Raw genomic sequence first — 72,089 nt, forward strand, 5'->3', positions numbered from 1 at the left:
TATGTTGGTTTTGCATTTGAAAGATGTTTGCTAAGGGGTTTTAGAGCACACTTCCTGCCTTAGCATAGAGCACCAGGATAAGAATGCTGGTGATAATGAAAGCAGTGTGTTTTGTTTATATGTAATATGACCTTTCCATTAGGATGAATGCTTCCAAGATTATATCAAACAACAGAAAACTAGGAATTAACTCCTTCAAGTAAGACCAGTAGTATACACTGTGATGGTTATTTTGCAAGAGACCTTTTCAGTTCCCTTAAATCAACGCCTTCCAATAAGCAGGTGTGACAACTTCTCACATTTAAGGTCCATTAAATAGAAGATGGACTTTTGGTATTTTGCTTATGGTTCAATAAGTGCTTCAGAATGTTTTAGTGAGGCAAAGAGTTTGGGGCAGTTAGGCAAATAAACATAACTGATAGCAAAATCGTCACTGAAGGCAAATTTCAAGCAAGGAACATCCTGCTTAACACACTGTTGGAACTGAAAATTGAAGGAACATGGAACAAAGAGAGTGATAGGAACTGAATGGAAACAGGAATGGCCTGAAAGAAAGTAGAGAGTTGAAATAAGTAAAATAAAAGATGAAGACTAAAGCAAGGGCAATTACCTTAGTTACTAAAGAGTGTGAAGGTATCACAATTTGGGGGGAAGTTACAAAGAAAATTGCAAAGTAGCAAAGAAAATTACTAGCAGGCTGCAAACTTGTGGACAACTCTCTGGGCTTTTTGACTGGTTTTGGCAAGCCATGTCAAGAGTTTCATGTTGTCACTCAAATACTAGGGATATACCACACCAGTGTCAGAGGCATCAAATTTAAAACTACTCTGTGAACTCCCTGACTACAAATCACAACAGAATGGCTGCTGAGAAGGTAACATGTAAGGGAAAGAAATCTTCCGTGGTAATAAGAAATATACCATTTCTGCTGACCCCTGCAAGCTCTGTGACTTTGCAAACAGACACAGCACCAACCATCAACATCTCATACAGCAGACAATGTGGAGTAAAATCTATTCCATAAAGCAAAGAAATCTGATTGTTTTACAGCTGTGAGAGCACAGCTTGAACGTTAGAATTTACCTGTCCCTGCCTGGAAAAATCTTTCTCTCATATAAGTTATTTTCAATATCAGTGGTTTCATGTAGAATATTATAAAGACAATTAGATTTTATTAAGGAACACCATTCCTTGTCAGATAAGTATAATTTGTGTGTAATTTATCATTACTTGCGGAAAAACTTCCTCATTTCTGTTTATTATAAAATAGATATGTTTGTTCACATATTGGCAGTGGATGATGCGCTTTTCTCATGCAATCTTTAAACATGAGTTTGCTTAGGAGCACTAGCCAATCCATTTTTCTTTTTTTACTGCTGCAAACATATGCCAAGTTTCATACAGAGCTGGTAATGCAGCACAATAGCCATTCACTGTCTTTGGAGGAACTAGTAGAGGAGTGTTTATATGAGCCTGAGGAAGTTATTAAATCCAATAACTTTCATTTACCAAAAGAGTTATTAAATCAGTATCAGCTTCAGGTAAATGGGTGGCCAGCAGGGTGAGGGAGGTGATTGTCCTTCTCTGCCTTCATAAGGCCATGGGGCCCCCAGTACAGGAAGGATACAGAGCTGTTGGAGTGGGTCCAGAAGAGGCCCATGAAGATCAGAGAGCTGGAGCACCTCTCCTATGAAAATAGCTTGAGGATGCTGGGTTTGTTCAGCTCAGAGAAGAGAGGGTTCCAGTGAGATATCACAGAATCACAGAATTATCAAAGTTGGAAAAGACCTAAAAGATCATCCAGTCCAACCATCACCAATACTACCCAGGAACTGCCTTCCTGTAACTGTAATCATCACTGCCTTCCAGTAACTGAAGGGATGCCTGAATGAAAGTCAGGGATTTTACCCTGAGTGGTCTCAGGGCTGGGGTGGACCAGAGGCAGTGCAAAAGGAGAAGCTGTAGATGCCTCATCCCTGGAGGTGTTCAAGGTCAGGTTGGATGGGGTTCTGGGCAGCCTGATCAAGTGGGGGACAGCCCTGCTCATAACAGCAGATTGGAACTGTGTGGGCTCTAAGGTCCCTTCCAACCCAAACTGTTCTGTGATTCTACAATGAAGCAGCTTTTGACCCTCAGATGCAACAGGAAGTTACTACAAATTACTGTTGCCCAGGGTTGGAAACTAGCTGGTTCATGTCTTAATGATGGCTAGAATTTGTGCTGTGGAAGATATTCTGAAGTAATAGTGAAGGAGAATCCTGTTCTTACACAAGGGATATCACAATTAGCTCCATGTTACCAGGAAGACAGTGGCATATAGGATTTTACTTACTAGAGATTCATTGTAAGTTTGTAGCTGAAGGTTTTATTATACAGTAGAAATACAGATCCTCGTGGGTCAGGCTCTGAAGTACTTAGAGAAGTCAGAGAGTGGGATGAGATTTTACTGTAGCCTCAGAACAGAAGCTGAACTGTCTCTGTAAGTTATGCTGAGAGCTGACAGAAGTCATATACGGACATAGTGATACGAATAAAGCTGTGTATAGCATCACGTCTGAAGTAAGGAGAGAGGAGAACGCCGAGGCGCTCCTCCGCACGCAGCCGGCAGTTAATCATTAAGCCCCTGCAGGCCCGTTCCTCCGTGCCCCCAGCCCCGACCCCCCCGGGAGTTACCGTCAGGAGGGAGGGGCGCCCTGAGCCCGCCGCCTCTCGGGGCACACCTGTTTCTCTCTTCGCCTCGCCTCTCTTCTCCTCTCGTTAGACCATCCCCGCCACCGCAGCCCCGCACAAGCGACCCGCACTGCCCTACGCCCTCCCCGTCCAGTTCGGCAGCCCATGGGCGCGGCGGCGAGGCGAGGCAGGTGCCGCTGAGCAGCATGGCCAAGGGGCCCGAGCAAGAGGACGCCTTCCTGCACCTCCCGGCCACGCAGGCGATGTCCGCCGCCGCCGCGCCGGAGGAGTGCTACGCGGAGCTGCTGGCGGGCGGCTTGCTGCCCTACGCCGAGGATGGGCTGGGAGCCGGGAGGGGGCTGCCGGAGTTGCCCGCTGCCATCAAGTCGGGTGAGGACCGCCGGGAGAGCCGCGGGGGCGGCCCGGCTGTGGGGCAGCGCCGGTTTAACGGGATGCTCGGGGGGATGGTGTGCTGCCGACCTAACGCCGTCTCCGGGCTGCTTCTCTCTTCGCTCCCTCTCGCGCAGAAGTGCCTTTTAACGGCGAGACTCTCTCCTCGGAAGAAGAGGATGCGGATACTCGCGACGGCAAACTGAGAGCTGCGGACAAGAGCCCGTCCCCGAAGAAGAGCATCACGCAGATGATGAAGGACAAGAAGAAGCAGACGCAGCTCACCCTGCAGTGGTAGGGCCGGCTGGACGGGGTCCCGGGGGGTCTCCCAGAGGGCCGCTCCTCCGCCTCGGGGCTGTGCCGGCAACAGGAGTGGTACCGCACCGCTCGTTGGCCCTGGTTGCGTTTGTTGGGTTCCTCGGGCTTCTTTCAACTTTTGATAACCCTTGTCTCCCTCAAATTCCTGATGCTATGAATTAGCGGAGGTTTGCCTGTTAGCAGAAACCTCTGTCAGGGTCTTCTGGCACATGGCTGTGTGAGGTGATGGAAGATCAGATTTATTCGGGACAGAAAGCACTGTGGATCAGCTTATTGTATCTGGATGTGTGATCCAGGCATCTAATATGGAAAGAAACTGTGCTTATTTAGCTGGTCATCCTGGCTTAGTAGGGATACTGTACTAACATGTATATAGCCGTTTCTCTGTTATTTTGTTTCAGTAAAATAACATTCTAATGTCTTCTTTTCAGAAACACTAAACCCAAATGTCTTTAAAAAATGTAGAAACGAGAAATTACCTAAGAATTACATTAGCTGTTATAATTCTAAATGGGAACAACAGTTACATTTTCACTGTTTTTCACTGTACTTTTTGCATTACATTCTACCACTCACAGATGCCCTAACTCTGTTTTAATTTGGTAAAAAATAAACCAAAGTGGAGCTCAAATTCTGTAGGCTTTATCTGCTACAGGTCTTTCTTAATGTACTCTGGAAGTTAGTGAGCAGTACTGTTGAATTAAATGGGAGCTTAGTTACCAAACACAGGCTGTAAATCTAGAGTTTTCCTTATAACTGAAAAACGAGAATAATTTGGATATCCCAGTTTCTTACTTTAGATTACATCTGACTTAGAGCAGACAGTAAACTGTAAGGATTTGAGTCTGGGGAGGACTTGTAAATTATTCCATGTGCAGTATTTACTGCTAAGGTATTTTCTTACACATTTGTGTGGTTTAGAAAACACGTTTATTGCAGATAATTCCAAGAGTAGCAGATGATTGATGTTGACAAAGAAAAGAAACAATCAGGAGTGGACCACCTTGCTGTTACCAACAGTTCAGCTAAAGAGAAGACAAATGGCATTTGCTTGTTTTTAAATTAGGCTTTGTTGACCATTGTCAGGGACGTGTATCTTACAAACAGATGCACAAAAATGTGTACTCTTCAGAAAATGTCAGATCTTTGATTTTTTGCCACGGATTGGTCAAGAAACAGCTTCAGATCCCACATGGAAGTTAAAAATCCAAAGTAGGAAGAAAAAGAGAGACTTATCTTCTGTTGTTAAACGTACATTGGGGCAGATGATGCAAGATGAAGTCCCTGCTCTGTTCAAAGGTCAGACTTAAACCTGGGTCTTTCACTGCATAATGGGTGCTCATCTTTTCAGAACAAGGTTGGTTCTTAGGTGGTAGTCATTGAAATAAAAATCATTTAAACCAAATTACACTGAAGAAGATTCATTAGGAAAAGAGACCTGGCTCCAGGTGTTCCATATTCTGCAGCTACCTTAAGCAAAGTCAGTTTCAATAAGTGTAGTCAATTTCTGGTGTCTGTTTTATTCAGTAGAAACTCATCTATGTGCCATTGTAGAAATCTTCAGTAAAATGGAAAAAAAATTAAAAAGAGGGCAGTGTCAGAAAGGGAAGGGAAATAAAATAGGGAAACATGCTGTGTTGCTTCTTACCCTGGCAGTTTCTTTCTCCATACAGGCTGGAAGAAAACTACATTGTCTGTGAGGGAGTTTGCTTACCAAGATGCATCCTTTACGCGCATTATTTAGACTTCTGCAGAAAAGAGAAGCTGGAACCCGCCTGTGCTGCAACTTTTGGGAAGGTAAAGAGTAAATATATTCATCATTTGTTAGGCCAGTTCTTTGATAGACTTAGAGACTAGTACACCTGTGTTAAAATGTCTAATAAATTCATGGGTTTCTTTCTGGTGCTAATGCACATAGTCAAACTAATTACTTGATTACATATGAGAAGATTTTATGACAGCGGCTTTAGGAGAATCATAAGGACATCCAGCTTCTTTTTCTTTGTTTTATTTTCTCTCCAAGTGTTTTCTTTTTTTCTTTTTAACAATGACATTAATGTGGTTCTTTCCATTAAAATAATAATAATAATAATAAAAGACATAGAAGGCACTTTTAATTATACTAAAGTGCAAAGTGAGAAGTGATACGAGAAGGGGAATAGAAGTTAATAATGCAAAGAGCTCCTGAATGGGAATAAAAAGAAGTTGATTTAGCCCCTTTTCTGCCTTTCCCTACAATTAATCCTGAAATCATTTTAATGAAAGGGAGATGGGAGCTTTCCTAATTAAACTCTGAGTAGCTGGTGAAAGAGAAAACCAAAAATGCTGATCTCTTCATTGTTCTTAGATACCAAAATGCATTAATTTAATTAAATAATAATAATGGATTTCAAATCCAGTTCATAAAATGTTCACTTACTAATTTTTTCATCCCAAATAAGATACACTTTCTCAGTGTATATCTAATTTTCATTACATGGTTCCAGCATAGATGAGGAAGACATCAGCTTTCCATCTAAACATTGTTTTGACAGAGGTCTGTTAGCTGTGTCTACTACTTCTATTACTGAGTTTTGTTCTTAATAAGCATTGTTCTTTATGGGAAGAGTAGGATGTTTTTATGGAAGTAATCTGAATCTCAGAAGTCCAGTGTCAGAATGTTTTTCTTGATTTGATTTAAATCACATTATGTGCCTAGCAGAAACTTTCATACTGTTTCAGTGAGCATAAATATGTTTAAGACTGTGCAGCCTTTTGATAGTGGAGGGCTTAGAAATACCTGCAAGGCAAGGAAATATTTTTCCTTAGCTTTCTGGTCAGTTTTGAAATTAAAGCTTGATTTTTCTTTCTTTTTTATAAAATAATCAGTTTATTTCTAGCTGTATGACTTCAAAAATTGAATGGCTAGCAGCCAAATTTTTCCCTTGGTCCTGTTTTGCAATCTGGAGCTAGAGATACAGTTGGACCTTAGGGATCTGAATGGGGCAGGATCATGGGAAAAGACTTTGCATTGTAGAAGTGAAAATGGAAAGGAAGTGCAGAAAAGGAACTTGGGAAGAGTGGAGGTACACAATGAGATGGACAACACTGGAAGGACCTCTGCAGTATACAACATGCTTAATTGCTTATTTTGTGTCTTATTTGTGGCACATACTTATTTACAGACTACATTAGGCTGTGCATTTGTCCTCCAGTTTCTTCCATGAGAAAAATGCCTAAGAAAGTATGCCGCTGTTAGACATTAACACACTTCTTTTCTCTTTAGACCATTCGCCAGAAGTTCCCCCTACTTACCACAAGGCGGCTTGGAACAAGAGGCCATTCCAAGTAAGGCGCAGTTATCTGTGTATCCGCTTACTGCATACATTCTAGGAATCAAATCTGTTTCCATGCCTTCCTAATGAGTACTAATTGCTAGGAGGGGTTATTCGGATGGAAAGCTCTAAGCGATAATTTGTGATGTACATGATGAAACTGAAGTAGCATTTAAGTGAAAACATTACGGCAGGCATAATTTCTAAAAGTAAACTGATTAATCTTCTAAAGCACAGTTATTCTTGTAGAGTCATACACTTCTTGAGGACATACAACAAAATGTTATATATGTGTATATAAAACATTTTATAACATATATCATCATTACAACTGCTCACCTCTCTATAAACGGTGTGCAATTTAACTGTGATTTCATTTGCCTGTTGTAAACCTGACTACTTTCAAACTGTTCTACCCATAACAATACTGATTAATTTAAAGGCTCTGGAAAAAAAAGCATTGTCTTAAATTTAGAAGAAAGTATATATCTGGATAATTTTTAAAAGCTCTGATAAGTACACAGCCTGTTGCATGGTCATTTCATATATGATATATCCATTTGATTTGTACATTTCAACTGCAGAATGTTAGAATGTGGAAACAAATTGCAGACAGTTATGTGTTGTTACCTGTGGTGAAAAGTTTTGTTTGCTCTGGTTCTGGCACTGTGTTTTTAGTTGTGATAAAATGAGTGTAAAGCAGTGGTGAACGGTGTAACAACATCCCTTACCTCCACTCTCTCACCTGTGTCCTCATGCCAAGACTGCTGAGGATGAACTGATGAATTGTCTCCGGTCTGATTCTTTTTTTAACTTTTAGTAGGGAATGCTCCCTTTTTGAGGAAGTGAAAATGTACTGGTATAAGGAATGTAGAGAAGCAATGATCTGCAGATGCTGTATGGAGAGTTTTTCAGGAGTTTTACATTTAGAAAAGCCATGTATAGGTAATAATAGAGATTTCATGCATTTTCTGTTGTGCCAAATTTCAGCTATGGTTACAGGCACAAGCTGCTACAGATTCAGTCAGATGGACATTTACTGTTGCTGTTGTTTAAATTTTTGAGGGGTATGGCATTCATAATCTGTGCAGAAATATTTGGCAACCTTCTGATTCATGAATTCCTCTGTTAAGTCTTGATCATGTTCACAAGCCAGCATATTTAAATAAATACTTTCAAGTTTTAATGAATGAGAGAAGGCAAGGGCAAAATATTGCAAAGATGCTCATTATATTTTTGATCTGATATATCTAATAAATTCATAAACAAGATCCAAACTTCTAAAACATGTCATATATTTGACTAATTAAAACATAGTATGTTATCATCCGCTAAGTAAAGAGGTATGTTTCAAATCTTATTTTTGACACGGGAATCTAACTATAGACTTAATTGCATCTCTGTAATTCTCTTTACTCTGATACATTTATCTGTGCTAGTACAGATATACTTCATACATAACATTTCTTCAGCAGATCCAATAGCCCTACTGACCTTGATGGTATTATGTGCCTTATTTTCATATGGATTAACTGTTCTTGGGCAATTTCCTCAAAGGAGGATGAGGCATCAGCAGGTTTTGTTTGAACATCTGGTGTATTTTTCTCCTTTTTTTTTTTTTTTTTTTTCCAATGGAGGTTTCCTCTTTAGCAATTAAATTCTATATTTTAAGCATGGTAGTGGAAGTGACTTGTTTTGTTTTGTTTGTTGTTTTCACTCTTAATTTTGTTGTTGTTGTTATTGGATATAGTATTAGAAGAGGAGTAATAGCACTAGCTATTTCTGACTGTTGTTTGGTGCTGTGATATTGCCTGGGAAGTGGTTGTTGTCCAAGAGCATGGAAATGCTCTCCAGTGGAATCATTATTCTTATATTACAAAGAAAAGCAAACTCTCCAAGAATAAAGAGCCCTGCACCTACCCTGCATGCACACATGGTAAAAGTTTGATTGATACTGGCTGTGATCAGAAGAAAGCAAAGAAAATTGGTTCTCTCCTCTATCAACTTGAAGGTGACAAAAATTTTCTCCTACACCATACTTGAACTGGATTTTAGAAAATACTGATGTTCTATGATGTGCGGCATGGATGCTACTCTAAGGTGTGAGATATACAGACAGATGTTGGTTTATCCTCAGATTCTGAGCAGTGTTTGTTATCTGAGGTTCCAGGGTGGCCTTAAAAGTGGTTCTAATAAATTCAATAACTTGGGTCCTCAGTCAGAGTGTCCCTCCCTCTGTTTATATTCAACAGTGTATTTGTACAAAAAATGTAAATACTAAAATACTCATTTAAGCATTTAACCAAAAAAGTACAACATATTGGACAGAGTTTTGTCAGCAGTGTTCACTTTATTTCTGATGCCCATGCTGATCAGCCCAGGTTGCTGAATAGCAGAGGAATTTTCTATATCCCAGCTGACTGAAGGAAGGCACAGCACTATAAATAAATAAACGTTGCAAACTCTTCTCTGAGATTACCATTTCTTAAGCAACGGCTGTTTGTAGAACAGGTTCTGAAGCCTCCTTTTTTGCACAGGCAGTTTTGAATATACTGTGGCCACTAGTAGAATTTAGATATGATCTTCATTTTACATGAGTTATGAGGAGCAGCTATTCAGGAAAACGCACACAGTAGGCTGCTAAGCTCAAGTTACAATTTAATTTCTATGTAGACTTTGACCAACATTGAATCTTAGCTTTTATCCATCATGTCTGAAAACTATTATCTTATTTATTAGGAGTGATTTAGTGGGTTAATAAAACTGATATGGCAGCTGGCCCCACGATAACAAGTTATTGCAAGTCCCTGAGCAGCTTAAGCCTATCATTTCCTTATCAGCTATCATTTGTGTCAGTGTATGCTAAAATCAGGGCTACTACTTGCATAGGAACATATGTTACAATAAGCCACTGAAATTAAGAGAAAAGCAGTTCAGTTTGTTTTTCAAGAGATGAGTTACAAAAATCAAAAGTAGGTTTCTTATGCCAGCTGATTTCATGTTATGAATTATATGATAGAAACAGAATAGTAGAACAGAAGTGTAAGGAGACAGAAAGAGGGTACTTGAAGTTGTAGGGTAAAGATGTTTGATATTACTATCAACAGCAAGTCAAAAAAATAAAAAGAAAAAGATATTCAACTAATCACTTTGGGCTGCAAGAGAATAAAAATCTTTATATCTATGAAGCATGACAGAAAGAACTCGAAAAGCATAGATTGTATTTTTATTGCTTCTGTGCCATGACTAGAAGGCTGTATTATTTTATTAGTAAACATTAAAGGAAAATAGAAGGATAGTTGCTCTGCTTTAAGGGCACACTGAATAGGTACCAAAAGCTTCTATTCTTCATGAAATAAAATGTCACAAGTGGAAATTCAAGTATCCTGGGGCATTCCAGAACAGGAACAAATATTTTACCTGCCGTTACAAACCTGGGAATGCAAATCACACAACAGTGCCTGCTTCTAGCCCCAAATCTTAAATACTAAGTTAGATATTAAATAATCTAGATCTTGATTCCTAACTTATGAAGAAATCTTGCTTTTCTCTGGCTTCTGATTTAACAAGAAGGAGTTCCAAATTTCTGGAGCAAGTGTGAAGTTTTATTTTTGGAATTTAAAGAATGGCACGTAATCAAAACTGAGAGGTTTGGGATGTCAGAATGGATGCAGAGAAATGCTTGCTTGTATGGCCAGCGCCAAGTACATTGTTGTGTCTGTAACATTTTTAAAGAAGTAATCAGAGCTCTGTTTAGGTTTGCACCCCGTGCAATTCACAAACTTTGTAATGTCAAGTACAGGATCCATACATATGCATTTTCAAAACTACTTAAGTCACATAAAAAATGACTTTGCATTCATGAAAGAGAAAAAAATGTTCATGCCTTTTGCATTTTTGTCAGAAGTCTTTCAAATATTAGGCATTTTCTGATATGGGTGTTTGGCTCAAGTCCATCTGTTTAATGCCCCTAAAGCAAAAGTAATGACTGAAAAGCTTCAGGACTTTAATTCACAATACAGATGACGCACTAATGGATCTGAAATTGAGGACAACTGTCCAGCATTTTGGCATTTAATGAAAGGTCACATTTAGTGTAAGGCATCCTAAACCACCTTGAGGTGTTCCTCTGATTTGGTCACTCAGCTTTGACTTTACTCAGTAAAAAGGGAACTGTAATAAGCAGATGTACTTACGTCTGATCTTCTGAGAATTAACAGATATTTTTAAATGCTCTGTTCATCACATAACTATCCCAAGAGAAATATTTTTTCAGGGAAAGAAAATCAGTAGTAAATAAATAGTTGAGAGACATTTGGCCTTCTTAAGGGTCTTGGCACTGTGATCTATCGGTATTACATAGATTCATCAATTTCCGACAAACAATAAAAGCCATGATATTTAACAGCAGCCACTTTTTTTGGCCACAGTTTAGCTATGAAATTCTGGATGCACCCAATGGAAACAGAAATGAGTATGTCAGCTAAGACCTTCAGAGCATCCTACGCTAAGCAAACTTATCACCAACTAATATTTTCTTAGTATATTTTGTATTTGATATCTTTAGTCATATTTATAAAGAATAAAGCATTTCAGTTTTTTGTTCTTATCTACAGCTACCCCATGCAAAAACAAACTGAAAAATAGTAATTTTTATTATTATTATTTTTAATGAACATCATCAGGAATAGCAGAGATGAACTGAAAACCTTCATGTAGTCTATGAACTACTAGCTGGATGGTATTACCGTGTCCAAGTCTGGGGACCCCAGTACAGGAAGAATGAGGAGGTGTTGGAGTAGATCCAGAGGAGGGCCACAAAGATGATCAGGTAGTTGGAGTACCTCTCTTATGAAAATAGTTTGAGGTAGTTGGTCTTGTTTAGCTTAGAAATGTGAAAGCACTGTGCAGACCTCATTGCAGCCTTCTAGTACTTGAAGGGAGCTTACAGACAGGAGGGGGACAGAAATTTTAATTGGTATTATAGTGATAGGGCAAGGGGAAATGGCTCCAAACTAAAAGAGGGGAGATTTAGGTTAGACGTTTGGAAGAAAGTCTTTACTCAAAGGGTGGTGAGGCACTGGCACAGGCTGTCCAGAGAAGCTGTGAATGCCCTGTCCCTGGAGTGTTCTAGGCCAGAATGGATGGGGTCAGGGGCATCCTGATCCGGTGAGTGGCAGTTCTGCCCAGTGGCACGGGCTCAAAACTAGGTGATCTTTAAGGTCCCTTCCAACTTAAGCCATTCTGTGATTGTATCCTATGAATGAAGTTTTTGAGAAGTTTTTGAGATGTTTTAGTGAAATCAGTGCAATGTGGATTTTTCTATGACCAAATATTGCTCTCCCACTCTGCTTGGGAAGGTCACTTCTTCTGTAACAAAATCAGTGGAAAACAGTATCTTATGCATAATCAGATTTCTTAGCACCAGCTCTTAAATTTAAGGTGTTTTGCTCAGAGCGGCAGGGAAAATACAGTAAGTTTCCTTCTTCCAGTTCTGTTTTGGGGGCAATAATTTCCAGGAGTGCAGTTTGAGAGGGGAATAGAGATGTTATCTCCTTAAGCAGCTAAAGCAGAGCTAGTCAGCCTACAACCTGAGAGATGAATGAAAGAATAATGCATTAGCATTGCTTCTCGCAGAAGGATGCTAATTTATAAGGAAGAAAAGCAGTAGGGAGTTACTTTTACCTGAAAAGCATTCTGTGAAATCCTCTAGATATAACAGTAGTATACCTGAATAATTACCCCTGGTGGATCAAACCAGCACCTTTGCAACAAGCTGAAATTAAAATGAAAAACAATGAACATTGAGAAACAGAGATGTAACAGGTTTCTGGTAGATACATTCCTCCAAGTAACATGATTGTAAAAGAGAAAATGTTTCAAACTTAGAGAAGATGTTAGCCTTGAATTTTGGATCAAATCATGACAACTCTATTTTCTATGAGATCAGATTATTTTTTTCCATGACAGTGAAAGAAATTAGTAGAAACTGTAAAGGAAGGTTTTCATATAGCATTGAAGATCAGTTTGACAGTTTACTTTATCTGACATGTCACACAGAAATAAAAATACTCTTTTTTTTTTCCCCCCCCCACAGGTATCACTATTATGGAATTGGCATTAAAGAAAGCAGTGCATACTACCACTCTGTGTATTCTGGCAAAGGCTTAACCAGGTACAGTAGCATACATCTGAGATATAATGCCTCTGACCCTGCTTTAGAAAGTTGGTCACTGGAGGTGCAACTTAAAACTTCCCTAAGGTATTTGTAGGACACTAATTGCTGTTGATACCAGAACTAATATTGCTGTAACTATCAATATCTGGCATTCAAAGATTTAGGTACCAGTTTGCTCCCTAGAGACATCAATTTTTGTTTTAATAGCTTGATCTGGATCTTTCACTGGAATCTACCAGTATGGCTTCATCATAGTCAGCACAGAGCTGCATCAACGTATTCCATAAGAGGATTTTTTAGTATAAGACTGCAAAACACATTTTCCGGAATACTTGTCTCATTTTGTTTGCTTGTGCATCATCCTGTGATTTCTTTCCCCAGGACAGCTTCCCATTATGAAACGTCTGGAGAACGGTGTGAAGCTGGCACCTGTGGGTAGGAGGGAGGAGGGGTTAGTGTAGATTAATATTTACAGGTCCTTTAACTGGCTAATATCAGTTTAAACCTAACCCAGGAAGCTCTAATTATATTTGTTTAAGGGACAGCTAGCAGGATCAATATGTTACGATAGCTGCCTGTTGGTTTGCCAAAGATTAATAGTTCGTAAAACAAATGTCTGTGTTCACATACGGCTTGAATGACGGCTTTCATTGTCTATAGCAGTATGCCCGTGTAAGTGGGAACTATGAGAAAGGAAAAGAGTAAATGAGCTTATAATCACACACAGAAAATTCAGCTGCTGTCAGATTCAGGTTATATCCAAAGAGCCTTCTTCCAAACAACAAAACAAGTGTAGAAAATGAGGATAATGCCACCAGCAATGCTGGAAAGGAGAGTTCTCTCTACTGAAGGCCTTAAGGTCTAAGAATGGAATATGCTATTTCCTTACCCATTACTTATCCAGAGCTGTAGAAGTGTTTCTAGATTTTTTTATTTTTTTCACAGTTTAGCATTATCTTGAACAAATTGCTCATTGAATTGACAAAAATCAGTTCTTTTCATGTAAAGGAATATAGTTATTCTTAAACTACAAGTCAGTGTCAGCAAATGCCCTTTTTGTTGAAAACTCCATCATTGCATGATCTAACAATCATAAATGCAAACAAACTGAAGGTTCTGCAAAATTCCTCAGGGCTGAATTTTTAACTGTCTTTGCTCACATAAACATATATGTAGATTTTTGCAAATACTTAACACTTCTGAAAAACATTTTTTCATATGACTGAGATAGCTGTGTGTTTTTGAAAATCCAGTGCTCTACATACCAGAATCTTTAGGCCAATTATGCCAAATGCACCAAGAGAATCACATATTGAAATTCCTAAAATTAAGGTGGTTTGTTTCCAAAGTGTTGATGGGTAACTCTAGGTATCCCTATCTTGAATAAGAAATACGGGAAGGGGGACTAGACTCTCTGCTTATCAGCTGCTTAGGGTTCACTAGCTAGGAACTTTTTATTTGTGTCTAAACTTGTACTCTCATGTTGGAGCCATTGAATTTTCAGGGTTCAGCAGTCACTAGCTGATTTAGAACAGAAGCTAAAATGCTGACTTTGCGTAGTCAGGGCTATCATTGTGTTTGGATATGGCTGTGTGACAGTGACGCAGTATTCTGGGGTTAATAGCAGACCTACAGGGAAGAAAACTCAGGCAGTGTGGAGAGACAAAATAGGGAATGAATATCCCAGTTGCTGGCTGCTAAATATAATGATCCATCTTTAACCTTTGCCCAATCACTGTTCTAGAAGTGAGCAATAAAAAATTTTTCCTGGATCAATCTTAGAGCAGAAATAGGCAGTGAAAATATATGATTTGATGATGATATCAGATCACACTATTCCAACACAAACAAAAGCATGTGTAGGTCCTTACCACAACACATGTTAAGTAGATGGCAGCTTGTGAAATGATTAGAAGGGGCCTTGGTTTAGCTACCTAAATATAGGCCTGCACTTCCATTTCAGATTTAATTGACATTTGAGTGTTAATATCCTGGTAATTGAGCTGACTAGGGTAGTTCTTAAATGTACGATTGTTGATGACTGAACCCTTTAATTTCACTATAAAATTGACCTCCTAGTTCATTTAAATATCAAACTTTGTACCACAGAAGGAGAGCAACAGACAGTAAAGTTATTGATATGCACAACATTTTGGGGAGAGTTTTAGCTGGTGATTAAGGCGCTGGAGGAGTAATACTAGAAGGTGCTGCTTAGCATTTTTGCTGTACATTCAGTGTACATTATACTATGCACTGGAAATTCACAGTCCATAACAAAAACATTTAGCTATGAAGCTAATCTGCAACTCATTGTAGTCAACTGAGAATTATGCCTTCATTCACGCTCTTCTATCAGCAAACCCAGGAATTCTGTGGGTAACATAATGAATCATCACATGATGGGAATTGTGCCGGGCCTGGGCAGGTGGAATTCATAGTCTTTCAGTCTCTGGTTTTCAGTCCTGCCAGCAAAGCATCTCAACAATATGGAGTGACCACATTGCTGCTAATAATTATAAGGCATTGTGTTGCCCACAGTATCTTATCAGCTGGCAGAAGAGGAAGTAGCGGTGATCAGACAAGCAGTGCTATCTTGCTCATTTATCATTATACTGATCCTTTAGAGTCTCTATCCTTACACATTCTCTAGTGAAGTAGCTATAATTTAAAAGGTGTGTTTTCTAATGTCTGCCACTTAGTCTATTGAATTCATCAGGAATCTTTGGAATGGACTATCAAAAGCACGGTCACTGTACTGCAAAGTGTTTTTGATAATTACAAAATATTTCATCTTAGAAATGCATTTTGCTTGTGTCAAAGTAGTGCTGTGGTAAAAGAGAGTGAGAGATTACTATGTTTTCTTCATTTTCCTGGGAAGTGTAAATTATAGATGCTTTTTTTTTTTTTTTTTTTTTTTTTTTTTTTCTACTCTGACTTTACTCAGCTGCATCAAAAAAATTGAGTTTCCACAACCTCATGGACTTGCATCTATTTTGCTCTGCTGATATTCGTGAAGTTGCAAAGATCCAAAGAAATAAACTGAAATTGAGTTTTATACTTTACTTTTTTGGTCAGTGGTCTGAATCTTCCTGTTTCAAAGCTACCTTCAGTAAGTTTCCCTGATATACTCATACACTTGCAAGTCAATGGAACAAGTTTAGAAAAAAGCATGGGTTTTACTATTATCATATTTGGAGAAATGTAAGTCATTATTCTAATCGAACTATTTTATACGTAGATACAGGTGTGTAAGTATGTGTATATGACAGAATGATTGAATATGTCTGTATGTATATGAAAAATGTTTTGCTTATGAAAAAGTAACAAAATAAATTTATTTTCAAAGGTTCTCTGGAAGCAAGTTAAAGAATGAGGTAAGTGCTTCAGCTGGTTTCCTTTCACTTCTATCATAATCCAAATACTATTTGGAATATGTGGTTTTCTTCATTCACTTCTTTCAAAATTTCGGCAGTATATTGCATTAAAGATTAGACTGCAGAACTCTTTTTTGTGTCACTGAGTATTTGCTCCTCTAAATACTTACAGGAAAGTAAGACAGGAAGGCAGATTCCAAGGTTCATGTTCCAACCTAGTTCCCTGCTAGTGCAGCGGCTTGTAATAGACCCTCCTAGACAGAGGCTCAAGGTCTAAGTTTTTTGTATCCATTACTTTTGTAAGAAGGCTTTCTCAGAATCTCATTGATCTGATTGGAAATGAATGGGTTTTGATAAGTGGAATTTTATGCCTCTTCACCATTAATGTCTTTATTTTTGACTCTTTATGACACTTTATTATGATGGTTAAGGAATGTTCCCAGAATTGTTCTTTGACATTGAGTTCAACAGTCATGGCATAGCCTGCATCCGTACTTCTGAACACCTAATTCCCAAAAACAGCATAGTCACTTCTCATTGCCCTCAGCATGAAGTAACAGATGAAGCATGTTTGGGAATTGTTTAGAAGAGAGATGTATCTGGTGTGAACTGAAAAAAATGCCAGGAACCATTCTGAATGATATAGATTCGATATTGTCTGGGGACAGTTCTTGACACCACTTAATTTACCAGATTAAATATAGTTTGTGTGATGAACTGATAGAAAACTGGTCTTTCTCCTTTTTCATTTTCAGATAAGCAATTCCTAGCTGATAGCAGAAATTCTTATTGGTTCCTGAGACTGCAGCTTTACTCTATTGATTTTCAGCCCCTTTATTGCCTTTATCTCAAAGCCATCCAGATATTTCTACATGACCTCTTGGTCTTCCTCTTTACTGATGATTTCATTAGCTCATGTCAGCCAGTTTAACCTATGAAATACTCTGTGACATCAGTCTCAAGTCTGGTCTTTGAGAATTTTCACTTCAGTTCCTTTTCAGCCCTGAAGTTTCCCTGTAAACAGAGCTTGTTCAGCTGGAGCCACTTTCTTAAACATTTTACATTCTTCATCTAATCCCTACTCTCACCAGAATACCCTATCATTTCCCATGGTAGCACCATATCAATTATTTTAGTAAGGTTCCTATAGATTTGCTGAATGTTTTCCTGTTCAGATAATCAGCTGTCTTATCAAACAAAGATAGTCCTATGCCATGGGATATCAACATATTCAAGGATTCATCAGCAGTATCACAGTATTCATTTTATCAGAGTTTGGGAATGAAAAATTTCTGATTCCCTTGGCATAAATGAATACATGCTTTAGTTCCATCTCAGATGTGGGACTCATGTTTCTATAAGCCTATCTCGTTTCTGCCCCAGACTTCAATACCTTGGTCCTCTTAGAAAAATAATCACAAAGAAGTCAGTGGAAATAAGTGAGAAAAGAGCAAGAGATCTCTATTTCATAGCTCCATGTTGTCTGAAATTACTGAGATAGCTCTTAAGAGAAAAAGATAGTTTTGTAGTCAAAACTGAATTTTAATTATCTCACGTTATTGAAAATTTGGCAACATATTTCCATTAAAGTGAATAGTGATATGTCCTTATTCATAAGCTTGAAAGTACATGCAATTATTTATTCCAGAAACATTTACAATTGTTGCATAAGGTGTCTCAGTAAGAACATAAAGACACTGAAAAGATGTTAAAGCTCTGATTGTCTAAATATACTGAGTAAATGGCATTTGAATGAACACTTACTAAGTGCCAGAGACACTGTTTACTTCTGGCATGTTTTATCACATTTTCTAGTATTCTCTCTGCAGGGGGAGATATCAGCAAATTCTTTTATCTAAACCAGTTAGTGCACCATTAGAGTCTGTATGGTTAATTAAGCAGGTATTATTACTGTCATTATCTTAATGTTAAATGGCCATTAGAAACAGATGGCATTAAATTGAAAGGGCAAGTGGCAGTGGGTTAAAATATAAAGCCTAGAACTGAGACACAGCCATATAAGCCCATTAGCAAGGTACAAAACATTGCAAATTATTTTGTCACCCACCAACATCATTGCCTTCTTTTACATGAACTAATCCCTTCTAAATAGAATTTCTAGTGTATTTCATGAGTAACTGCATCTTAAAGTAATTGAAATTACCCCTGTTATTAAAAACAAACAAACAAACAAACAGAAAAAACCAGCTAAACATACAAAAAAACACAAGCAGTTTCTGATACTTACAGGCAAAGTATTGACATGAAAAAATGTTAATGCTTTGAAATTTCTATTATTTCTTTGACTTAGAGCTTGTATGTAGATGGGTAGTAGGCAGCACAAGCAAAGTTTGTTTCCATAATGTGACTTCTACTTCCTGGTTGTTTTGATAGAGGTATCACCCTATAGAAATATAGGGGATAATATACATGGTGAATAAATCGGCTACAGCTATATTTTTGTCAGTATTTCTTCTCATAATTCCACTTGAAACTGACCTCCAGTTGGTGAGTCAACATTTTTAGAGAATATGCCCTTTTGTTCTCCTTCACGCTATATTTTTCTATAAGCCTGCTACACCCACTACAGTGAAATTTGACTGTATGCAAAGGGGTAGGAAAAGGCTACTTAAAGTGTTATTTGAACAACTAAGACGTGGGCAAAAGTTCTATTCATTAGTACAAAAGGGATCTGCTCAGAAGTAATGGATTTACCACAGGAATATGCAGAAAACCTACTCAAGGACCCCTGCCAAGTTTTAACATGAGGACTGGGTGGACTAAAATGTAACAGTGAGTTTCAGCCAAATAATCTCTTCTTGATATGAATGAGGTCCTCTGAGAAAAAGCATGATTCAGTAAGGACAGCTTCATAATACAGATTCTATTGCTTCTCTTGTGGATGAGGGTTACATCTTATATCATTTTAGAGCTTAATAAGCATGATATGGTGCATGTTATAAATATAGGCATAGTAACATTGTATTACTGCAGGATGTGGCTGTTTCACTATGCGGAGGAACAGACTAAACCAGACTGTGAGAGTATGAGGATAGGAATTTAAATGAGTTTAGATTTACCTTGTACTGCTTCATGGTCAGTTTGAGAACTGATGCAGACAGGGCGGCTGTTGTCCACCCAAATCCCAACTCTCCAAAGGCGAGATTATTCCAGATCTTTTCTCAGTCTGCAAATATTATGTGTCTGTAATATTTCAGAATTCAAAAGCCAAAGAGACTTGGAGAATTCAAAGAAGTGCAAGAAAATCTCAAATCAACAGGATTTAGTGTAATTCAAGACAAATGTATCTTGTCTCTAGGTCAGTGCTGACAATGCATCAACAAAGAAGCAGGAAAACATAAAACCACATTAAGGAAATCATCCTTACTAAGATACAAAACTGAGATCATAATGCTAATGAATACCCTTTCTTTTTGATTTATCTTTCTTGTTGTTAAAGAGTTAGCCCTAGAAAATAGAAATATTCATTTCCTCTATGAGTTCTATGAGTTCCTTTGAAACTGCATTTTCTCTTTCCATCTTCATTCTTTGACTCCTGACTTTGAATTTCAGGATTGAACTGATTTTTTTTTTTTTTTTTATTTTTTTTTTTTTTCCTATTGTGTAAGTCTATGTTTATTCTACCTAGTGTAATTCTATTTTGTTCTTATAGACAGCAGCAAAATGCTCCAAAGATGTTCACTGAACCAGATGTAGACTCTGAAGTGAACGGCCAAACTCTCACTCACTTCAACAGATTAGGAGGAAGCCAGCTAAAATCAGTGCCATGACACAGAAGGGCACACAGCTCAATCTGTCTTTTTTTTTTTTCCTTTCCTACATGAGCTTATGTGTGCACATGTTTCAGTACAGTAGGAGACAGGACTAGAAGATATTTTCTGGAGCTTCATGTCAATTCTGTCACAATTAACTGGGAGCTGTGTAATAAATACTTAGTTCAGAAGTGTCCCTATGTACCATCACACCCATAATGCCATTACATATTATCAAAAGTTATGATAAAATAAAATGTCAGGTATTGTAGTAAAGCAGCAGAATCCACTGTCATAGTGCTATCATAGCAGGAAGAGAACAGGGGAGATCCATAGCACAGCCAGTACCCAAACTCCTTTCACAAGAAAGATGCACATAAAATAAATCTTAGTGTTGCCCTGAGTATATCACAATCTATCCAGTAGAACAGAGTAACCAATGATATTCTACAGAGTTTTTAAGCACAGACTAAGTAGAATATATTACAGAATTATAGATGCTTATAGAATTCTGTGAAATAATGTGGTTCAAAGGTCACATTTTTCTGATAATTGTAATTGGTGGAGTTTTTATTTAGGCACATATTTAATTACCTTTCTGGTCTGAAATACGGGTCTGGATAAGCATTGTTATTTTGAAGACTAATGCGAACGTATAAAGAGATTCTTCAGATAATATACAAGTTTAGCATGAATTGTTGACTTCATCTGAAGTTGAATTAGATATTTCAATGCTACTGTTTTTCCCTCTCATTTCAGGGTGGTTTCACTCGGAAATATTCTCTGAGTTCCAAAACTGGAACTCTCCTCCCAGAGTTTCCAAGTGCTCAACATCTTTTACTTCAAGGATGCATTTCTAAAGACAAGGTAAAATATGAGCTACTTCTCCTCTGATTTACAGATCAAAAATTGCCACAATGTTTCTCCATATCTTAGCCTTTGAGGTATTGACATGAAAGAGCCAGAAATGTCCATAATCAAACAGAAGTGACTGATTTATAGAGGGGGCAAACCTTTACTAACACCGATTAACTGGCTCTCTGCTGGAAAGATGGTTGAATTATTTACCTATTAACTGACCTAGTATTTTACAAACTCGTGGTATGTAAGACAGGGAGAGCAAAACAAACAAACAGAGTTGTCTTCAATCCAAATGCCTTTGGATTTAAGGTAAATTTTGTTCTGATTAGATCAGAACAAATAATTCACAGCAAATAATTAGATGAACTTTACAATCATTCATTAATTATTTGAAAAGTGGTTGTGAAAATCAGAGAATACAGGGTTTTTTTGGAAGTTAGTACAATTGTATTCCAGAAATAAGTATACAATCTTGCTTAACCAAAGAATCAGTTCAAAGCACTGCTGTTAGTATGCTTTATATCTTTGGCTGCTTTCCTTTGTGATATCTGTATTATATTTCTGTTCACATTATAGACTGCTTTGTTCCTGAACTGTGATAGATACCTTTTTGGGACAAATTGTGAACTTTCAATTTTAAGCTCTAGTATAGGTTGTAATGATGGTTGTCTTGAGATATCTTGCTTTAAAACTTTTTGTTTAATGAGCCCTTCCTCTTAAATTTGCTCCATGTAAGCAGTGAAAACTAGGATTCCTGTTTTGAAGACCTAAACAGAAAGAGCTATCTGTAGTACATATGTTAGATGGAAAGCTTACAGATTATAAAGAAAGTCAGTGAACTGGTGTACTTAGCAGTGTACATCATTTACTGCTGTGAACTCCATTCATTAATTGAAATCTCTCAAACAGCATTCTTATAACTCTTTCATCTGGGGAGCATTTGAGATTCCTTGTGGCCTAAGTACAGCAGCACAAACAAAACTGGATTTTACCACTCCAGCAATGAAGTGTAAGATGAAACTCATTTCCTCTTCATTCTTGGATTGGCACCATTGTAGCTGCTGTGGTATTGGGACCAGATGACAGAAGAGTCCAAGAGGGCTCTAGGGGTGAATCCCTTCTGCAGACAGGCTCCTGGAGTTTTGAAGAGGCTGTGGGAACAGAGATATATTTATGTGTCTCCCTCTCTTTCCCTGTTACTCCTTCTTTATTCCTTTCTTGGTAGTAGGTTTGTTTTTGGTTGTTGTTTTTGTTTTGTTTGGTTTGTTTTGTTTTTTTTTTTTTTGTTGTTTTTAATTTCCTATTTTTTTTCCTCCCTATTTTTCCCCTTTTAGCTTATCTTCCAATGATTATTGAGCTCTCTCTAGCAGTCCACACTGTTATCCCTCCACTTACTATCCCATCACTCAGTCCCCTAAACTAAGATGCATCCAAAATGGACACAGCAATTTTTACATCTCTAACAGAGGACAAAAGAGAAGTAACCTTCCCAAGTCTTTTAAGTAGAGGAAATATGTAATTGATCCTTAGATTATCTGTTGAAGAGAGCACATGCATGAAGTTTGACTCCTTCATTAAACTTTTAAGAGAGTGTATGTAATGGAAATTGCTATAGACTGTACAACTGTAGCAGTCAGTACTAAAATAGATTGATCATTTTTTCATTCTATGTTTCTGAAGAAATATTATTTAAACATCACATTTCCCTCAAAACCTTCAAAAATTATCATACTGTTCTCAAATCTCCTATTTTGCCCAACATTTTAAAATATATGTAGTTATAGAAGCAGCTCTGAAAGTCAGCAAGGTAAATATCCAAAGAAATCTGTATGCTCAGCCTATTGGAATAAAAGCTATTCTAAGTTCATTCAAAACCTTGGTTTGCTGGACCAAACTGGATTTGGTGGAGTGAAAAAGCTGTAGTAAAACTTTCCATGTTTTTGTGCAATAGGAGTGATTTTGCTAACATCCATATTTCTTTCCTGAAAATACTTTACAAGATTCTTGCTTTATAATTTATTACAAATTTTTAAATTTACTGCCATTTTGCACAGACTCTTGTAATAGCTCAGTGGAGTTCTTAAAATAAGGGAACATCCACTTAGATAAATTAGCCTGATGAGATGAAAGGGAGTTTTGCTTTTTAAAGTTCAGTTCCTGTAAGGCAGTGATTAAACTTTGACCAAATGACTGGCAGCTGTTTTCTCATTTGTCCAACAAGATGATGTTTCAGAACACTCATAGACGCCTATAGTAGCCTAATGATTAACTTGCACTACTCTTTAGGATTAATCTTAGCTTTCAGAAAGATGAATTTACCATCTGACTGGCTAATATAGCTATTGCCTTACTTTGATATTCACGTTTTCACATTTTGTAAGGATTCAAATACGACATTTCTAGCAGCAACATTGAAACTTGAAGGTGTTGATAAAAAATAGAGATTTGTGATGTCATTGTTTCTGAAGACCCTACTTGTAAATATGAAATGCAATATAATTTGTATTTTATGGTTAAATTCCGTCTACACAAAGCAGAAACATAGATATCAATTGCAGTACAGGAGAGAGATAAGAAACTCTGTTTAATTATTCTTTCTTCCAAAATAGGTAGATACTCTTATAATGATGTACAAAACACACTGTCAGTGTGTCCTTGACAATGCAATTAATGGGAACTTTGAAGAGGTAAGATTGTTTGAACACACATTCTTGGTGTATATACATAGGGAGCTAAGAAAACATTATTTATGTCCATAATTCTGGTTCTTACTCCTTTAGATTCAGCATTTCTTATTACATTTTTGGCAAGGAATGCCTGACCATCTTCTTCCCCTGCTTGAAAATCCCATCATTGTTGACATCTTTTGCGTTTGTGACTCGATTCTGTATAAGGTAGGTTAGACATTTAGTTGCATGGATAATCTCAGCCACCTTAGATCTTTTATCCATGTAAAAACAGTGTCAAAGTTATAGCAGCAGGATGTCATGCCTGTTTTCTGTATCTGTCTGTGTGAATCAGCAAGAAGCAGAACTCCATGACTACAAGCAGCTCACTAATGGTGAAATCTTTGCCTGCATTTTTGTGTTTAGCTTCTAGCTTGAATGCTTGTGCGCTTCACTAATAAGGCTGAATAAGATGAAAACTGAAGTCATGTTTTTACATAAAATACTATTGCAGTTTCTACCAGCAAAGACAGTCTTCAACATATTAACAAGGTGATTCCACATGTGGATCTACTATGTGAAGGCTATGTGAGGCCATAGTTTCATGGTACAGGGCAGGAATGATGCTGGATTAAGATATACCCACTTTTATTGCCTTTTAGGATTCATTTCCATTTCCATACTTTTAGATGTATCAGCAAAACCCTTTAGTTGGCTGCATTCTGAGCTGATGCAGGTTTTTTAAAGAATAGTAAGAAACATCTGTTTTGTAGAATTTTTATGCCATATGAGCTCTTAGATCTTTTTTTCCAGCATGATCACACACATAGCTGTGCTAGTGAAAATAAGGAACTTTGCAAGGGCATAATTAAGAAAGACTGGACTGGAGTAAAATAAATTGACAAAGTAATGCCACCAAAGTTTTTGTGTCTTTGTTTTCAAGTATTTTAAGTTCCTGTGAAATAGTATATTGTTCAATTAGGAAAGAATTTTCATCCTCTCTTTAACTCATTTTGCAAATATGTATCAGTGAGAGAAAAAAATTAATGGCATAACAGTGAACACTGAGCAGTCAAGGGAAGAGACTTGAGGCTGTTTAGCATTGAGTGCCTTATTATCATGTATCTGTCATTCTTTAATGCACAACGAGGGAAAACTTCCAAGGAAGAAAATACGTATTTCTCAGATGCATAATAAGCTATAAAGTAAGAAAGTAATTACCACTGGGGATGGTAATTACTACCCTGGAAATGACCCATTATACCTAATTTGTTTGCAGAAGATATATTGTACTCTGTTTGTGAGACTTTTTCTGCTTTAAACCTGCTGGCCCAGCAGATGCAATAGTAACTTTGTTAATAATAAATATTTAATGTAATGGACAAAGAAATAATAGAGGAACCCTGGATTAGAAATTTGATAAAGAAGAATTATGCAAAGTTCATGAATTTATCACTGCCTCTCCTCTCTGTCTCTCACCGTATCTTTATTATTATTATGTTAAACATTCTTGTCAGTACATCCAAGGAGTTGTTTCACTGTGTTGTTACCAAACCATCTGAATTTTTAGTGGAAAAATATTTTGACAATATAGGTGATCTAACAACTTTGCCTTCTGCAATAAGCTGCCCCAGAAGGCATGTCAACTGGCAGTTTGTTTTGTTGGGTTTTTCTTTGCCAAACAGTTCCATTATACCACAGTTAGCTATAAGTGATTTGTCATAAACTCTGGAGAACTTCAGTGCAATATGACAGTAGGAAGAGACAGCTAATAGTGCTTGAGGACTTGGGAGACTCTTGAGTATCTGCTTTATGTTGGGACTAACAGTAATGTCTGAAAAGTCAAAATGATTAGGCACTAATCATTCTACTGGCTGCTTTACTGTAAAGCAGGAGTGATAACTATTATTTTACTAACATGCTGCAAGAAAGCATACATTAGGAATGGGAAATATCTAGGTGTATAAACATCTCACATGCACCTATCTAATAGTGATGGGAGAAAGATGAATACAGTGAGAAATCTGGACAGTAGTTTCAATGTCTTTACTTTGTATAAATTCACTGTCCTTATCATTTTACAATCTAAGTAGACAAGAATGAACAGAATGAAGTGTCCAGTGGAAGTTTGATACCATTTTATGTTACCTTTTTGAAGGTTCTTACAGATGTACTTATCCCTGCAACAATGCAAGAAATGCCAGAAAGGTAGGTATAATAATGATGCATTCTAATTGGTTTTTTTCAAGAAAATGGAATATTTCTTGGAATATGTTACAAGTAAGTAGCAGAAATTTTGTAATCTAGAGATTTTTTCTCACAGTCTTTAAGCTCATTTCTGGAAACTGGAGCTCATTGACCATCCCCCTGCCAAGGCAAAATACTATCAGCTGTGAGGACAGCTATAGAAGTAGAACAACCTTAAAATATTAGACAGTATTTTAATGTTCTGTTTTCTGGCTTGTTGAATATCTAGAAATATGTTTTTTCTAGTCTAAAGCCTTGGAAGAGCAAAAAAGAAAGAAATATACTATTGCTGCATGAGAAAAAATAATTATATTTTTTTTTCAGAATATTTTTCAGGTTTGTATTGTATACGTGCTTCATCTGTGCATTTTTTTTTTCATCACAACAACTGCAAGAGGATTATCATGAGTTACCTCTGAATCTTCTCACTTTTTCTTTCCCTTGAAGACAGTCATATTTGGGGTTTTATGACTGTCTAAGATCTTGAGTTTCAGATATCTGTAATGGTTCTTGGATTTCTTAAGGTTTATTCTTAAAGCTAATGGTTTTCAACCTATTTCAATTGGCAGAGAGCTTGCTTTTTTTTTCTCAGAGGAGGTACAGATCAATACATAGTCAGTTTTGGCCTTTTGATGATCAGTCATTTCCTGTTTCAGAGACACCTGAAGAGTATTCCACAGATCTGTCCAGGATTCTGTGAATTATTTTTGAACAAATGCAGTACATTTTGTATTGATATTTCTCTAACATACATTTTTTTACTGTAGTTTACTAGCAGATATAAGAAATTTTGCAAAAAACTGGGAACAGTGGGTTGTTTCCTCTTTGGAAAATCTACCAGAAATCCTGATGGATAAGAAACTGCCAATTGCTCGAAGATTTGTTTCCTCCCTGAAAAGACAGACATCATTCTTACACCTAGCACAGGTAAACAGAATAAGACTTGTACATAAAGTTCATCTTTCTGGCTAGCAGAAGTTAGTTCTTTGCATTTTAAATGTTCAGCCATGGAAGACTTATGCCTTGTAGTTTTCAGAGAATAAGAAGGAAGAGACTATAAATAGATCTTACCTAGACATTCTGAAATTCAAAAATTTGTAGTAGAGCAGGGAGAAAAGACCACGGTTACAGTAAACTACTATCAAGGGAACATTTGGCAATCATATGATAAAGTGGAATATATAGGAACTTTCTTTAGTTCCTTCTTGCCTTGCAGAGGTTCACTGTCTTGTCCACAGTGTCCTTTAGTGAGTTTATCCCTTCTGAATTTTAACTGAAGGAATATGTGATAGATAGCTGAAGGCTCCAAGGCTGAGTTGTTAGGATGCAGATATCTGCAATTAGGACATCACATGGAGGTTTGGCAGATTGCTGACAAGGATACATTACCTTTTTGGAGCTTACGTGATAATGGGGCAAGCTTTTGAGAGAGTAACCTTCAGTCATAACTACAGATGCACTGTATATTCTTCTTGACTTAGGTTTCTGCTGTATAAATCTTAAGACAAAAGTAGCATGTGGGTGGTGGCGTGAACATTATCTGGACAGGAAGGCCCATTACAAAAATATTAGAAGTCTAACGGAAAGAAAACATTATTTCATCTGACCTGCAATAAACACAGCTAAGAAAAGACAGCTACTGATTCTTCTCTGAGGAGAAGCTTCTCAGCATTTTGTCTTGGTTTCTCCTACAGATTGCCCGGCCAGCACTTTTTGATCAGCATGTGGTGAATTCCATGGTGTCAGACATTGAAAAAGTTGATTTGAATAGTATTGGCTCTCAGGCACTCCTTGCAGTCTCGGGAAGCACAGACTCTGATGGAGAGGTCTACAGTGAATGTAAGTCTGTGGTGATGTATTTGAAATGCTAAAATAAATTCACTCTTTATTCCATGCCATACTACAAGGAGATTGGCAGAGAAGAGGAACAAAGACTGCTTTCTCTGATCTGAATGTCCCCAAAATCACATGTAATTATAGCTTAATTTACTGAATATTCAGGCTAGATTACATTCTTTGTTTTTGTTTTTTGTTGTTTTTTTTGTTTGTTTGTTTGTTTGTTTTGCCAAGAACTGATCTATTAAAAAAAACCAACCAACCAACCAACCAAACAAACAAACAAACAAAAAAAAAAACGAAAACAAAACCATAACTTTCTGTGAAGGATAACAGCTATTTTAATAAAGAAAACTGAGTGAAGTGCAAGTGCAGAGGATGATTTTTTTCTTTTTCCAGTTAATTTTATATACACTTGCTACTGAAAAAAAGACATGAAGCTATATTTTTTTAAAAAACAATTCTTGTCATGGGTTGCATGTTGACCAGGGTTTGGAGAACTGAAAGAATAGTAGCAAGGTCTTGTCTTCTGTGGACTGTTATTTTGATCAGAAAACTTTGCTCTCTTACATAATGAATCACAATCCTATTCAGGCAGTTTCTTATGAATTGGAAATAGAGAAGTTAACTTGTGAGATGTAAAGAAAACCAAGAAGTCTGTCACATTACAGACAAAGCTGTTCTACTAAACTTAGTAATAGATAGGTTTTCAAGGATAAGCTTTAAAATGAATGTAAAACTCTTTTGCTTTTATTTTCTTGTAAAACTTTTTTGCTTTTATTTTCTTGTAAAACTATATTTTATCATTGTAATGCTAAAATAAGTGAAATGTATATGCATTATAGATGTTTGCTTGCTTACTTCACTGAAGAGTTGTTCATTTCTTCACCACTCTAATTCTTTGCTTTTCCTTTCCATTCCACAATATTGTCATATGACTGGTGAGTGGCTTTTTCTCATGGAATGATATATTCTCTTTTTATACATGGTAGATGACTCTATTACTGTATTCCAAGAACTGAAGGACCTTCTAAAGAAGAATGCCACTGTGGAGTCATTTATTGAATGGCTGGATACTGTGGTTGAGCAAAGGGTTATCAAGGTACCTTTCAGATATTGTGTCTGACTCCAGACTACTTAATTAGTTTTAATTAACCATATTGAGTGCTGTTGAATATTTCTAAATTTGTGAAAAAAACTAAGTAAGGTGAGCCAAGGTTGTTCCTTAGAGAAGCAGATTTTTCTTTCATATTACTGAGATGTTACTGCATGTAATATAGGTTAGTACAATAGATGGACCCAGAAGTAGCTAACTTGTGGAAGGTTTTCTAAAGAGACCAGAACTGAAGATACCATGTCATTTTTTCACAAGGTGCTTAACTTGGTAATTGAGGCTTTTAATGGGGTTGGTTTTTCTTCACCAGTTTTACAAGTTACTTCATAGTCACAAATATTTTATACATGTATATTTACAAATGATCACACTTTCTTAGGGACATAATTTAGCAGAGGGTTGTTAAAGTTCATATGGTCAGGTTGCAGTTGGACTTGATGATCTTTAAGGTCTTTTCCATCCTGAGCAATTCTATGAGATTCTACTACAGTTCAGAACAAAGTAACTGAGTTTTCATCTGTAGCTCAAGGAATATATATTAACCAAATTTGTGAGTTAATGTAAACCACCAGAAACAAATGTAGCATGTGATACTGCTTGCTAATAGCTCTGAAGACTTGTCTTTTTATCAGGTCCGATGCTGTCTGGAAATGCTATGATACTTTATCCACCATTTTAGGGACCACCTTGACATGAATGGGTGTGAAAGGAGGCGGTAGTGCAGTTAGCTTTGACTTGCAGAAGAGTGCCTCTGCCACTTCACAGGAGCTGACTTGTTATTTTCCCTTTCTTTACTTGTTTTCCCAAATTTCAGTAGGTACATTAATATTTTCTCTGAGTTTACAAACATTCACTATCATCTCTGAGCAGCACAGTGAGATGCTTTGGGTGAGTAGGACAGTAGAACCTAACCAAATTCTCGGAAGCACTTGCCTGAGCACAAAACACATGCTGAAGCGGAGCAATCACAATTTATTTTAGAACAAATTGATTACAGTCTAAAATTGACTCTCCAATTTCAAAACAGAATTCTCAATTAAAAAGACAGGTAAAATCAATGAAGCACTCTCCTGTTCATTTTCTTCTATGTAATACTGTATTATTAAAATTAAAAGGTATGTTTCCTAGCATTGTTCTCCTGTAGTTCGGAGTAAGAAATACCAGCAAATCATGATATCATTCTAAATCAACTGAGTAGGAGCTGAGCATTTACAGAACATGTAATCCTTGTAATGTTGTCTTCTGTCCACACTAAAGTATGCTTACTCTCAAACTCAAGCGACATTTCCCATTTACTTGCTATTTCAGAAAGCAACAGTGCATACTTTTACCACATGAACAAATCAGAGCATGAAGTGAGCAGCACTAAAAGCCCCACTATTACAATAATAGGCACATCATTTTATAAGAGAAAGCCTGGCAGGTATTACACTGAAGTATAGAAACTAATTTCCATTCCCTTTTTGTATGGAATAACATGGCACCAGAGGATATTTTTTTCTTCTTGTCCTTTACATTTGTACACGTACTTAACTATTTCCTATCTTCATTACTAGAATATGAGTTTTTTTTATATTCCTTCAGGCCATAGCAGCGTTCAAGTGGTAAGCAGTTTACTTAATTGAATGTGGTCAGATCTCTACTCTGGTTGCACTGAAAAGAGTGAATGCTGCTGTTTGTCACTTTAGGACAGACTTATGAAGACAGTTTAAATAAGGCTGCTTGATCTCCTCTGCCACATGAGCTTGAGTCAAGAAATCCTCAAACTTTTAAGCATATTCATTTCTCCTTTCACCTTTTCTGTGTGTAGAAAGCATAACTACTACTTCTGTCTTTCAGGCAAGCAAACAAAATGGGAGGTCATTAAAGAAGAGAGCTCAAGACTTTCTTCTCAAATGGAGCTTTTTTGGTGCTCGAGTGATGCATAACCTCACTTTGAACAACGCCTCAAGTTTTGGTACCTGGACTTTGTAAAAACACTCATATTTTTGTACATATGTGCCAACATTTACCCACCTTATGCTATTTTCTCAGCAGAGGATCCTGTCCTAGCCTAAAGATTTTTTGATCAAAGCCATAAATACTGTGTAATGTGCTTTCAAACTAACATTTCACAGTAAATGACAGAAATAATTTATTGGTGATCTGTGTCTCATGTTCATTTTCCACGATAGTTTTTATTTAGATTGCTGTTTGATATTGCCAGGCCATTTGCAAGCTGGAAACTGTATTCGCTTTAATCTGACACTTACACTGAAGCAGTAACTACATATCTTGATAGAAGACAGACAATTCTAATTATTTATTTTATAAATGGACAAAAACAAAACAAAACAAAACAAAAACCCTACTGTTATTGTGCATAAGTTGTTTGTTTGTTTGTTTGTTTGTTTAGAAGAGCAAAAAGAATTTGACAGGTCAGTTTTGTTTTCACTTCTGAAATGAGCAAGCATTCAACAGCATTTTGTGGTTTTTAAAAATTAAGGTTCACTTGTCTGTCTTTAGAAATGTTTATGTTTCTGAGAACTCTCAGAAACCGTATTTTATAATATAGAAATTTTGCTAGAGCAAATGAAATTAACTTTAAACACAGTACATCATTTCTCAGGTTATCTCTGTAGTTGTAGGTACTTCATTATCTAAAATTCAGCAGCTATTTTAAATGTCTACAAGGACAGGCACATTTTTAATGTGATACATCCTTGAAATAAGGTCGAAGACTTCATCAGTTATTGTCTGGTTACTTAGCACAAAGCAAACAGAAATAGAGCAGAGGCATTCTATCAGACTTCAGCCTTATCTAGCTCCACTGTGTGCTCTCTTCAAGTATAAAGCATGTCTCACTTTCATCAGTATTTTTCTTTGATGTAATTAGTGGTCAAATAGCCTACAGGACAGTAAACAATTGAGCTAGGTGGGCCAGTGCAAAGAGAGATTAGAGCTAGAAGTTAGGCACTATCCAGTGTTGGTCTTGCCAGGTCATTTAAAGTCCACAATTATTTGTTTGTTTCACCAGCTTCTTGTAGAGTGTTGAGAGATGGTCACAAAGATAACTTGACTACTCTCCCTCTTTCTCCTCCTTAAAGGTTCTTTTCATTTGATCCGCATGCTGCTAGATGAGTACATCCTGCTTGCCATGGAGACACAATTCAACAATGACAAAGAACAAGAACTCCAGAATCTATTGGACAAATACATGAAAAATTTAGGTAGCTAGAGCTTGGTTCTTTTGAATGTATTCCTGCATTTTTAGAAAACTGCTTATTAGTTTAAACAAAAGTAGATGTATGCTCTTTTTTCCTGAAGTTGTAGGTTTAGGTCACGTTGTCAGAACCACTTGAAACGACTGTGACCATCAACTCAGCATTTCATTCACACCATCAACCATAGTTGATGTTCAGTTAATAAAATTTATGGGAAGGGAATGTTACTGTGCAGGATCACTGAAATGATCTTGTGTGCAACTAACACTCATGTCATTGCAACTGAAGGGCCATAGACTGGTGTGAAAAGTATGTCTATAGTAGAGAGCAGAAATTCCCAATCCAATTTTTCAGCCAAATCCAAAATGCGTAGTTACACCTTGAACTAGGAACGTATTCTATGTTATCAAAATATGAAAGTCCCTTCAAGTTTGGAACACAAGGTTGGAGTTGTACTTAACAACTGACTGAAATACTACTGTGAAAGAGAAACAAAAAGAGCTTGAAATAACATCCTTAATATTTTGCTGCTACTGGGATTCTTCAGAATTAGGCAGTTGGAAGACATGTGCTCAAGGTCTTCTGGTATAAAATGAAGCAATATTAAGAAATGGCATTTGAACCCTAAGACATGGATTAAATTCTCGTCCAAGTTAATCCCCAAAAATGTAGTGAAATTCCATTGGATTCTGTTGAATTTATGTTGATTAACAGTAGCATCTGTAATCAGCATAGAAGTCTTTGGTTATTTTTACTCTATTTAATCTGCACTGTGCTGCAAGAAACTTGCATAGAATTTGTCTGACATTAGATGGCTGCACCTTTTCTCTTCATCCTCAGGAAAAGCCTTTGTAGCAGTTGCCTTTTCCTGAGACGTTTTGGTGAAGTCCTATAGTGTAAAGCCACGATGTCCAGAAAAATAACAAAATTTCCACTGAATTTATCAATAGTATGTGGAAAACTTAAAAAGCTACTGATGATAAAAAATGCTTTTGTTCTAGACATCAGTATGAAAATAGATATGCTTCAAGCATTCTAAAACTCTCATTGTTAAATCTTTAAGATGTGTTATCATGAGCCTCAGTGTGATTTACTTGACTTCATTGCTGACATGTACTTCAAGGGAGTAAATCTGATTCATATCCATACTATGATGATTTCAGTAAGGAGCTGATAATAACATTGATGTGTATTACATAGATCTGTAGCCAAGGAATGTGATTTAGACAATATCCATTCTGATCTGGGAAGATTAAGGCTAAAGCAATATTTATTTTCAATTGCATACAAGAAATGGAGGCTCCACTGTTTTTTAAAATAAGCAAACCGAGTTTATGAACAAATCAGACAGCTCGTGTGCTATTTATGTATTGGTGTTGAATTTATGTGCAATGAGCACACATAACAGCCACCAAGAGTTTTCCACTTATTATTCCAGATGCAAGCAAAGCCACCTTTACTGCATCACCGAGCTCTTGCTTCCTAGCAAATCGTAACAAAACTGCTTCTCTGCCCAGTGATGCTTCAGTCAAAAATGAGTGTCTAGCAGAGCAAACTTATGTGTCCTTGTCAGCTAGTCAGCCTAGCAGTGTGACTTCAGATCTGAATCCTTTTGCCACAGGAGACGGTGAGAATATGCAGCTGACAGGTATGTAGCAGTTCTCTTAGTCCTTCCTTCCCTTGTTTGCTTGTTAGTCTTTCAGTTTACAACAGCACATTACTGTAAAATGAACAATGACGATATGCATGGTCATTTATGGGAAACCTCTGGTGGTAACATTCCACAAGCTCACCATCTGTGCTGATTCATGGAAGGGAGCAATTTTAGAGATCTGCCAATAATACATCCTCTTGATACAATGATAAAAATATCTCATATATCGTGGCTTGATGAGATTCGTGTGAGGCATAAACAAACATAACATCCTGAGCATACAGGCTTTTAAATGCTGGAATTTCACACTGAATGTGCCAGTCTCCAATCTGGCAAATGGCATTCAAAGCTTTCTAACCCAAAGTCATGTATTAAAGAACCTACATTGTGTAGGTGGGAGCCAAACCATACACTTAGTAAAGATTTCAGATGGTAACATGCACTTCTCCAGAGGGTTAATGTCTTAACGAATCTACTGTATTCATTATAACTGCAGTATGAGCAGTTGTGATGGCTAATGCTTATTTATTGCAGGTCAGATGGAGCTGCCTCAAAACACTGGCCACCTGATGACTCCACCCATTTCACCAGCCCTGGTCAGCCGAGGAAGTGTTATCAACCAGGGGCCAATGGCTGTGAGACCTCCAAGTGTAGGCCCTGTGTTATCCACACATTCACAGTGCTCTTCCTACTCAGAACCCCTTTATCAAACTTTGTCACAAACTAATCAGAACTACTATGGAAACAATTCCAGTTACCAGGCTATGTTCAGAACTCAGGCCCATTCCACTTCAGGAATTTACCAGCACAGAGCAGAGCACGGCCGATTCAATGCTTTGAGTGAACAGCAGTTATCCAGAGACTACTTCAACAATAGTTGTGCTGTAACTCCATACAGTGCCAGATCACCTTCCAGCTATTGTCCCTCATCCATGACTCAGGATGCACACAGTATGCAGTTTCTGAATACAGGAAGCTTCAATTTCTTGAGCAACTCAGCATCTACTTGTCCAGGAGCAACATATCCCCCTAATGCTTCCAATGGTATAATACATACTAAGAATGTTTTATCTTTCCCTTTTGTTTCTCTTTCCTTGCTGGAGTGAAATGCTTTCTGTCTGCCTTTTTTTCTATGGAAGATATTTCAGCTCTTATTTATGCCTTCATGTTTTTTACTTCTCTGATGATGTGCGTACATAGTAAAACAGCTTAACAAGCTACTTCAGGATTTATTTTCCTGTGGGGAATCCTCAGTTGACATCAAATGCCTCTGCTACACCTCTACCAGTCTTCCTGTAGCACCATTGCCATGTCTTGCACAAAACAAGAAAAACTAGGATGACTTTGCCATTTATCAATCTCTTGAAAATCCCCCAAAACATTTACTATGAAACTATTTCCCAGAATTCAAGAGTAAAGCTTTTGCCACAGTCTTCTTCAGAGATGTAGTCAGGAAAGAACACCACTCTCTTCTGGAGGAAAAAATACAATGGAAAGAATATTGCTCATATGTGAGTTTGTATATGACAAGTATGTATTACCATGAATTTATTTTTCTGTGTGTATTTTCCTTGTTTGTCACTTTCAGAAGGGATACTTAACTCTCCTCCACAAATCCACATGACTGATAAGAGTCCACATGGTGTCTCTTCTGGCCACTGATTGCAGGGTGCTGTTTAATTCTGAATTTAGAATGTGATACAATGGAGATGCAGTTCTGTACTGAAAGCACAACTGAACTAGGATTTGTTTTGCTCTGATGTTACCTATCCCCCTTTTGGGTCCATCACTGCATGAGATATTAGGGTGACTAGGCCATGTGTGTATGTAAATAGAATTATTCTCAAGAAACTCAACCAATAACAATTACTTTGTGCTCCTACTCTACCATTTCTCTTCAATAATAATTTCACTCTACTTTCTTTTTTCCAATCTCCTGTCAATAGGATATTATGGAAACAATATCAATTATCCAGAATCTCACAGACTTGGATCAATGGTGGATCAACATGTTTCTGTAATCAGCAGTGTAAGTAGCATTCGATCATTGCCATCATACAATGATACACATGATCCACTGAATATCTTGGATGACAGCGGAAGAAAACAAACAGGCTCATACTACACAGAGTCCTCACCTTCAATTGTCTGTCGAACTGCTATGTGTAAGTATATCCAAGGAGGAGTTAAGAACTTCTTAGCACCTTAACAGGAGCTGGGAGTTAAACTGTAGTTCATATGTATAACGTCTAAGATGCAATATAAAATAAAATAGCTAAGTTCGTGGGATGTGTCCTAAGATGTTTCCTTAGATTTTCAGGACAGTGGGCTGAATAACTCTTTGTTACTTTTAAGAGAACTGTGATTCATTGTCCTCAGGATTGAAAAGGATGGCCTAAATTGCAGAAAATTATGTATTAGGAAGCTCTTTTTAACTATTAAGTGAGCTAATAATGAACTGGACTCCTCTAAGGGCTCTTCAGGATCCTTACTGTCAAGCAGATCAAATGAAACCTGGCTCACTAATGTCTGGATGTATACTTTCTGTATTATAGCCTCTTCCTCCCTGTTCTCCAATAACTGTGTGAGTTAGACAGATTTCCTACTGACAGTGAATTACAGGTGAAATTACCTAATTACCAAATGTGTGTTTTGGTATGTACATTATACAAATGGTAGCTGAGTTGGGTCTTGCATTCCCAGAAGACTGAAATGTCACGCAGAAGAGGTAAACTAGGGCACAGCCTGTTAATTTCTCCACAGGGTTACCTCTTCCTATTACTCTTACTTGTTAAGCATACACAAAAGGCCGGTCATTATTGCCTCTTTAAGGCTTTGCAAAGATTTAATAGTCAGGTTTTTTTAAGGCTGCTAAAGAGAAGGGGGAAGGAATCCAGAACCACTAGAGGGGGATTGTGCCCACCATCTTTCTTTTGTATGTTCTGTTATGTGCTAGGTGATGATGGTGGTACCATCAATGAATATGGACCTGAATGGTGCAAGATATGAAAAGATATTACAGCAAATATAAAAAGCTTTGCAGTTTTCATGGAAGACGGTTCATATTCAGGGCCATAAATGGATTTTTATCAGAGTTCACTGATGCATTAGTTTTGGTTTGTTCCATCATGCTATTCTCTGACAGTGTGAAGAGCCACAGAAGAAAAACTGTAGAAGTATATGTAAATTCAAAAGAATAAAACAGTTGAAATGTCAGTCTTCACATGGTGCACCTGGTAGATCAGGGTTTCTTTCAGATGAGGTTGTAATGTTCTTGATGTTGCTTGTTTGTGGTTTTTTGTTTGGGTTTGTTTGTTTGTTAATTACAGTAGATAGAAAACTTGCAATTATGTTAACCATTATTTTTTTTTTTCCCCACAGCTGCAAACATGCAAACCACATCTTCTTCGCAGTGTATGTATGGAACACCTAGTCAGTTCACTCCTCAGGAAAATCTGGAGTCCCATGAACCACCAAACAGGGACATGGTATCATCTTTACCACCAATTAACACAGTCTTCATGGGAGCAGCTGCTGGAGGAACCTGAACTGGGAGAGGCGTGTCAATATCTTAAGCTTACTTCAGACATTAAGGCTGTGATGACAATCCGTTTAGGTTGGCGGAATACAGAAGTATTACATATAACTGGAAAACGAACCATTTTAGGGATTTTAGCACTCCTTCATGCAGCAGAGCAGATGTATTCACTTTTTTCCCTACTTGTGAATCACTCAGGATTGTTTTCATTACAGCTTTTCAGCCAGAAGTTCAGGGTGAATATAAAGAACTAGTGATTCTTGACAGCAAGACTAACTTGTAAAGAAATGATTACAACTCTTCCTAATTTATTAAAAATGGTATTTTAGTCTTTCACATATCTTTTATATTAAAATGTTTATTTAATGCCTGTGTTGCTCACTATTTATTAGGACAACAGAGTAACTGTTTACTTTCTCTTATTTGACAATTGTCAAATTGTATCCTACCTCCTATGGAAATGTTTACAAGGTCAGTTTTTACTGTTTAAAATGAAACTAAGCCAAATTCTTTTTTTTTTTTTTTTTTTTTTTTTTTTTGAAAACTAATTTCAAGTGTCTAGTGCCTACCTGTGTAAGTGAAAGTTCTCAGGAAATAAATAAAACATACTGTGGGATTTTTTTCTTTTGAAGTAAACTGCTTTCTCTTAAAGCCAACAAAACATGCAAATATCATTAGCTAACCAATGTCAGTAGCCTGACACTGTAAGTGGATAACTGAAACAAATGAAACTATGGCACAAAATGTCATGAGATTTTTCAATATTACTTGTGGTTTGAGCCCCAGGTTTCTACCGGTGGAAATTCACAAAAAGGTGTCCATTGTATTTCATGAACTCAGGAAAGCTGTGGATGTTCAACTCAAGGATAGTAAAGATGATTAAATGCGTTGCAGCTCTCCAGATCAGCTGTTTTAATAGAAAAACTATTTTATGACTGCCATGATATTCTGTATACAAACACATACTTACATACTTTTCTGAAGAAGCAAGGTGAAGAATATTAATGTTATTAAAGAGGATGAAGAAATTAATACACTTATAAAACAAGCTTCTTACTACATGTTCATTAAATAGCATGTGTTATAAACATCTGGACACATTGTCAGATTCAGATTTGAATTTAAGTCCAGACCTTCTAATTGTTTGAGACTGTTTTGTGTCCATTTTCCTTTAGCATTTCTTTGTAATTAAATTCTGACTGTAGGAAAACAATTAAACAAGCAAACAAAAAAGCCAACCCCAACTGAAAGAAAGAAGCATTGACTGGAATAACTCATGAATAATTCCTGACATAAAATATTTCATGCAGGTTTGAGAATTCAAAGTTCAGTAATTAAGGAGAAGACTCCCATTCAATTGCTTCCCAATTCAGGGTGAAGTCTTATGTTGAAACCAAAATGCTGTACTGATACGGGAATGTTTTAATTTCAACAAAAATTCCCAATGATATGCTGTGGGGCAGGGCTTTACAGCAAGTGAAGGAACTACTGAAAAATTCTTATTTCTTCATAATTATTTAGAACTTCATGTATTTTCTCCTAATATTAATGTTCTAAAAGTCAGGATCCTCATCTAGTCGACACAAGTTTCAGCTGTAGTCAGAGTAAAGAGATCCCTCCCATTCCAAGTGTGATCAGATGGGGAAGGGGACTGAGAAGGGAAGAGAGATGCCACTTTCCTGAAATGCTTGGCTCCCTCCACAGACAAATGGCAAAGCTTATACTTTAAACTGGAATCTTCTAGATGGTTGAATTTATGTGAGTAAATATGTGTAATTGAGAGGAAGTAGGCAGCCACTAGCCAACAGAGTCTTAGTCCATCAAGTCCTACATAAAAAGCACAACTGACGGTACATAGTGTCTCCTACGTAATTTATATGCATCATTTCCAGTCATTTTTTTATGTGGGCCATTTCACATTCATATTTTTATTTATTTATTTTTGGGAACATAAACTAATTTATCTGTACTCCATCTGAGATAAGAAAGAATAGTCTACCATTAAACGTGCAGATTCTCATGATGACTGAAAAACTTAGAGTAGCATGAAGTATCACACTATTGTAAATCACAGGTCATTATCAAAAGCAAAGAGTTGGGAAAAAAACCAAGCCACCCTAATACTCAAAGAGAAACCTCTCATAGCATTGCATAACAAGGAAAGAAAAAAATGTGATAGTTGTATCCAACAAGACAAAATGAGAAACTATCATCTTATGACTTTATGACCTGTCAAATATGTAGTTTGATAAACTCAAGAAGTTTTACCCATAGGAAGAAAAATCACTCTCTCTGTTCCTGGGGATAACTCATGAAGATACTTACTTTTGCTTGCTTAGCAGCATCATGGTAAATAATGTTGAGAAAGGAGTGGAGCCAGGAGTTGGGCTCAATAATCCATATGGGTCCCTTCCAGCCAAGAACATTCTATGATTCTGTGAGTGACAAGTTGGGGTTCGTGGTGTGTAATTACAATTTTATGTGTGCAACAATATGTTGTTTATAATATATACGGGTCAGAAAACCTGAGACAAAAAATAGTAGATACTGAGTATAATCCACATCAAATGTATATGACTCAAAAGTGTTTTTTGTGTGCGTATTTGTTTTGTTTTTCTGTGAGAAGGGAAAAAGAAAAACAAAATTTTTCTGGTCTATTTATCAGTATCAGTGAATATGAACTGGTGCTAAAAGATGGATGAACAAGTCAAATCTGATGTCACTTCTACTGCAAAACTGTTTCTAGTACAAATACGACCCAGCAAGAAGCAATATTAGAGAAGAACCTACAGACTTTTGTGATATGACTGTGACTCTGCCTAACAGTGCAGTGGGGAAACTTACATATTTTGTGCTGGAAGTTCTTGTTCACAGAAGACAGGATAATGGGAACTTTGCTGTAGACTCAAAAGTTGCCTTTACCTTCAAGTGTGTAGAGAATGCACAGTGAAATTATTTATACTTTCAGAGGACTAAACTGGAAGGAACCTGCACTGAGGTGCTGGTTTGGCACAATCGGTTCTCAGTTTATGTTCCACAATGGACCTGTGCATCACACCGTGTCATGGTTATCTCTATATGTGTCCATGACAGGGCAGAGAAGGCTCACGGGCCAAACAGCCCCCCCAAAAAGGGGGGTGGAGGAAGAAAGGGTAAAAGGAACAAAGAGGAGAAGAAAAAAAAAAGGAGAGGAGAGGAGAGGAGAGGAGAGGAGAGGAGAGGAGAGGAGAGGAGAGGAGAGGAGAGGAGAGGAGAGGAGAGGAGAGGAGAGGAGAGGAGAGGAGAGGAGAGGAGAGGAGAGGAGAGGAGAGGAGAGGAGAGGAGAGGAGAGGAGAGGAGAGGAGAGGAGAGGAGAGGAGAGGAGAGGAGAGGAGAGGAGAGGAGAGGAGAGGAAAGGAGAGGAGAGGAGAGAAAGCAGTGGCAGTGATCTAAGGAGGAAAATTAATTTACTGTTTATAATAGCAGAAATACAAGTTAAGTGGGATTAAAGCTAATAAATCAAATAAATGAGAGAGTTTCTGAAAACTGATGTTCTTACTCTGATCCACCAGGGAACAAAAAAGATAGTCTCGTGACTTCCAGAACTGGCTGCATTTAGTGTGAGCTGTTGAGCTTTGTGAAACTCACTGCCAGACTATCTGATCTGATTCCCTCAAGGTCTAGTCTTAGGAGAAGATAGAAAATAATTGAAGTTCTCATTTGGAGATAGAAGAAGACAAGGCTGGAGTCAAGTTTAGAAGGAACTTTCAGAGTGAGAATAATTTGAAGTTCTAGATCCAATTGTCAATTAGTTGTCTGAGGCTGGTACAGGGGAATTTAAAGTCATGGCTAGGGTTCAAGCCAGCATAAACTGATGAATCTGAACTAATTATGGATGTAAGACATTTAAGTATCTATACTCATTCCTAAAATTAGCAAGAATCACTAACATAATCATTAGCTTCAGGTAAGAATCAAAATAAAAGACTGGAGCTAGATCAGTAATGGTGTGAACCAGGATCAATATTCAGTCTAGGAGACAGTGTGGAAAAGAGAGTGCAGCTCCTACAATGAGAGTCTCAGAGTAGTTCCTCATGTTACTACTGGGCATGTGTTTAGTCTAATGCTTAGACAGGCTTAAGTTTTGGGTTGTGTTTTAGGTTGCTTTAGCCTTGTTAACCCAAATTACTTGCAAGTCTGAAAGAACTCATCAGTGCAGGATTAGGACCATTGCCAACATGGCCCATTAGCTGCGTATGATTTACTGGGTTACATGACGTTTTGTTTTAGTATCCAATCTCACTAGATTTTGGACAGATGGGACAAACAATACTGACTGAATTTAGGTTGTGGTAAAGGTATTAATAGGTTCATGTCACAAGCAGAGAAAAATGTGTGAATGTCTAAGTATATTATCAGGAAGAGTAAATGAAGAGAAAAAAAAATAGCAGAACAAGAAGGGAAGGTAATAATGGAAAGTGTGATAAGCAGTTCTGGTGAGTTAAAGCAGAGGCCTGGAGAACAAGAAGATAATTTAGGTGGTTTTTCGGAAGATTAGCATAACCATGAGGTATTACATGATCAAAGGAAGTACTAGGCTTGTTTGTAATTGTGACATGTGAATGACGGATGCTAGAGGCTGGCTTTTCCCACGTGTTTCTTGTTTAACAAAACAAAAACAAAAACAAAAACAAAAAACAAACAAACAAACAAAAAAACCCAAAACACTGAAATTTGGGTTTCAGGCAGAATTATTCTGACAAAAATAATGCCTCATCTTTCATCATAAGACCCTAAAATATTTGTTAAAAAGAGAAAGGTTGTTAATTTGTGGTTGGACTTGATGATCTTTTCCAACCTGGGTAATTCTATGATTCTGTGATTCTAATGTGTGTTGCTGAGAGCACTCTCCATTCAAACACTCTTGAACTAAAAGGACCATAGGTATCTATAGTCCCTAGGAAAAGATGCTGCAACATTGCTAATGATAAAACATCAGACAGTCAACATTACTGGGATGATGGAATCAGATCTTGACACAAACTATGCTGCTTCCATGGTCACCAGAGATTTGCAGAGATTTCAAGGCTCAGCAAAATCAGTTCTAACTAGGACCTGAGCCTGTCAACAGAGACATGAACAGGGAAAGCAGGAAAAAAGTGAGGCTGAGATCTGAAATGGAAGAACGCAGGACTACATGCTCATTTCATAATTAGTGACACTAGATGCTCTTTCTCCATATTCTGGATTCTTTATTATTTGTGCAGTTTTCTTCCCATTTAACAATGCTGCATGTAGCAATGATTACACAATTGGAAACACGTAGATTATATTAGCGATTGAAATAGGAAAATATACTTCCCTTCCTTTTGGCTTAGTTGATTATTATCCTTGATCAAACAAAGGGCCACATGTTCATACTGCCCTTGTGCCCTGGTTGCTACAGTAGAAGGAGACATACAGTTAAATTCTACATTGATAGTTTGATATTATGCAGCTTTTTTATTGTCATATTTAATTCTTGAATCATTCTGTTCAGAAGATGACTATAACTTAGTAATCAAGATATATGGAAATCACACAAAATTTAATTTACGTTTTACACTACAGTAAAAATATCAAGTCTATATAATTCCAGGATTAAGAAGATGAACAGCCCTTCCTTTGTCTCTAATAGGGTCTTTACCAAGCTTCATATTCAGCATGATCAAAGTCTAGACCCAATGCACAGCATCCTCCAGCAGCATCCTTACTTTGACCCTACATGCTTTTTGACAAGTAGCTGTGCTTAATAAATTGAATCAATCCTGTACACCTAATGGGTTCCTCACAGCCCACAGCCTTCAGCTCTTGGTAACTAGAGTAATTTTAGAGATTACATAGCCCATCTCCGTATACACTTATGATAGCAGCTATTCAGCTTCTGACTCTTGGAAGAGAGCTGATGTGCCCCAAGTGTAACAGTTCTCTTTCAACTCCATTTTTGAAACTTTTTTTTTTTTTTACTATATTTTTTGTTACCACAATAATCATTGTTGTATAAAAAATCACGTGGATAATTTACAAATAAATTTAGAGTAGATAAAGTTACCAATATTAATAACTTTCTTCTTAATTAGAAACACAAACTTATTCTAAACAACGGATTAGTGGGAAACTAATTTTAAAACAAACAAAATATTAAGGATGAGTCTGAAATGGAACCAGTTCATTGTACCAGAGATACAACACTTCTGATTAAATAACTAAATGTGAACAGAGTTTACAGATTAAGTTTGCTATTGAGCTATTACAACTGATCATGATGTTTGCTCACTTGTAAGAAATTGAGTTCTCTGGTCTTGTTTTGTTCATGTTAAAGTTTACATGAAGTGGAACAGTGCCATCAGGAGAAACTAAAGATATCAACATTGTCAGGTTGGTTTGTCTTTCTGCTTTGCTGAATGGCCTTTGTCTCTCCATCATGCAGTCTGTCTGGTATGATGAGTACATCTTGGCTTCACCTTGGAGCCACACATTACTCTCTGCAGGAAAGCTATAAATCAAACATTCATCCTCTACAAGGTTCACATATGCTCTGCATTGTTGATGTGATCAAGAATTTTCTTCACTGCCTTATAGTTTACTGAGGGTGTCCTCACAGGTCTCTTGCTCTATTCAAGGATTTAGGAATGAGTTGCAAACTATTTCTTCCAGCAGTCAAGGTATGACTTACTACCAATAAGTGCTATGCCTCTGAACCCTGGACAACTTGGACACAAGCAAGGTTTGTTAATTCTGGAACTATGGCCCTCTCTCTTCTACCTCTCAGGTTTTGGCAGATAGCCATCCCTGAATAACAGTTTTTCTCAATAAATCTTTTTGCTTAGCATTTTTTGCTCACACAGATTCTTAGTTGCGACTGGTAGGATTTCCATGTGAAACACAAGCTTGTCCATGTGTCATACAGACATACTAGACCCCTCAGCTGAGGCTCAGCATTCTGGTTGGAAACAGAATATATGGTAGTTATGCAGTAGGGTACTTGATAGTTTTTCTTCCCTCAGTGGCTGTAGGCCTTCGGAAGTAGCAGTGCCGCTGGAGAGGTCAGCGTGAGACATATGGTGATCTGCTTGGGCCGTGCAGGAGTTGGACTCAAAGATCCTTATGAGCCCTTCTAACTGGAGATATTCTAAGATTCTATGCTGCAAACCTCAGGCTGGCTGGAGCCCTGCAACAACAAATCAACAAGCATAGCAACAGCCTCTAAGAAATACACAGCCATTTAGCAGAGCAGATTGAACTGAGCATCACACAGCTTCAGAGATGAAATGAATCGTGTCCAGACAGTGTGTAATGGAGAAGATGTGTTTCAGAAACATCTAGCTACATATCACAGGTTCTGGACCCTAACCTGGAAGGGGATGAGACCGATCACCAAAAAAGCATCAAAGCATTTTAAAGACTTTGGAGTCTAACTTCATTAATACATATGAACTTTCAATGCATATGAGGACGTTATCTTTAATCCTGTGAGTAATAGAAGGCATTCCCTAAAAATGTTGAGCTACTTTATAGCACATTCATTTCTACAGTAATACTTACCCAACCATCTTTAAAGAATCAGACCTTCATCCTTGCAACGCTGAGTATAGCAGCAAGTTTAAATGTGTAAATAAAACCCACGCAGCCAAAAGTCCAAAGCCTAAAAATGCTAGCTGTGGTTCTTTCAGCATATTGACAATTAACGGTGACCTAATGTTTCTGTATCTGCATTTAGTTTCTCAATTAAGCAAACAGTTTTTTTAAAGTGTTGCACACTCAGCAGTTCCTGCTTACTGGCATTAATGAAATGACTTTACCAGAAAAGGACATGTTGAAGAACCATACAGATACAAACAAAATTCATAGAATGGGGGTGGGTGGGTTGGGCAGTTTTTGCTTTATGTAACTGGCTTAAAGTACCATTGGTACAAAAACTGTACTTTTTCAGAAACTATTGCAGCATGGTACAAGGGTCCTTGCTTTGAAAACAAAATAAATAGAAACACCTTGATTCTTTCCAGAGGGAAAAGAAATTGGTGAAAACCCAGTATCATCAGTTCCAGTCTCATTAGGGCACACATACAAAGCGTTCAGCTGGCTTATAAGGAAAACTAGCTTGCGGAGAACTCACAGTGATTACTGATGTCACACAGGACTAAACCAGGCAGAATCTCACATAGCTACAATCACACTGCATTGACCAATTTCATTCAGCTGCAGGAACTTTAGGGAGGAAGTTTTACAAAGCAAATTGGTGGGGCTGGCCACGCAAGACACACCAAAGGGTATCCATCTTTCTTTCTGGACATGCAAATAAATCCCTTGTGTGTCTTTACTACTTACCAGCAAAAAAACAGTCTCTCTTGAGCACTGTTTTATCTGTTGTCCTCTGAAAAATCTTCAAAAGCTGTAATACCAAACAAGCTTGTGTTGAGATCAAAGCCCGAGGTCTACAAGAGGTGTGTATTTGGCATGATATGTGAAAGAACAATTGGACCCATATATTCAGGTTTGTAGGGCATTAGTCATCTGATTTTCGTACTTTTATCTGTACCTGCAGGAATTTCTTTGGCAAACTAGAAGAAGAGGGAAAAAAATGTTAATTATATTTGGTACAGCTGAAAAGATCCACCACCATTTGTATCTCTCTCTCTCTTTCTCAAAATGTTTTAGGCTTATATGAAAAAAAAAAGTGAGAGTACATTTTTCTCATTCACTGGTCAAAGGAGGTCTACCTCAGCACAAGGAGCTGAAGGGTTCTCCACATTCTCTATCTGAGTGAGAGGCAGATGGGGCTCAGCTGGGACAGGAGGTGCCCTGCTGAGGTGTCATCTCCTCTCTGCTCCCAGAGCAGGGATAAGAGAAGCCAGCAGTGGATAGACCTACGTGCACATCCCCTCACAACAACTGGAAGTTCTGTGAGTTTCTGCACGTTGTCTTAGAAAAAGGAAAATACCCTCATTTTCCCCCTCTATCCCCATCATAAGAGAGGCTGTGAAATCTGCTGCTTTGCAATTAAATCATGATGGCGTTTCGTGCTTGGAGAGTAGGGGTGGGGGTGGAGGTGGGGAAATCACCCATACACCACAACAGATGGTTTAAGTACAGTGATTACAAAATCCTGAAGTTAAAATAGTTTAATTACAAAGTCAATACTGCCTCCAACCTCTGCTAAGCCTTTAGTGTAAAAACAACAGACGGCATAGTGCAAACGGTGGGACAATATTTAACCAGAACTTTGCATTAGCTACTGCAGTACAGCTCTCCATCAGGCCTTCAGTAAACGGAAGATCAACTGATTTTCCCAGCTTGTATTTGTTAACCATCTCTGCTTTAGTATCAATGGGCTGCTGCGAGAGTTACAGACAAACCCAAGGAAACAAACTGCAATACTATACTGCAAGCTGAGTCTCAGTGACAGCGTGTGTGATGTCCAGCACTGCAATCACATAGCAGAGACAAATATTAGCACCAGACTAGGAGTTAATCAATACAGAGGTAAGAAGTAAATTAAAAAAAGAAAAAGGAGGAGCAAGAAGATGAAATTATTTATACATAAAATGAAAATACTATTCGGTGAAATAAATGGTGTTTTATTTCAGACTATGTAAAAAAAAAGTAACAGAGCATGAGAAGGAATATGAGAAGGAAAGATGAGGAATGATGGCACAAATTTGGCTAATATTCCCAATTAAAAACAATGCCACTAACTTCACAAATTTGACCTTTCACATGGAGGGAAGGCAAATGCTAGGAATGTTTCACTAATCTGTACTTTTGCAGCTGAGAGACTTGGTCTTTACTGAGTTATCTGTATACTGAGATCTTCTGTATATTCTTTAGTAGTTACAAACCCTCCCTCTGTTATCTTGTGTTCCTCATAAAGGTTACGTTAAATATCCGAGGAAACCTGACTTTGTTTTATTAGCAACAACCTAAAATCTTGTCCCTTCTGCTTCCATTGTGACTCATCATAGGATAATCACCACTCAAGATATGTACAAAGCACAGTGAGACACTACGGTGTTACCACCCTAGACTGATTAAGCAGAGTCTAATGTGCTGACGACAAGACATATGGACTCATAAAACAAAAGCAAAAATGAATAACTGTGAGATCGTCTTCAAGACCCCTTCTCACTGACATCAAACCAAAATCAGAACCTAAAGTAAAAGAGGAAATGGGTACTGGCAGTTACACTACAACTCTTAGGAGTTCTCACAACTGTGTTACAGCTTTTTTATTTTTTTACGGAGTTTGGGAGATGAAGAGAGTCCTTGGATGTCTGAGATCACACTCGCTAAGTTAAATAACAGTTTCTAGTAGGTGATCTCTTCCCCTCAGGTTATTAATAAGGGTTGAGAGCTGCACTGGCTAAAGTGTGATGCAGGAAACACCCTTGTGAATCTAAAGAATAATCCTGTTTAATCATTAAGAGGAAAGAGGAAACATTCCTAAGGCCTGGTCCTGCAATATATCCCAGATTTTATTTTATGAAATTAACTTAATATACGTAAGTAGCACCACTGACCTTCAGTTAAGACAGTGTGCGGGGTAAGTGTTTAATTTAATTAAAGCAAACAGATTCTCTGTAATAGCAGAAATAAATAAATAAATATTTTAGTTGAAAATCATACCATGACTCTGGCACTGGGTGGACAGCAGAAAGTAATTTGAACTGTTATTTCGATATGAATTGTTTTGTTACTTTATCTAATAACAAATAGTCCTTCAGGGCATATTGTAGAGGCCTTCTGAATTGCTAGTCATATCTTCTGTATTCATGGAATTACATCTCATTTTTACCCTAAGCATGTATTTAGTAACTGGGGTATCAATTCAAAGTAATTAGGCACAGTCACAGCATTTTTAAAAATCTGAGCCCAAGGCAGAGCGCACAACTATGTGCTAGACCTTAGTCTCTTCTCACAGTGCATGTCAGATATGGTTGCCATTTCTGCTCCTGAACTACTCCTCTACTTAAGCATATTGCTCCTTAATAACTGCTCTAATGCAAAATAACCATGGCCTAAACCTTTAGTGCACAATGCTGGATTCAGAACTCTTCTTCAGCAGGAGAGGAACATGTTGCTGGGCCTACCCTTGCCTGGGCAGTTGCTTTGAGGGAGAAGTTATTAAGGGAAAGCTCCACTTCTTTCTGAACTCTAATAGGAACAAAAATGAAGGCTGCCTTTTATGAAGATCCACTTACTATCAAGATGTGTTACATGGATCACATACATAAATTGTAGCTGGGGGTTGGTACTACATACTCCTAATCCTCATCTCACCTGAAATGACACTTCATAACTGGCTCTGACTCTGTTTTTTTCAGTCCCAGTATCACATTCAGTGCCCACTGTTTGGAATGGGTGTTGCATCCTGAGCGCAGTATGAGAAAATACACTGATCTCAGTGATTTAGCTTAAAGTGGATACTGCTAAATAGAGGAATGCTAAGAATAATGAAGTAAGGCTGGGAATTTTGGCCATTATCATTACTCAATAAACACATCACCAGGATAAGTATGCTAACATAGCAGGTCTAATGTTATTCAAGAAGCAGCTCTTTGGAAGCAAGTTTTTCTGGTGATCATGCCAGTAAGTCAGACTATCAAACAGTGGTCATTTCACATGAAGTATACACGGTAAAACTTCTGTAGTCCAGCTACAAACTGTACTTCCAAACTTTCTCTGACATGCTAAGTCTTGATTTTTATTAGGATTTTGTTAGTAGGCCAAATAGAATTTTGTTCTAATCTTGGGAGTGTTGGCTTCACACAGTTATACATGAAACTACTTCCGTATTTGTTCTTCATGGGAGATCTGCACTGTGAAGACAGCTGATCTCACTCCAAATTCATTGGCAAGTCTCTGAATACGTATTGACCACACAAGTGCTCAATACGTATTCAAAGCCTTGCCAATGAATTTGGAGTGAGATCAGCTATCTATGTTCCCAAAGAACTTAGTGATGCTGACTGGGATGGTGGCTCTGTGTTGCTGGCACGTGGAGGAGGAAGGCCCTTCCCAAGACTATGGCCTGAAAGTTTGGAAATGAAATGACAGTATGAGCATCTTCAGGGTGTTGAGAAAATCGGGATCTGAATACAGCCTGAATACAGCTTTTGCATAAGAGCACAACATACATTTTAGATAGAGGAAGATATTTTATTTTCGTAAGCTAAGTGGTAGAAAATGTATTGTTCTGACCCTACTTTTCTTCCAACAAACATTTGCCTGGGACTATGTGACTTTTGTAATCCATTAGAAAGTAATACTGTTGCATGACATAATCAAACGACCAATGCAGCAGAAAGGCCATATCTGTATCTAAAAAGCCTTTGCTTTTTCAAAGCCTTTCACTAATGATAGCAACAAAATTATTGAGGTCTATAATAAGCCGATCTCCTGTTAAAAAAGCCTTCTTATGAACAGTATTAAACTTTATATCTGCTTCTAAATTAAGCACTTTGGATTTATCAATGTTTCCTTTCCTCTCCAAATTTCTTTGTTGGGAAGAGGTGCCAGAGGAAACATACTAGCAACAGTAGGATGTGAAGTATAGTTTAGAATGCATTAAACATATGTTGATGGGGCCATTAGCAGTTTATAGATACCACCACCTGTCTCTTATTCCACTTGCCATTACTTTAGTGACTGAAAACCTACTGCAAGAGAGGTGGTATGCTGCCATTAAGTCTTTACTACTGCGTTAGAAAGAACCTAAGAGCAAATTCATGCCTTATTGCTAAAAGATATTCCTATAATGGCTCACTTATTGAGGTAAATAAACCTGAATAGATGAGAGCAGTGGGGTAGAGGCAAAATTATAAATGTCACTCTGTTTGGGATGCAAGAAAGCCACCGTGATTTTGCAAGGGAAATATTCATTGTTATAAAAGCACGGAAGGGCAGACCATGTTCTTTGTTTGTCCTTTTCAAGCTAACAAACATATTCATCAATTTTTACAGTATGGGAAATCAAATGAAACGTCTTCCTGCAAAACAATTAAAAAAATAATATATATCTGAAAGGAGAGGAGAGGAGAGGAGAGGAGAGGAGAGGAGAGGAGAGGAGAGGAGAGGAGAGGAGAGGAGAGGAGAGGAGAGGAGAGGAGAGGAGAGGAGAGGAGAGGAGAGGAGAGGAGAGGAGAGGAGAGGAGAGGAGAGGAGAGGAGAGGAGAGGAGAGGAGAGGAGAGCAGAAAAGAAAAGAAAAGAAAAGAAAAGAAAAGAAAAGAAAAGAAAAGAAAAGAAAAGAAAAGAAAAGAAAAGAAAAGAAAAGAAAAGAAAAGAAAAGAAAAGAAAAGAAAAGGTGACGTTTCTTTAGATCACACTGACACACACATGAAATGAAACAGCCCAGTGAGTCTGGCAGCCATCGTAATCATCGCAACACCCAGGACGTAGGCTAAACCGGCATACAGGTTGGTTGCAGCGTAGGATTGTTGCCACCACCGCTGAGGACAGGGCAGGGGAGGGGAAAGGCCCGGTGTCAGTCACAGGCCTGAGGCAGGAGGAAACTCTACCGAGGGAGCAGCGCTGCAGCCCTCCGGCCACGGCCAGGGCTGACAGCAGCGGGCCGAAAGGCAGCGCAGGCCGCCATTAGGGCGCCCCCTGGCGGGCACAGAAATACACACGCGTGGGAGGAGTGGTACGGAGGTGGGGAGGGGAGAAGATAGGCTCAGAGCCGTAGGTTGGAGGTGGGGAACTAGTGAACGCATCCAAAAAGGTGGGTTTGGGTGTTTCTAAAAGCACTCCTAAAATCTAGGTTGAGTTTTCTGAAAATTTTAATTTCTTAAATGTTCCTCGTTTTCCCAGAAAGCATCAACTCTGTCTCTCCTAAGCCCGGAGGGCCAGTCAAATAAGTGTGCAGTGCTTACGGCTCTCCTCCGTAAAAACACTCGTGCCAGGCATATAAAGCAAGTGAGAGAAGAGGGCAGCGGTTCCTTGCAAAGCACGTGCTGATACCGCTGGAGATCAGAGGCCATTTATTGGCTTTGCTGGGGAGGAAGAATCCGCGCTCTCGCCTCCGTCCCGCTCAGCTGTGACTCGCCGACATCCATCGGGAGGTGGCAGCACAGCCCTGGAGAGCTGGGAAACCTCCGCGCATCCGCTCCCTGCGAGCAAACTCCGGCACGTTCGCGGAGGCAAAGTGTGCCCACTGGGAGAATAATCTAAAAGGCAAAAGAGTTGCACGTGTCTGGTGTTTGAACTGCATTGTAAAGAATGCCATTAAAGATCAGAAGGTGAAATTGCTCCTGGGCATCACAAGAGTATTCAAGCACTATGCTGGCAGCACAGCCTTCCATAGAGCACTGCAACTTGCTGCAAAAGACCAAAGATGTCCACTAAGACGGGTTGAGAGCTCATTGCTGCTACTAGTTTACATGGCAGCATGCACCGATAGAGACACAAAACTCCAAAACAGAAAGACAAATCTGTGATTTTTTTCTTTCTGCTTCCCAGTATTCGTTTTCAGTGAGTGAAAAAGGTGATCAAAAATCTGTCAGTGTGACAAGCAAAGCTCTATGTCAGACTCTCAAAGAATCTGCTGCTGCGTGCATAGAGGACTGATGTAGAATTGCTATGTCTTTACTGTTTTAATTCCAAAAGAAAATGAATACTGAACTTATACAAAATATCACATACCCATAGCAAGCCTGTTGCTAAGTCAGATGAGTCTGATCCAAACTACAGCTGCTACAGACAGGATGTTTCTCACTTATTCCTAGGTGAGATTTTAGATTGGAACTGCAGGCAGAGGTATTATTTGCAAGCCATGTATTTTGCCTCAAACTCCAGGCTCTGTCTGTATGGACTGAGGAATGCCCTCAGCCCTGCAGGTATTGTCAGGAAAAAGCCTTGCAATTCATGAGATGGTGCTGAAACACTGTGTTGACCCTGCCAGTGTTTTCCAGACTTGGGTGTACCTGTGACCTCAGTGAGAGGAGATGCTATTTGAAAAGCTGTTTGGAGTTAGTTTGGTGTGAAGTCTGGTACTCTGGTCAGGTTCAAGAGCTCTCGATATTCAATGAATATACAAATCAGACCATATAATCCTTCTTTTTGCTCTCCAACCTATCTGTAGATCCATCTCAGTTTTGACACTTTATTTAGTATCAGAAATATTCAAAGAGTGTAACAAATGGAAATTTAGGGTTTATCCAGATTGTATCAGTTGTTGGTATTGGAACATCAGTGAAGCTCAAGCAAGTTTCACTTGGCGGGACAATCGCACAAAAGCATTTGATGTTGAATCACAAGCTATTTCCAAGGTTCGTGCACACAAAGGAGTTCAAATACAAGCAAATTAAAGCCCGGGTATTAACAAAATATGTTTTTGTTTCCTTTTCACTTGCCAACTATTTAACCTGGTCAGGAGATAAATTCCCATAGGATTAATTCTGTTTAGCCTACCTCAGATTCCTCCTGGGTTTCCTTGAAATGAGGTATCCTTCACTTCCTATCCTGCACAGTTTTGTAATGCAGCTGCACATTGTTGAAAAACTGCCACAATTCATGGCAGGGTGGCTGCACTTCAGCAATGAGAGAAGTCATTTGGACTACATACATCGATATTTGCATGCTTGTGATGGTTATGTGTCTGACTTGTTAAACTCTAGAAAGCACCCTTCTTGATGGACAATGTCATGATGTGCAATGGATGGCAATGAAGCCATTAACATGAGTAAAGAGAGGCTGATCCTCAGCCCTGAGGCCTCCAAAAGAAATCTGAAGTATTTTTGTACTTCAAAAAGGTGAAGCAGAAGAACTTGCAGGGAATGAGGAAGGGGCAAAAATCCTCTCCATCGTGTCTACAAACATGCAGAAAAGACAGACGGTGACTCCTGCATGCTGTACAATCTGGGGATCACCCCTTAGGTTTATGGGGGTTTCTCTATGCCATGCCAATGTCAGTGGGCAGAGCCAGGTGGTCTCAAGTGCCTTCTCACACAGGGACATTGTGAAGGGAGTGGAGTGGAGTAGAGTAAGAAAAAGGAAGAAACAGATATTGTGTCTGTAGTGTCAGCCCCGTGGCCTTTCCAAGGAACACAACCATTCCTGCGCTGTACAGCAAACAGCAAAAAAGCAACACAGTCCTCCCTCAGAAGATGAACACACGAAGGGAGGAGAGGAGGGGTTTGTCCCATGACATACCAGAGGATGACAGCCAGGGTCTGCAAAGGGCTCTACACAGCCTCAATGATTTTATTCCCCAAGAAAAAGATGCAGTATTTGGAAGAGGGCAACTGGAACATACAAAGGTCAAGTAAACACCTGCACTGCAAAGCTCACTCACAGGTGCTGGGCAGGGCCTGCTCTCTGTCTGCAACTGGGATGTCCCAAAACCAGCAGAGCCCCACTCCCCATTGGCACAGAAGCTGGGAATGGAAAACAATTTCAACATTCACAGCCTGGAGTCCTGCCCTTCACAAACACATTTGATGTTCATACATGGTCTCTTGGCTGCTGCTGCTGGGGACCATCTGTTGAGATGGCTTCGTGCCTGATCAAATGGTGGTATGCCAGTTTCACTGGGACATGGAATGGATGCCAAACAAAACGTGCCTGGTTTTACTTCTATTACTCTGAATTCAAAGCACATGCTAATACTAATCCCCATTTTAACACTGTTGTGGTGCCAGTAAAACCTTCATTTTTCCCACTCTATGTCAGATTTCTACCACGTACTTAGGTGCTTAAAAACATCCTGCAGAAGTCAACTCTGTTAATGTCACACAAACATGGCACTGTTTGCAGGACTTTGATGAGATGTCCTAGCACTAACGACTGAGGCGATAGTATGAGTGTTTCCTGCAGATGTAACACAGGATGATCCCTGAATGAGCTAGATGAAGACATTTCTTTAAAAATTTCTCCTGAAACTGCATCCAGCTGTCCTAAAATGTTCTCCTTGAGGTAATTATGACTTATCAAGAGAAAAATGGTATAGTAAACTAGGTATAGTTTAAAAACCAGCCAACCAATCAAACAAACAAAAATGCACATCTATCAAATGTGGAAAGGCTTTAAACATCATGTGAAAATTAGTCAGAGATGATCTAAAGATATTTCTTTTCAGTTAGCTGTGAGTTCACCATAGCTCCAGCCTCATCTATGGTAGACCCTTCTGTGTTGTGGCTGGATTTACCATCTGGGTTTGTATGGCTATCTCTCTGTGAGTGTTCTACATTGAGAGAAGTGTGTATCTAAACTAAGCTAAGATGAATATTATTGTCAAAACTGCCATCGTTACTGCTACTGTGGGTGTTCAGATTCCATTAGAGTTTGTGGAGAAAGTCCATGTGCTACAGATGTTCCCTGAAGTGATTAATTTTCTCTTGTATTCCCACAGTGGATTGAGAAAGCCTAAAGGAGAATCCCCTAATGGGCTTCCTTTTGGTCTTGGTCCTTCTGCAGTTGAACAGCTTGGATACCTCCTGCCACCTTCTCCTCCCTCTGCAGGAGAAGTGACAAAGACTAGATGCTGGCCTTGTATGGCTGGGTGCCTACTATGAGCAAGATCCAGATCTGCCAGCTGAGATTCCCAGTCTTAGGAAGGGCTGGGACTTGACTTTCAGAGAAGTGCTCAATTCCTCAGCTCCCTGGATCAAGCCTTCAGGATTTTGATTCAAAGCATTTCATTTGCTAATGATGTGACAGATTCCTATGTTATTATCATTTCATCATCTTAACTGTTTAACCACCTCACTTATCTTGCCTCTTCACATAATCCTAAAGTTGTTGTTTCTGAAGAAACCTGAAAAGAATTACCAGCAAGAGTTAAGGAATGGTGGGAATGTGAAATTCATTTTCTTTTTTTAATTTTCAACTGTAGCAAAGTGGGAGAGGAGGAAAAAAAAAAAAAAAAGATTATGAAAGAAGGAAAGAAAGAAGGAAAAAGAGAGAGAGAAAGAGAGAAAGAGAGAAAGAGAGAAAGAGAGAGAGAGAGAAAGAGAGAGAGAGAGAGAGAGAGAAAGAAAGAAAGAAAGAAAGAAAGAAAGAAAGAAAGAAAGAAAGAAAGAAAGAAAGAAAGAAAGAAAGAAAGAAAGAAAGAAAGAAAGAAAGAAAGAAAGAAAGAAAGAAAGAAAGAAAGAAAGAAAGAAAGAAAGAAAGAAAGAAAGAAAGAAAGAAAGAAAGAAAGAAAGAAAGAAAGAAAGAAAGAAAGAAAGAAAGAAAGAAAGAAAGAAAGAAAGAAAGAAAGAAAGAAAGAAAGAAAGAAAGAAAGAAAGAAAGAAAGAAAGAAAGAAAGAAAGAAACTATTTGAATCTACCAAGTAAGCATGGCAGGCCAGGAGCACAGGCCAATAAAATTAAAAATAAACATAAGAGTAAATGTGCAGCTAAATGCAGACTGTGGGGATAGGATGTGAACTTCAGCTATTTCCTGGAGCCAGTGTGGTTCCAAATTTTAACAGCTTTAGCCTTTGGAGACCTGGAGGCGTGCATACTTATTTTCAGTTTCTCCTCCTTTCATCTCCCCCCACTTGAGCCCTACCACCCTCCCAGCTGCCCTTCTAGTTCCATCTCTCCCTGTAGAGGGACACTCCTCTCACATCCCACATGGCTCTCACTGTCCGAGCATCTCCCCACTGCCTCATTCCTTACTGTCCTTGTGTCCTCCAGCCCAACCCAATAGAACTGAGTGGCTTGTGGAATGTCAAAGCTCCTATTCCCTTTTTGTCTTCAAGACTCACCAGTCTGCAAGGATTAATTGCTACTTGCCAGTACAACCCAGTGGGATGAATGACTGTTCTCTGGGCATGCCAGACCATGTCTAATTTTATTTTATTTTTATTAGGCTTCAGTCTTGATCTTTATTTAAATGAGATCTATTATTATTATTATTATTATTATTATTACTATTATTACTATTATTTCTGATAGAACAACCACAAAGACAACAGGGAAGGCTTAATAGAGTAGATAACACATCTTTATCTCACAGAGTTTGTATCATAACAAATATTTCCAGGCACAAATTTGTTATTGTGGGATGTCCTACAAGGCTCAAAAGTATTTCATTAAGCCTAGAATGAGTCTTATGCTCTTTTTGCTTGTGGCCTTTGTGCTTGCATAGAGCCAAGGCCAAATTCAGGTTAGGAATGTGTTCCTAAAGGATACCCTGATGTCTTTCTTATTTATGGTAAAACTCAAATTTCATACTCTTTTCTCTTGATAATGTATAGTAATTTTCTTCACTAAAGTAGAAATGTACCTAAAACAGAATTTAGGTTAATGCCTTTACAAAATCACCATGAATTATTTTTCCTCATTCAAATCACACTGTTTAAGGAGTTTCAATTTCCTAAATCAAATCCCCAGGGTACATGCACCTCTACTTCTCCCTGTTTGTCAGAGGCACCCAGCAGCTCTGTGGCATGCAGTACTTCCCATTAAAATATGTTTTCCTCTTGCTATCTATGGAAATCCTCAGCTTTTATAGTAACAGATAAAACAACAGAATAGATAGCAAATAAAATAAAATAAAAATAAAATTAAAAAAAGGACATATTTTCATGAATTTAAAAAAAAAAAAAAAAAAGTTTGAATGTATAGGAAGAGGAGGAAAAAAGATGTGCACACAAACTGTATTCATTCTGCTTCTTGATTTTGCCTGGAAAACACTGAATAGAATCAAAGAATGACAGAACAATGTAAACTGCAAGCACTACAGTGGAAGCTTTCATGTAGGAAGCAGGGATTTTAAAAAGACACCATAGGAGAGAATAAAGACTTTAGATTTCTATACTCAAAACCTGTTTTTCTGTTCTACACATTGCAGCTACAGGTCCCGTGAGATTACATGTTATTTTTACCATCTTTCAAAGTAAATTCAACATGTGCTTTCACTTGACAATGAAACTAATTGGTAGCAGAGCTAAATTTATCTTACTACACAATCCACACTAAAATATTTTCTTTCTCTTGTCCTTTGTGTCACTCCTCCTGCATCAAAAAAGAAGAGGGAAATGACAGCAGGAAATAAATATTTATCCATAAAGCAATCTCACTTACTTACCACCTTTTCTAAAATGAGATATAAGTAATGCATTCATTCTGCACCTCTGCATGAGCCAGAATTAAGAACTGGATGTGAAATCATAGAATCAAAAATGGCCTGCACTGGAAGAGATCTTGAAATTCATCCAATTACAACTCTTATCATCATACAGCAACTCATAAACCATAAGTTCAAGTTCCCATCAGATTGTAGGGTGAGTTAAAGACATTATAGTAACCTCAGTGCAAAAAGTTTTCTTTTTTTCTTTTTTTTTGGTATCTGTAAATAGATCCCTGTCAATTTACAGATGAAAAAGATCCTATCTATCTATCACATATCAGTCTAGGCAGAATGGAAGTATTTATTCACATCTCACACATTATGTTTGTTCTTTCTCACAGAAAATGTTAGCGAGGTGCTGTCATACCTAAACAATTGTCTCTCTGTGCCATTCTTTGATGCTGTGTCATTGTAATATGTTGGAAAATATACTGGTTGCTGGTTGAAGTCTCAGTTCAGGACAGCAATAACCAACATCTTCCAAAGACGAAATCTTGGTGACTCTGACTTTTTTCCATAAAGGAGATTTACCAAAAGGCAGAAGAGAACTTGACGGTGCTCACATCACTGTTTTGTGTAATCATAGAGCCTTAAGGCTCGCAGAGAATCAGGGTGCTACATGAAAAATAATGCTCCCTGCTTTATCTGGCTTGCAATCCTTTATACTGATTTTCCATATGCAGTATTTACCATTACTACTTAGTTATGTGTGTTGTATATAGAGTACTGTTGAAAAAGGCAGAAGAACAATCACCAGGATGACCAGGTATATACAGTAACAGATAAAGATTCCTAAGAATTCTGCTTATAAGTAGGGGTTAATTGTTCCACCTCTCTGCACTGCAAGTCAATATGAGAAGCAGAGAGAGCAAAGAAGTTAGAAGCTCACAAAAGGAATTTAGAAGAGTAAAACACTAGATAGCAGCAGACTTCTGTTTCCCCTTTTCTTTCACTCTGTCAATAAAAGCTTACTTAATTACAGACAGATTCATCCAAATGATTTCTTTATTTTTACATACTGCTAGCATGAAGCTACATTACTGCTCACACTGTTTTGAGCTTACAAAGCTACCAATTCTGCAAACGGTCTACCAAAGTGATACCTGTAAGGGGAAAATTCCTCAGTGTGATTAAGCCCAAGTCGTCATGAGTGAAGCAGTTCTCAAAATAAACGTTATGGAAATAATCCTATATTTGGACTACTGATGAGAGTCTCGTCACATGAAGTAACCCTTAATCAATACAATCAAGCTACAACATGTTTCAGTAGCTGGAGCTAGCTGTCACTTCCAGAGGAATATTATCACCTCCTAAGGAAAAAGGACATTTGGGGACATGCTTCACTAGTGATTTATTGACAGCTTTCTTCACAGAATTGAAACAGGGCAGGAAAAGAGTGAGATTTTTTTAGCTACATTATCCAGTATGCAAAACCTAGGAGGAAAAGTATTTTGCAAGTGAATCACTTTGAAGTGTTCTTTTCTATTCTTAATGAACTTGTGCAAAAAATATCTCTTTTCTGAGCATGTTAATAACACCAGTTTGCTCATTGTGTACTGTTTCATATTTTTCACCAGCAAAGATGGATTTCATTAAAAAATAATTTAAATGTCTTCTAAAGTCTCACTTATACTGGGGAAAATCCAACATAAGCCAATGACTTCACATTCACAATTAATGTGTTGGAGAACTACATTCAAAATTAAGAACTAAAATTGCCCAAATGATCTTAACACCGCTTCATTGTATGAATGCATCATGACAGAGCCTTGAACTGCATCAACATGTATTGCTTCACCCATGTCCCAGCACCAACATAGTACAGCTGATGCTCATGAGATGACGAAGAGACATTTTAAATACTTTCTTTTATATGTATCTGTCAGTGCATGGCCTTTTGTACACTACATTGCAAACTGTAGTTCTCCAACACAGGATTAATCTCATTAACTTTAAAAGTCAGAAATCCTAATTATTTTGCTTCTCTTGGCATCTTGTACTAATTCCTCTTTGGGGGAGAGGGGACGGGGGGGAGGGGTGACAATTCATCTGACCTCTTCTGGACAGCCACCCAGTATGAGATATGTTACCCTTATTTAGAGAGTTGCTTTTGGTAATGAAATGTTTAAGGTAGTACCCTCAGTCTCCAGATCAAGCACAAATACGATCAGTGATGACTACATCAATTTTGCTGCTAGATCTTCAAAATTCCTTCCCTAAAAATCACAAAGTCTCCCAAACATTCTTTATGAGTTTAGATTTTCTGTACAGTCATCAGGTTCAGTGAAGAAGAAAAATGAGCGTAGAGAAGATATCATACTTTATCAGGACAGATAATTAAATGATCCAGTGATATCTTCTAAATGCTTATACTTATAGGTTCTTCTCAAATGCAAGTCACTCACCATAGCATACTTCTTTGGTAAAAAAAAAAAAAAAAAACTCAGTTCATTAAAATCCCTGATAAAAATGACTTCCAATGCCATATGGGCTTAGAACTCACCTCTAGACCTAGGCCTAAGCATTTATTGTAAGGTTTACTGTATCAGCCCCTTTGAAAAAGATGTTGAGTTTCTAAATGTCTTCAGCTGAGGTCAATCTGCAGTTTTTCACTTCTTTAACTGAATGAAACCCAACCTTTAATGACAAATTACATTTAAAATGTTTTTTCTCCTTGATTGTATAACCATTTCACTATGGTAATGCAACAACTGTGCAACAGGATTTATTTAGTGACACATCTTTATGAGGCATGGATCAGAGAAAGCAGAATGATGTAATTTCCACACAGTTCAGATGAGTAGTCCCTACTTGTCCAACCAGAGGCTTCCCTTGGAACCAGTCTGAAGTTCCTCAGTCTTCTACACAAACCAGAGTCTCTAGCTGGGTATTTTGCTTCCTCTGTACTTACTTGGCAGTCTCAGGAAAGGGACAGTCATCTCTCTAAGCATGAGTCCAGTCTGTGACTAGCTGAATTTCCCTTGGTGGTCCCCCATCTCTGCACAACTCAGCGTCTTGTATCCTGTATGTAGATGTGAATATGAATCCTCCTCTCCCAGTTAACCTGGAAGCTCACAGCTGCAAAGAGTGTCTTTTACTGCTAGCCTTTTTTGCATATGTCATGCATGGGTTTCTTCTTAGTGCTTCTGTCTTAAAGTGCTACTTTTCATCATGTCTATTAATTGTCTTACCAATTTCATTCCAAGTTTTGTGCAGAGAGTGTTCCCCCCTTTGCAATCATATCTTTTAAAAAAAGAGGTAAATTGCATGGCTTTATTTCATGTATCTTTCACTTAATCTATTTATTGAACAACATGAGCTAGAAAATGTGAAGTACCATGTGATTTGGAAGAGAAAGTATATCCTGATATCTACAGAGGCTGGTAGTCTATAAACCCATTTGCTGGTATTCCACATGACATTTAAAATAAAATAAACCAAAACAAACAAAAAACCACAAAAAACAAACAGCAACAACAACAAAAAAGCATTCAATCTCTCTTCAAATACACTTAAGGCAATCATCTTGCATTAACAAAGGATGTTCCTAGCTTTGGAGTTTGCCTTTAAGGACATTTCTTTTTATCTCTCCTTCTCTAAAGAGTTTGTGCTTGGACATACTCACCCTGCATGCCCTTCAATAAAACCACATGGACGGGAAGAGAATTATAGAATCATAGAATTACTCAGGTTGGAAAAGAGAGGGCACCCAGCCCTGTTACAGAGGCAGGGAGTTCAGGAAGCATGTGGCTCCTAGCCAAAGCCAAGCCAGAAGTCACCAAGTCCATTCAAGCAGCATCCTCCATCAGGCATTACAGGCATTACTCTCATTGGTTGTAAATATCTGGGAAATCTCTTTGGATTTTTGGCACTGTAAATCTTATACTCAGCTATAACTTAGAGATAAATTATGTTACATCCATCTGCCATTAGTTTTAAATCAGCAGTGTCATTTAGCTATTTTTGTGTAAATATTATTGAAGCTAGAGATTCCAAAAGTGGGGTCCCATATTAGCAGAGTGTGCTCACTGATCTTAGGAAGATCATGCCTCCTGCCCCATGGGACCTAGGCTTGTCTCAGATTCTAAGAGATTTGTGGTGTGAAATGTTTAACAGTGCCATTGGTGATGAGTTCAGGAAAGACTAACACTGGTACCTCATTTTTCTTGCCTTCATGTACTCTCAATTGCACTGGCAATTGCACTGCCCTTTTAAAAACAAAGCAACAAGTGGGGAAAAAAATAGTCAAGATGTTTTCTTCCATGGTTAGTGGCCAGCAGTTGGCAAAATAAAAGCCTGAAACAAGGAATGAGGGATTTTCATGATCCTGTCCCTGACTGTACTGAAGGGGAATCAAGACCTGTTGTAAGCATGCAAGGGCTCAGAGGTGATCCAGATTCTCAAGCCCTTCAGCAAGTGCTATCTGTGAGGGATGTTAGATCTGAGCCAACTGATAGGGCACTGACACTGCTTGCTGGTAGCCATTGTCAAAAATCTTATAATTTATATGCTTTGCCATGTTCATACAGTGAGTTCCTTCAGGCTCTTTCAAGATTGGAAGGGAGAGCCAAGTCATGCCCCTTGGCATGGCTCATCCTTGGCAAATGTTCAAACTTTCAGCTCGCCTTGAAGTAGACGACATTCACTTATAGGCATCTTTCATGAATGCTTGTCCTTCAAAAGAAAGAGGTCTCTACTAGTTTATACCTGTCCCATTTGAAGTGGCAGTGTTTGTGGTGAGTGCTTCAATCCTTATTGTAAAGATATCTGATGACTAGGGAGGCTTACATGTTCTGTCGCACATCAGAACAAATTTAAACATTTTTCTAATAATCATTTTTTCTTTACTTTTAAGAGTGTGAGAGAGAACCCGACATTTCAGGAAACAATAAATAATATTGATTTCTACAAGACATAAGTGATCAGACATCAAAAGTCATTCAAGATACTAAGCCAGCCAGAAATGAGTCAGCAGATGTATCCCTGTTAGCACTGAACTGAGAAGGAGGCAACAGATGCTACCTCTCAACAGGGCTCATTAGGCCATGCCCAGCAACATACTGACATAGTTGTACTGTATCCCAAATTCTTCTGACCTGAAACTGTTTAGCTTATCACAAAGACAGTGGAGGAAGTGATGAAACCTGACAGACATTCCTATTCTCTAAGACTTGAGGAATACTTCTGAAAGTGTCAAGGGGAGATAAAAACTCTGTTTGGATTTTGAAAAATCTCCCCTTGATCAGCATGCTGACCCCTGCAATTTGTGGCTCTCGGGCCACTTGCATAGCTGGCCATTTATTTGTGCTGTGAACACAATGCAGCTGGACTTGTGCACTGACCGTGGTCCAGGTATGTGCATGGGACATCAAGTAATCTCTTACACAGAGTGGCAGCCATAGCATTCAACTAGCAAAGAATACCAATCAGAAGTAAACTGAATGACAGCTATATTTATATACTTCATATGCAGGCAACATATACTTGTCTTATGGGCCACTACTACGTATGGCTTTGAATGAATAAATGATAAATTATAATTTCAATGTTCAATTCAAAATTAATTCTTCAAGTTAATTATTTTATCAAAGTATCTTGTTGCATTAGTGACTGCCCCAAGAACTGTTGCATAAAACTGCATATTTTATATGCACAATCAGAAACTGGAATAAGGATGTTATGTATCTTTTATGTGGTGAAAATAAATTATCCTAATTAATGCCATCATTGTTGTATGGGAGGACAGTTTAAGTAAGTCAGAATACAAAGAAGGTAATTCCAGTAGTATTTTAGAGATCCAAGAGTATTCAGCAACATGTAGATTTTATTTTCGTAACAAATCTACTAAACACACAGTGGTGCTATTTCTTTTTAAAATTACAAAAAGCAAGCCAAAGCCACATACTCCAGCTGAAGAGTCTTATGGGAAACTAATTCTGAGATCCAGTGCTAGCAATACAATAGGGGATGTCACTGCTAGATGCTTCAGGTGCTGCCTGCTAGCAGCACTACACTAGATTTTTTTCAAAAATCTCTTAAAATTGACTGTCTCCTTCCAACATTTTCTAGATTGTTCTTGACTAGTGAGTGTTCCTGCTTGAAATAACCCATTTGAAGAATCTGACTGTGAAGGCTATTCCAGAGACTAACAGATGCACTTTTCCATAAAGTTTATTTTTTCCAGTCAAGACTTTCCCTTGTATTATTATTATTATTTTTTCAGTTACTCCGAGCTCTACCAAATTTCCAGAGAAAACAACAGCAGAAGCTCTGCAAAATGTAGAAAGAAGGACTAAACAAACTAAACAGACAGAATGAAATCATACTCCATTTCGTGTAGAAGAACTAAGTAAAGGAAAAGATTATTCGGTGAAAGCAACAGAGAAGTGTGCCATACTTAATATTCTGTCACCTTTTCTCTAAGAGTCATGAGTTGTTTTCTTTCCAGAGATTCATTTCATTTAACTCAACAGCTAGAATGAGCACAATGTCTGGGATAATTTGACTCAGAAGAGGGCAATAAGAAAATTTCATACAGGTCTCTCCTGGGTCTGTGAGCACTGAAGCAGTCAGTATTCAGCTGCAGTTAGCTACCAAGTCAATCTTTTGGACAGAAATGACCTCTTGGTTCTGCCTGTACTTGTGTCTACAGGTGTAACACACTGACAAGAGTTGGATAGCCTCAACACCTCTTGTGTGGTTGAACACCAGCTCCAGAAAACAGCTTATTCTTATTCCATTGTTTCCCAGTTGTGTCATTTTAAAAAACTTTGTTCATCTTAAGCTGTTAACATTTTGTAAGACTAAGAAGGCAGAAGTAGCAAAGGCAGGACAGCAGTTTCTTTGTATACTACAGTACCACAAACAACTTGAACGACCCCAGTGTATGATGAGTTGTTCAGTCAGTTGTGTTTATACCTATAGCTCACATACAACAATTCCAGGGCACTTTCTGACATGCTGCCTTCCTTTTTAGCCCAATCACCAAGCCCACTTGTTGTTTATATTTCTATGATACATAAAATGAGTTCCAAAATGAGCAGTCAGGGAGAAACCCTAAATGCTGAGTTAGAGTATGTGTAATTCCTTAAACTTATGAAAATTAGCATCCAGAAGTGAATGAAATGGCTGTGACCTGCAAAAAGCTGCCCTCACTAACTTGGCTGGCGGGGGCTGGGTGTGGTGGGAGCTTGTGGGTTGTATCCAAAACCTTGAAAGCCCTGCCCATGTACAAACTCAAAGGTGTATTTCAGCCTTCAGCAAACCAATCTTCAAGCACCACTGGCCTTCAGGACCTCTGTTCAGATCCAAAATAGAAGCTTTGGACTGATCTTGGTGTGCCTCCGGTGGCGCAGTGGTAGAGTTGCTGCTTGCAACACCAGAGGCCCGGGTTTCGAATTCCCCCTGTGGCGCAAGTGGCAGAAATGCTGCTCTGCTACACAGAAGGGCTCGAATCCCGGGAGTTGGACTCGATGATCTCTAAGGTCCCTTCCAACTCGCACGATACTATGATACTATGATACTATGATCTTTTGACCCTACTGTTGAATTTCACTGGCATCTAAGTCTTGCTACTATCCAGCTCTGGGCTTCCTCCAGCAAATATAACAGCATTCATATTTCCTTAGTGAAAAATGTCAAAGAGAGAGAGAAGTAAACCCCTACATTGACACGAACTCTCTCCTGAGAGTCTGGAAAGGGAGTGTTGAAGAACCCAGATTTTTGCAACCCTCTTTGAAATACTTCCACCATCTTGTTAAATCTGTTTGGCAAAATGATTAGCAAAGATAAATCTCTAGTAGAAAAAAGGAAGTTTCAAAGTTAGAATAGAGAAGAAAATAATAGCTTGAATCTAGGAAATTCTGCATTCTTTCTTCAGAGAGTGAGAAAGCAAATCAGTGCTCTGTGTGGAAAAAAAAAAAAAAAAAAAAAAAAAAAAAAAAAAATTATTCATGGTCTGATTCCTTATTGGGCATGAACATTTCAAAGATTAGCATGGTGTAGTTGCAGACCTCTGCATCCTCTTCAGACCCACTGACAACAGCAGATGGGGTTCAGTCTCCCTCTGCTCAGCAACTGCTCCTGGTTTCCTTAGTGAAGAATGCCAACTTTTCAGGAAGATCGTCAAACGAGATGGTATGCAGTAAGGGTCTGTTTTCATTACCAGTGTATCTTCCTCATTGAAACAGTGTCTAAGGGATCTTGTTGGTAAAAAATCCTCAACAGGAAAATACAGCCTGAGCACACTGAGTCAAAAGATCTTTTAATTGTTTTCTGTTCAAAATTAACTATAAATCTTCCAATTGGACATTTATTTAAACTTCTGGTTGGGTGTCTCTTTATTCAGATATATTACATATACTGCAGACACATGGATACACAATATCCTGAGGCCTGTCTAGATGCTGGCTCCCCCCTAAAAGGACAGTTTTTCTGTCCCTGGTCTCCAATTTATGTGTCCTGCCCAAACTCATATGTCAGTCCAGCCAGGCACATAGTTTCATTCATTTACCTCTTTACTCTTCTTCACTGCCAGCTTCCAGATAGAGCAGCCAGTAGAGGTGATCTGGTAACGCAGTAGTTGGGTACAGTCAATGAAGACAAGGACACACAACCTGGACTAGATCAGAAGAGTCTGTACAGTGACTGAACCTCCTGTAAGGCATTCTCAACAAGACTGCTGTATTTCCATGTTTGAAACTGAAAGGTGCATGCTCACATTATAAACAATTATGCATTAAAATGTGCAAGATTTACAGACCACACTGAACATTTCATCCTGCCCATTTTTTAAAATGGAAAGTGGTGATTGCATAAGCACTGTAACTACATATTACAAAAAATCTCTTATCTTTGATACAGCACAATTATAGTTCAGGTAGGTATAGTTAGGCTACGTATTGCGCTTTAAGAAAGATCTTTCAAATCTTCCATTATTGAAAGATGACTAATATTTGAGTCTGGTAAAGTACTGTTAATCACATATTTTTGTGTGCGTGGAGATACAGAATTAAATGCAATTTCTGTTTTGATATACAACACACAGATTGAACTTTCAGCCTTCAACTTGCTATTTTTCCTAATAGTCATCTGAGAAATATGAAAACATTGAACCTGGCCACCTCTGAACCACTGATGTTACTGTGGCGATTCAGGTATTCCTTTGAAAATGCTGAAAGAAGATCACACTATAGAGGGAGAAAGATAGGACTCGGTATTTTTCCTGTCAGTCTTCATAGCACTCGCATATTTGTTTCTGTATTGGTAGTGATTCATATCACAAATGCCTTTGTCCATTTCTCTCTTTCTCCTACAATAGTCCAAGTAATTAACTAAGTGAAGAGGCTGTCAATTAAGCACTGATACTAATCTGGGCATAAAAGCTCCCTTAAGAAACACTGATTTGGAACATATTTTACAGCTTCACTACTGCCTTCATTCAGCTCACTTCTCAGACAATTAAGTGCTCCAAATGTCTGTATGTCATCTAGGCAACATTAGCAGCATGAACAACCTTTGCTATAGATACAGTCCCTGCAAAGAATGCCTAGAGAATACAATGCCTATTGTGCCAACAAGGCTTATTTTATCAAGCATAGGATATTATATAGTTAATTAATGCCAAGATCTTTAATGATAAGATTGTCAAGGACAATTAAGAAGATGATTATAAGTGTCCTTGGTAACAAGAATGCAATACCAATTTTAGCTTACTTTCACTAAGTGTGGCTTTGAGGTCAGTTTCTCTGAAGTGTGAATACTTAAGCATTCCCTGGATAGATGTCATTATACATTAATCTCAGTGGGAAAACACACTTTTCTGATCTATCCATGCAGTAAATGAACATTAATGTGAAACTCCTGCTAAGAAATTAAGATAATGTATTTCAATGAGAAACATCCAACCAGTTGAGATGGAGATAATGGAAAGACACTGACTCCAGCCTGCCCAGTTCATGACCTTGGCCATGTAGTTTGTAGACAAACAGTCCATGCTCAGTCACTTTCCCCTGTTTCTAAAGGTCCCAAACTGGTGGGCAGGAAGGTGTGCTATAAAAATGTATTTTAGCTAAACTCTGGCTGGACACCTGCAGTTACAAAGCATTGGAAATCAAAACTGGGATCATAATATTGCTATATGTCCATTACAGTTGCCTCCACTTTTGCTTCCTTCTTTCTTACCCACTCCAATCATTTCCACTTGGTCCTGGTCTTTCATCTGTTCATTACACAATCTACTTACAGGAATCCGTGTGTACATCTCCAGCTTCAGCAGCCACCCTTCAATTTGCTCTGCACATTTGGAAAACAGAAAGTTATTCTTACAGATAAAAGTAGAAGACATTTTGAAGCAACATCAGTAAAAGAAAAATACAGTGGTGCTTTTCTCTACACAGAAATAAATCTGTTTGCAGGAAGTTGGATTACCTATTTAATGTAAAAAATAAGTGAACAAAATAGAAAGCTTCAGGCTTTTGAACAGCACTTTTCAAATTCCAAATCAAAGTTATTTTGTCATCAAGAATACACTGACATATGCAGCAGTTGCTGTTCAGCAGATCTGTTACTCTTAGCTACCTCATAATTTTTACATTATTTATTAATCACATTTCATGCAAGGAAGTTGTGGTTCTGTTTGCCCACTGTCTCAGATGAGTCTTATTCACAGGCTGCCTTCTGCTAAGTAGTGGATTGCTTTTGCTGGCTCAGGAGCTCAAACATGCAGCCTTTCTGATGCTGACAGATTCCATCTGCTCCCCTTTAATTAACATCTAATATGTAAACCATCTAATACTTGTAACACTGAATAACAGGGGATTAAGAAATAGAAGGTAACCCTTCATCACAAAGCTGTGTCATCCCTTAGGATCTCATTACTAATGTGAAATAGTACCAAAACAAAATGAGAACTGCACACAAGCTCAAACAGCAACATGCAGGTGCTCTCACCATCACAAGTATAAACATATGTCAGTACAGAGACAGAATCAACTGGAAGGTGTAGCAGCTTTCATCAATGGATACACATAGGTATTGCTCCAGCTCAGACATCATTTGATTTAATGCAATTACAGATGAGCATAGAAACTGCTAATTCGTATACCCAGATATTGCTAGCTAGATAAGAAGCATTTTCTATAAGACTCTGTTGCAATCCATTAAACCTATTAAAAATACTAATTAGATTACACTTTACAAATGAAAGTATCTGGGTTGCACCCTCTTGTCCTGCAAGCAGCCACAAACTGTGGCTGACAATATACAAAGAACATCACCTAGGAAAGCCTTGTAACCAAATTAAGATGTCAAAAGTAAGGGAGATAAAATGCCCTTCTGCATCACAGCAGCTGATGTAACAGGCATGAAATTTATGTGGCTGGGGGACAGGGCTTGCCACCATTCATGGTGAGCTGAGCTATGTGAAAGGTCAAGGCTGCTATGTCTTTCTGATAACATCTAAGCAGAACACAAGTATTTGGAGAGCCTCATCCACACGTACATCCAGTGAGATAGATCAAACTTATGCAGAACAGCTGCAGTGCTCAACAAAGGGCAGAAAGATTAGAGACCAAAGTAATAAGACATGAAAGACCCTAATGGCAAAAAGAGAAGGGAAACTGCTTGCTAACCCGCAGCAATGACAAAAATCATTATTTGAAACTTAGAAATGACTTAAGGAGAGGAGGCAGGGAAAACCAACAGGACAGTATGAGATCAGCACGTCCTGGAAGGGCTGGCCTTTGTTTCTCTGCAGAATGTGAGTTGTGATCTTGTGGTACAAACTCTTGAGTTGATAATATTGTTTTCAGTCATACCAGTTGTTCTCCATTTGCTCAAAGTGCATCTGGAAGGACAGCCCGCTAAAGCACAGTCATGTGCTATACGCTGCTGGCAGAGCAGCTCTCTTGACAGAAGGGAGGAAGAACTGTTTGTGTGCCACTAGGGCATATTTGCATTTGTTTGTGTTTCCCTCTTCCCTGCTTCCAGGAAGCATGTAATCAAATCTGACCCTACAGGAGGCAGCACAGGATACATCATACATATTATCTTTGGTAGAACCTGGTCAAGTTCAAAAGCTTGAGGTGAGGAACAAGGTTCATAGTGGGACCTATTCTATCCCAGGGCTGATTTTTCAATCACAGACACTTTGTTCACATCAAAGTGAGAAAAATATATATATATTGTATTAAAGTTAGTGCAAAGACACATCCACTGCTTCTTAGAGCATGGGTTCTTAATACTATACATATTTAAGAAGCAGTGAAGAAAACTTCATGAAGATCACAGACAAATGGCAATGAACTGACTTACACGAGATGTGTTAGCACCACCAACCACTCCAAACTGCTGTGATCCATACTCACTGCTAAAAAAAACAGACTGCAGTTTTAGCATGTAAGAAGCTCTCAGTAAGTAGCTCTCAAAAGTCAAAAAGGTTCTCACCTTTGATTTGTTGCCAGTCCTCAACATTTTGTTTTACATCCCCGTATTTCTTGAATGCTGGAAATATGTATCTCTGTTAGGACTGATTGTGTATGATCATATTATACTTGTCCTGTCCTTGTAATGTTTACACTGTTCCCACTGTCAGTATCATAGCCTCCTTAATGAAACACTTCTATCAATCTTATAACACAGCACAGGTCTTGCTTGCCTGAGTTATGTGATGTTGAGGTATTATGTATTTTGTGCTATCTGCAAGTTAGTTCTACCTTAAGAAGCCTAAAGGGGAAATATAAAATCTGGCTAATATTCACTTCCTCCTAGAATGCTTGCTTTTGTTGTTGTTTTGCTTTCTTCGTTTGTTTCCAGATAATTTTTTTCTGACTTTTGTTTTCTCTGACTTTTGTTTTCTCTGACTATTTTTGAAGAGAATTAACCTCCTAATCCACTAATTCATGTGCTGGTATTTGCTTCATAGTAGTTTTAATATCAAATCTGTATTTCCAAACCCTTTCTTGTGGCTTTTTTTTCTGCCATTGTCTGAACAATTTAGACAGACACATGATCATCCAGAGGTTATTAAATGTTCCTTCTGAGATGAAACTCTGTAGCTAGAGTTTCATTCTTATCTCTGCTTCCTATCAGAGGAGTATGTCCTGCAGTCCTGCTATAGCAATTCTGTCTCAAAGCCTTTCAATAACATTGCCGTCTGTAGAGGAAAGCATATCCTCTCTGCACCTGCATAGCACCCAAAGATCCCTCTAAACCAAGCACTGATTTCTGTGTTTATAAAGTAGACCTTACACTAAGGAAGCTAAAGTTCAAATATGCTATGGCAGAGCCTTGTTTCAGGCAACATCCCTGACAAAAAGGATAATTTCTGGGTTTAAAACCATGTTCTTTATGGGAAAAGCCCTTCAGTTGCACTAATGATGCACCTCAGTATGGTTGTGGAGGGCAGTGAAAGCTAAAGGAGGTCTTTCATACTGATGAATCCAGTGCATCACTCTAATGTCACAGACTAAGTAGTTTTCTGAAATCTTGTCATTTGTCACCACTTTTCCTAGTAGTGCAGTTATTTGCTTAGCACCTCTTCTTCCTGTCAGAAGACCTTGAACTCTCCCATACCTTTTACTTGCTCAGTTTTGGATAGGCAGTACAATAGACACCAGCCTCACTGCAAGTCAGATCTCCAGGAGCAGGAAGTCAGCTCTATTCCTGGTTGCATGGGAAAGCCTACCTGGCACCTTGGGGCCACAGCCTGCTATGATGCAGATGAATGAATATGGTTAGTGGGCATGGTGGCAGTGGGTTGGCAGTTGGACTAGGTGTTCTTAGTGATCTTTCCCAACTGTAGTGATTCTGTGATATCTGTGATTCTATGGGAACAGCCTCCTGTGCTGCCTTTGGTCAGACTAGCATATGAGTGCCATCCATGAACTAAGGAAAACCATTAGAGATCAAAAATGTCAATATGTTGAATACCTAATGTGAAACCCCACAGGTTACAGATTCATATAGTCATAAAATTACAGAATCACAGAATGGCCTGGGTTGAAAAGGATTGTAATGACCATCTAATTTCAACCCCCCTGGCTATGTGCAGGGTTTCCAACCACCAGACCAGACTGCCCAGAACCCCATCCAGCCTGGCCTTGAATGCCTCCAGGGATGGGGCATCCACAGCCTCCTTGGGCAACCTGTTCCAGTGTGCCTCCACCCTCTGAGTGAAGAACTTCCCTCTAATATCTAACCTAAATCTCCCTTGTCTTAGTTTAAAACCATCCCCCCTTGTTCTATCACCATCCACCCTCATAAGCAGCTATTCTCCCTCCTGTTTATACACTCCCTTCAAGTACTGGAAGGCCACAGTGAGGTCTCCCTGGAGCCTTCTCTGAGCTAAACAAACCCAGTTCCTTCAACCTTTCATCATAGGAGAGTTGCACCAGCCCCCTGATCCAGCCCTCTGTTCCTGTAGAGTGCAGGTTGTAGCCGTATTACTTAGTGGCATCTGACATCTTTACAAACAGCAAGAACAATGTTTGGAGCATCTTACTGTCCATGAGTTTTTAATAATTAACAAAGATTTTCGTCATTAGGTTCAAATTCTCTAGAACAAAGGAAGTTATAGGAAAAGTTTATTTTCACTGCACATTGCTAAACTCAGACACCTCTAGCAAACATTTTTATTTCTTTTTTTCCCTGAAGTCAGTGAAAAATTCTTCAGGCTTCTGCTGAGCATGACCAGGTCCCTTGCAAGCAGCTCACTCAGAACTGCCATGATTTAAAATCACAGAAAGTTGCTGAACAAATTTGCAAATCATTGTTTAATCTAGACCACTCTTTTCAGAACAGAAAACTACTATTTATCTGCTTTGAGATTGACTGTACTGTTCAGATATTTAGTACCATAAGGAAAATACTGCTGGGAAAACTAC

The 72,089-nt window shown here is 38.2% G+C and overlaps 1 protein-coding gene across 1 annotated transcript; it reads left to right on the plus strand.

Annotated features, from left to right (window-relative positions):
• Positions 1-2,876: 2,876 nt before the first annotated feature.
• RFX6 (regulatory factor X6) lies at positions 2,877-37,146 on the plus strand. Its single transcript, XM_072333061.1, has 19 exons — positions 2,877-3,060; positions 3,198-3,354; positions 5,052-5,175; positions 6,644-6,705; positions 12,790-12,867; positions 16,217-16,244; positions 20,777-20,884; positions 23,488-23,565; positions 23,659-23,772; positions 25,703-25,752; positions 26,559-26,718; positions 27,486-27,630; positions 28,620-28,729; positions 30,581-30,698; positions 31,828-31,950; positions 33,383-33,592; positions 34,133-34,642; positions 35,545-35,763; positions 36,980-37,146. Exons 1-19 carry the CDS (start codon positions 2,877-2,879, stop codon positions 37,144-37,146), a joined length of 2,745 nt encoding a protein of 914 aa, XP_072189162.1.
• The last annotated feature ends 34,943 nt before the right edge of the window (positions 37,147-72,089 follow it).

Source organism: Excalfactoria chinensis, chromosome 3 (genome assembly GCF_039878825.1).
Source record: "Excalfactoria chinensis isolate bCotChi1 chromosome 3, bCotChi1.hap2, whole genome shotgun sequence".
Lineage (NCBI taxonomy): Eukaryota > Metazoa > Chordata > Aves > Galliformes > Phasianidae > Excalfactoria > Excalfactoria chinensis.

Coding starts and splice junctions, on each gene's coding strand:
- RFX6 (XM_072333061.1), top strand. CDS start 2,877: ATGGCCAAGGGGCCCGAGCAAGAGGACGCCTTCCTGCACCTCCCGGCC. Junction 3,061..3,197: donor GCCCGCTGCCATCAAGTCGG/GTGAGGACCGCC, acceptor CCTCTCGCGCAG/AAGTGCCTTTTAACGGCGAG. Junction 12,868..16,216: donor TCTGGCAAAGGCTTAACCAG/GTACAGTAGCAT, acceptor TTATTTTCAAAG/GTTCTCTGGAAGCAAGTTAA.